The sequence below is a fragment of the Oncorhynchus mykiss genome, chromosome 11 (genome assembly GCF_057628025.1).
Source record: "Oncorhynchus mykiss isolate SJ-2025 chromosome 11, ASM5762802v1, whole genome shotgun sequence".
NCBI classification, from domain to species: Eukaryota; Metazoa; Chordata; class Actinopteri; order Salmoniformes; family Salmonidae; genus Oncorhynchus; species Oncorhynchus mykiss.
In genome coordinates, this window is record NC_143032.1 from 843,134 (window position 1) to 915,222 (window position 72,089).

At 45.0% G+C, this 72,089-nt stretch overlaps 2 protein-coding genes across 2 annotated transcripts in view; both read left to right on the top strand.

Moving 5' to 3' along the window:
* The first annotated feature begins 481 nt into the window (after window positions 1-481).
* On the top strand, window positions 482-38,799 carry LOC110536523 (Golgi reassembly-stacking protein 1). Its single transcript, XM_036934647.2, has 8 exons — window positions 482-713; window positions 13,156-13,236; window positions 31,160-31,363; window positions 31,559-31,645; window positions 31,793-31,923; window positions 33,884-34,025; window positions 36,345-36,432; window positions 37,523-38,799. Exons 1-8 carry the CDS (start codon window positions 651-653, stop codon window positions 37,858-37,860), a joined length of 1,134 nt encoding a protein of 377 aa, XP_036790542.1. The 5' UTR covers window positions 482-650; the 3' UTR covers window positions 37,861-38,799.
* Window positions 38,800-64,451: 25,652 nt separating this feature from the next.
* slc35g2b (solute carrier family 35 member G2b) overlaps window positions 64,452-72,089 on the top strand; it is a 12,386-nt gene continuing 4,748 nt past the window's right edge. Inside the window, exon 1 of the mRNA XM_021620012.3 lies at window positions 64,452-64,822. The gene's annotated coding sequence lies outside the window, so the exon portion shown is untranslated. The remainder of the gene's footprint in view (window positions 64,823-72,089) is intronic.

Below are 72,089 nucleotides of genomic sequence, written 5' to 3' on the forward strand. Positions count from 1 at the left end.
GCTCTATATGGTGCTCTGTGGAGGTTGCCTGCTCTGTCACACTTTTTGGGCCTGTTGTGTGGAGGACAGTCTGAGGCCTTTGATTGGGGCAAGAAGCTGGCTGGAATGTCAGCCTTGCGGAGATCAGGCCACCTCTCCAGGGCTCGGCCCCACCCCTCTCCGGCCCTCTCCCCTCCTTTCCCTGGTGCAGGGAGCTGGGTGGATGGCTTTGACGCCCCCTGGTGGACATAAGCGTTCAAATCACCTGTCAATGGACAGGTGTAAAGAACACGTTAAAAATGACCATAACAAGCTTTCAAATGACCTGTTAACTCACACTGGGCAGGTGAAAAAATCACGTGTACAAAAAAATACTTTTGACACTTGTAATAATCATTTGTCAGTTGCCTTTTTCAAGTGTTAAGAGGATTTGTACTTTTTATCTTTTCATACTAATCGAACACAGAGTGGACTTGACATCTTTGCTCCAGGCTGTGAATCCACACCGCTCGATGCGTCTGGCACGTCGTCTCTGTTTGTTACTTTAGCCTGGCTGCATACAGAGTAGTTTCTGTGCGACGTGGAGGCATATCTCCTCGGCTAAGACAACACATTCAAAATGACAGTACTACCTCACCTTAGTTAAAAAACAACTGGAACGGTAGTTTGCGATGGGCATAAGTCAAAGCTCAATAGTACCCGACGGGGGGGCAAGTGGATACCATGTCCATGGGGTAGGTTGCTAAAGATGCTAGCCAGCCTAGCAAACAGTATAGTAGGATTTCAAGACAGTGTGCTGTTTATATATATATATATATATATATATATATATATATATATATATATATATATATATATATATATATATATATATATATTTAGCAGAAATCAACAATTTTGACATCTAGACTGCCTTCTGCTCTGTAACGTTATGTCTGTGATAATGAAGAGGCACTGACACATCTCTTTTCCTCTGCTTGGTTCGTTACACCATCAGCTATACTGTTTACAATCTATTGGTTGCGTTTTGGGGACTAACTTCTGCAGTGCCATGTTATTAGGAGATAACGTTATGTGTGTTATATATGTATAAAGGACGTCACGCTGCTTGCTTTAGTGAGTTCCTCTCGTTTCGGCCCTGACGCGAACCCGGGACCTCTGCCTGGTTCACCCACGTCACCGCCCTACTGAAGCGTTTTACCGGTTGTCACCGCCCTACTGAAGCGTTTTACCGGTTGTCGCGGCGCGAAAAACTAGCTGGAGTAAATTTCACATGTCCCCATGTGCTACATATGTCATTGGGGTACCAGAAGTGTAAATGACGTCATCATTCCCACAATCAGAGTTTGTGCGGACAGATGTCGCCAGCATGTCATTATCCAACAAGGATCATCAACTAGCTGTTATAGAATATGCATAACATGCAGCCTCCAATTGCAACGTATGTCTATGCCCACACATATTGTCTCAAACATTTTCTATTTTTAATAGCCTCAAACACCAAGTTAGTCATACCTAATTTCACACTACCTCATCACTGATAATTCTTCACGTTTTACCTACCGTTGACACGTCCAAACTGCATCTCTTTTCCAATCATTTGATTGATCACAATCAGTTTCATGGGAATATGCATTCAAATCTTCTTGAATTACTGTTTGGTGAGTGAATTAGAGCAGATGATGCCAGTGGTGGAGAAGTACCCAACTGTCAGACTTCTGTAAAAGTAAAGATACCTTCATAGAAAATGACTCAAGTAAAAGTCTAAAAGTATTTGGTTTAAAATATACTTAAGTATCAAAAGTAAAAGTATAAATCATTTCAAATTCTTTATATTAAGCAAACCAGATGGCACCATTTTCTAGTTTTTATTTATTTACGGATAGCCAGGGTCACGCTCCACACTCAGACATCATTGACAAGCAAAACATGTCGGTTTAGTGAGTCCGCCAGATCAGAGACAGTAAGGATGACCAGGGATGTTCTCTGTTTAGTGAGTCCTCCAGATCAGTAGGGATGACCAGGGATGTTCTCTGTTTAGTGAGTCCTCCAGATCAGAGGCAGTAGGGATGACCAGGGATGTTCTCTGTTTAGTGAGTCCGCCAGATCAGAGACAGTAAGGATGACCAGGGATGTTCTCTGGTTAGTGAGTCCTCCAGATCAGTAGGGATGACCAGGGATGATCTCTGTTTAGTGAGTCCTCCAGATCAGAGACAGTAAGGATGACCAGGGATGTTCTCTGTTTAGTGAGTCCTCCAGATCAGTAGGGATGACGAGGGATGTTCTCTGTTTAGTGAGTCCTCCAGATCAGAGGCAGTAGGGATGAGCAGGGATGTTCTCTGTTTAGTGAGTCCTCCAGATCAGAGACAGTAGGGATGACCAGGGATGTTCTCTGTTTAGTGAGTCCTCCAGATCAGAGACAGTAAGGATGACCAGGGATGTTCTCTGGTTAGTGAGTCCTCCAGATCAGTAGGGATGACCAGGGATGTTCTCTGTTTAGTGAGTCCTCCAGATCAGAGGCAGTAGGGATGAGCAGGGATGTTCTCTGTTTAGTGAGTCCTCCAGATCAGAGACAGTAGGGATGACCAGGGATGTTCTCTGTTTAGTGAGTCCTCCAGACCAGTAGGGATGACCAGGGATGTTCTCTGTTTAGTGAGTCCTACAGATCAGTAGGGATGACCAGGGATGTTCTCTGTTTAGTGAGTCCTCCAGATCAGAGACAGTAGGGATGACCAGGGATGTTCTCTGTTTAGTGAGTCCTCCTGATCAGAGACAGTAGGGATGACCAGGGATTTTCTCTGTTTAGTGAGTCCTCCAGATCAGAGGCAGTAGGGATGACCAGGGATTTTCTCTGTTTAGTGAGTCCTCCAGATCAGAGACAGTAGGGATGACCAGGGATGTTCTCTGTTTAGTGAGTCCTCCAGATCAGAGACAGTAGGGATGACCAGGGATATTCTCTGTTTAGTGAGTCCTCCAGATCAGAGACAGTAGGGATGACCAGGGATGTTCTCTGTTTAGTGAGTCCTCCAGATCAGAGACAGTAGGGATGACCAGGGATGTTCTCTGTTTAGTGAGTCCGCCAGATCAGAGACAGTAAGGATGACCAGGGATGTTCTCTGGTTAGTGAGTCCTCCAGATCAGTAGGGATGACCAGGGATGATCTCTGTTTAGTGAGTCCTCCAGATCAGAGACAGTAAGGATGACCAGGGATGTTCTCTGTTTAGTGAGTCCTCCAGATCAGTAGGGATGACGAGGGATGTTCTCTGTTTAGTGAGTCCTCCAGATCAGAGGCAGTAGGGATGAGCAGGGATGTTCTCTGTTTAGTGAGTCCTCCAGATCAGAGACAGTAAGGATGACCAGGGATGTTCTCTGGTTAGTGAGTCCTCCAGATCAGTAGGGATGACCAGGGATGTTCTCTGTTTAGTGAGTCCTCCAGATCAGAGGCAGTAGGGATGAGCAGGGATGTTCTCTGTTTAGTGAGTCCTCCAGATCAGAGACAGTAGGGATGACCAGGGATGTTCTCTGTTTAGTGAGTCCTCCAGACCAGTAGGGATGACCAGGGATGTTCTCTGTTTAGTGAGTCCTCCAGATCAGAGACAGTAGGGATGACCAGGGATGTTCTCTGTTTAGTGAGTCCTCCTGATCAGAGACAGTAGGGATGACCAGGGATTTTCTCTGTTTAGTGAGTCCTCCAGATCAGAGGCAGTAGGGATGACCAGGGATTTTCTCTGTTTAGTGAGTCCTCCAGATCAGAGACAGTAGGGATGACCAGGGATGTTCTCTGTTTAGTGAGTCCTCCAGATCAGAGACAGTAGGGATGACCAGGGATATTCTCTGTTTAGTGAGTCCTCCAGATCAGAGACAGTAGGGATGACCAGGGATGTTCTCTGTTTAGTGAGTCCTCCAGATCAGAGACAGTAGGGATGACCAGGGATGTTCTCTGTTTAGTGAGTCCTCCAGATCAGAGGCAGTAGGGACGACCAGGGATGTTCTCTGTTTAGTGAGTCCTACAGATCAGAGGCAGTAGGGATGACCAGGGATGTTCTCTGTTTAGTGAGTCCTCCAGATCAGAGACAGTAGGGACGACCAGGGATGTTCTCTGTTTAGTGAGTCCTCCAGATCAGAGGCAGTAGGGATGACCAGGGATGTTCTCTGTTTAGTGAGTCCTCCAGACCAGAGGCAGTAGGGATGACCAGGGATTTTCTCTGTTTAGTGAGTCCTCCAGATCAGAGACAGTAGGGATGACCAGGGATGTTCTCTGTTTAGTGAGTCCTCCAGATCAGAGACAGTAGGGATGACCAGGGATATTCTCTGTTTAGTGAGTCCTCCAGATCAGAGACAGTAGGGATGACCAGGGATGTTCTCTGTTTAGTGAGTCCTCCAGATCAGAGACAGTAGGGATGACCAGGGATGTTCTCTGTTTAGTGAGTCCGCCAGATCAGAGACAGTAAGGATGACCAGGGATGTTCTCTGGTTAGTGAGTCCTCCAGATCAGTAGGGATGACCAGGGATGATCTCTGTTTAGTGAGTCCTCCAGATCAGAGACAGTAAGGATGACCAGGGATGTTCTCTGTTTAGTGAGTCCTCCAGATCAGTAGGGATGACGAGGGATGTTCTCTGTTTAGTGAGTCCTCCAGATCAGAGGCAGTAGGGATGAGCAGGGATGTTCTCTGTTTAGTGAGTCCTCCAGATCAGAGACAGTAAGGATGACCAGGGATGTTCTCTGGTTAGTGAGTCCTCCAGATCAGTAGGGATGACCAGGGATGTTCTCTGTTTAGTGAGTCCTCCAGATCAGAGGCAGTAGGGATGAGCAGGGATGTTCTCTGTTTAGTGAGTCCTCCAGATCAGAGACAGTAGGGATGACCAGGGATGTTCTCTGTTTAGTGAGTCCTCCAGACCAGTAGGGATGACCAGGGATGTTCTCTGTTTAGTGAGTCCTACAGATCAGTAGGGATGACCAGGGATGTTCTCTGTTTAGTGAGTCCTCCAGATCAGAGACAGTAGGGATGACCAGGGATGTTCTCTGTTTAGTGAGTCCTCCTGATCAGAGACAGTAGGGATGACCAGGGATTTTCTCTGTTTAGTGAGTCCTCCAGATCAGAGGCAGTAGGGATGACCAGGGATTTTCTCTGTTTAGTGAGTCCTCCAGATCAGAGACAGTAGGGATGACCAGGGATGTTCTCTGTTTAGTGAGTCCTCCAGATCAGAGACAGTAGGGATGACCAGGGATATTCTCTGTTTAGTGAGTCCTCCAGATCAGAGACAGTAGGGATGACCAGGGATGTTCTCTGTTTAGTGAGTCCTCCAGATCAGAGACAGTAGGGATGACCAGGGATGTTCTCTGTTTAGTGAGTCCTCCAGATCAGAGGCAGTAGGGACGACCAGGGATGTTCTCTGTTTAGTGAGTCCTCCAGATCAGAGGCAGTAGGGATGACCAGGGATGTTCTCTGTTTAGTGAGTCCTCCAGATCAGAGACAGTAGGGACGACCAGGGATGTTCTCTGTTTAGTGAGTCCTCCAGATCAGAGGCAGTAGGGATGACCAGGGATGTTCTCTGTTTAGTGAGTCCTCCAGACCAGAGGCAGTAGGGATGACCAGGGATGTTCTCTGTTTAGTGAGTCCTCCAGATCAGTAGGGATGACGAGGGATGTTCTCTGTTTAGTGAGTCCTCCAGATCAGAGGCAGTAGGGATGACCAGGGATGTTCTCTGTTTAGTGAGTCCGCCAGATCAGAGACAGTAAGGATGACCAGGGATGTTCTCTGGTTAGTGAGTCCTCCAGATCAGTAGGGATGACCAGGGATGATCTCTGTTTAGTGAGTCCTCCAGATCAGAGACAGTAAGGATGACCAGGGATGTTCTCTGTTTAGTGAGTCCTCCAGATCAGTAGGGATGACGAGGGATGTTCTCTGTTTAGTGAGTCCTCCAGATCAGAGGCAGTAGGGATGAGCAGGGATGTTCTCTGTTTAGTGAGTCCTCCAGATCAGAGACAGTAGGGATGACCAGGGATGTTCTCTGTTTAGTGAGTCCTCCAGATCAGAGACAGTAAGGATGACCAGGGATGTTCTCTGGTTAGTGAGTCCTCCAGATCAGTAGGGATGACCAGGGATGTTCTCTGTTTAGTGAGTCCTCCAGATCAGAGGCAGTAGGGATGAGCAGGGATGTTCTCTGTTTAGTGAGTCCTCCAGATCAGAGACAGTAGGGATGACCAGGGATGTTCTCTGTTTAGTGAGTCCTCCAGACCAGTAGGGATGACCAGGGATGTTCTCTGTTTAGTGAGTCCTACAGATCAGTAGGGATGACCAGGGATGTTCTCTGTTTAGTGAGTCCTCCAGATCAGAGACAGTAGGGATGACCAGGGATGTTCTCTGTTTAGTGAGTCCTCCTGATCAGAGACAGTAGGGATGACCAGGGATTTTCTCTGTTTAGTGAGTCCTCCAGATCAGAGGCAGTAGGGATGACCAGGGATTTTCTCTGTTTAGTGAGTCCTCCAGATCAGAGACAGTAGGGATGACCAGGGATGTTCTCTGTTTAGTGAGTCCTCCAGATCAGAGACAGTAGGGATGACCAGGGATATTCTCTGTTTAGTGAGTCCTCCAGATCAGAGACAGTAGGGATGACCAGGGATGTTCTCTGTTTAGTGAGTCCTCCAGATCAGAGACAGTAGGGATGACCAGGGATGTTCTCTGTTTAGTGAGTCCGCCAGATCAGAGACAGTAAGGATGACCAGGGATGTTCTCTGGTTAGTGAGTCCTCCAGATCAGTAGGGATGACCAGGGATGATCTCTGTTTAGTGAGTCCTCCAGATCAGAGACAGTAAGGATGACCAGGGATGTTCTCTGTTTAGTGAGTCCTCCAGATCAGTAGGGATGACGAGGGATGTTCTCTGTTTAGTGAGTCCTCCAGATCAGAGGCAGTAGGGATGAGCAGGGATGTTCTCTGTTTAGTGAGTCCTCCAGATCAGAGACAGTAAGGATGACCAGGGATGTTCTCTGGTTAGTGAGTCCTCCAGATCAGTAGGGATGACCAGGGATGTTCTCTGTTTAGTGAGTCCTCCAGATCAGAGGCAGTAGGGATGAGCAGGGATGTTCTCTGTTTAGTGAGTCCTCCAGATCAGAGACAGTAGGGATGACCAGGGATGTTCTCTGTTTAGTGAGTCCTCCAGACCAGTAGGGATGACCAGGGATGTTCTCTGTTTAGTGAGTCCTACAGATCAGTAGGGATGACCAGGGATGTTCTCTGTTTAGTGAGTCCTCCAGATCAGAGACAGTAGGGATGACCAGGGATGTTCTCTGTTTAGTGAGTCCTCCTGATCAGAGACAGTAGGGATGACCAGGGATTTTCTCTGTTTAGTGAGTCCTCCAGATCAGAGGCAGTAGGGATGACCAGGGATTTTCTCTGTTTAGTGAGTCCTCCAGATCAGAGACAGTAGGGATGACCAGGGATGTTCTCTGTTTAGTGAGTCCTCCAGATCAGAGACAGTAGGGATGACCAGGGATATTCTCTGTTTAGTGAGTCCTCCAGATCAGAGACAGTAGGGATGACCAGGGATGTTCTCTGTTTAGTGAGTCCTCCAGATCAGAGACAGTAGGGATGACCAGGGATGTTCTCTGTTTAGTGAGTCCTCCAGATCAGAGGCAGTAGGGACGACCAGGGATGTTCTCTGTTTAGTGAGTCCTCCAGATCAGAGGCAGTAGGGATGACCAGGGATGTTCTCTGTTTAGTGAGTCCTCCAGATCAGAGACAGTAGGGACGACCAGGGATGTTCTCTGTTTAGTGAGTCCTCCAGATCAGAGGCAGTAGGGATGACCAGGGATGTTCTCTGTTTAGTGAGTCCTCCAGACCAGAGGCAGTAGGGATGACCAGGGATGTTCTCTGTTTAGTGAGTCCTCCAGATCAGTAGGGATGACCAGGGATGTTCTCTGTTTAGTGAGTCCTCCAGATCAGAGGCAGTAGGGATGACCAGGGATGTTCTCTGTTTAGTGAGTCCGCCAGATCAGAGACAGTAAGGATGACCAGGGATGTTCTCTGGTTAGTGAGTCCTCCAGATCAGTAGGGATGACCAGGGATGATCTCTGTTTAGTGAGTCCTCCAGATCAGAGACAGTAAGGATGACCAGGGATGTTCTCTGTTTAGTGAGTCCTCCAGATCAGTAGGGATGACGAGGGATGTTCTCTGTTTAGTGAGTCCTCCAGATCAGAGGCAGTAGGGATGAGCAGGGATGTTCTCTGTTTAGTGAGTCCTCCAGATCAGAGACAGTAGGGATGACCAGGGATGTTCTCTGTTTAGTGAGTCCTCCAGATCAGAGACAGTAAGGATGACCAGGGATGTTCTCTGGTTAGTGAGTCCTCCAGATCAGTAGGGATGACCAGGGATGTTCTCTGTTTAGTGAGTCCTCCAGATCAGAGGCAGTAGGGATGAGCAGGGATGTTCTCTGTTTAGTGAGTCCTCCAGATCAGAGACAGTAGGGATGACCAGGGATGTTCTCTGTTTAGTGAGTCCTCCAGACCAGTAGGGATGACCAGGGATGTTCTCTGTTTAGTGAGTCCTACAGATCAGTAGGGATGACCAGGGATGTTCTCTGTTTAGTGAGTCCTCCAGATCAGAGACAGTAGGGATGACCAGGGATGTTCTCTGTTTAGTGAGTCCTCCTGATCAGAGACAGTAGGGATGACCAGGGATTTTCTCTGTTTAGTGAGTCCTCCAGATCAGAGGCAGTAGGGATGACCAGGGATTTTCTCTGTTTAGTGAGTCCTCCAGATCAGAGACAGTAGGGATGACCAGGGATGTTCTCTGTTTAGTGAGTCCTCCAGATCAGAGACAGTAGGGATGACCAGGGATATTCTCTGTTTAGTGAGTCCTCCAGATCAGAGACAGTAGGGATGACCAGGGATGTTCTCTGTTTAGTGAGTCCTCCAGATCAGAGACAGTAGGGATGACCAGGGATGTTCTCTGTTTAGTGAGTCCTCCAGATCAGAGGCAGTAGGGACGACCAGGGATGTTCTCTGTTTAGTGAGTCCTCCAGATCAGAGGCAGTAGGGATGACCAGGGATGTTCTCTGTTTAGTGAGTCCTCCAGATCAGAGACAGTAGGGACGACCAGGGATGTTCTCTGTTTAGTGAGTCCTCCAGATCAGAGGCAGTAGGGATGACCAGGGATGTTCTCTGTTTAGTGAGTCCTCCAGACCAGAGGCAGTAGGGATGACCAGGGATGTTCTCTGTTTAGTGAGTCCTCCAGATCAGTAGGGATGACCAGGGATGTTCTCTGTTTAGTGAGTCCTCCAGACCAGAGGCAGTAGAGATGACCATGGATGTTCTCTGTTTAGTGAGTCCTCCAGATCAGTAGGGATGACCAGGGATGTTCTCTGTTTAGTGAGTCCTCCAGATCAGTAGGGATGACCAGGGATGTTCTCTGTTTAGTGAGTCCTCCAGATCAGAGACAGTAGGGATGACCAGGGATGTTCTCTGTTTAGTGAGTCCTCCTGATCAGAGGCAGTAGGGATGACCAGGGATGTTCTCTGTTTAGTGAGTCCTCCAGATCAGAGACAGTAGGGATGACCAGGGATGTTCTCTGTTTAGTGAGTCCTCCAGATCAGAGGCAGTAGGGATGACCAGGGATGTTTTCTGTTTAGTGAGTCCACCAGATCAGAGACAGTAGGGATGACCAGGGATGTTCTCTGTTTAGTGAGTCCTCCACATCAGAGGCAGTAGGGATGACCAGAAATGTTCTCTGTTTAGTGAGTCCTCCAGATCAGAGGCAGTAGGGATGACCAGAAATGTTCTCTGTTTAGTGAGTCCTCCAGATCAGAGGCAGTAGGGATGACCAGGGATATTCTCTGTTTAGTGAGTCCTCCAGATCAGAGGCAGTAGGGATGACCAGGGATGTTCTCTGTTTAGTGAGTCCTCTAGATCAGAGGCAGTAGAGATGACCAGGGATGTTCTCTGTTTAGTGAGTCCTCCAGACCAGAGGCAGTAGGGATGACCAGGGATGTTCTCTGTTTAGTGAGTCCTCCAGATCAGTAGGGATGACCAGGGATGTTCTCTGTTTAGTGAGTCCTCCAGATCAGTAGGGATGACCAGGGATGTTCTCTGTTTAGTGAGTCCTCCAGACCAGAGGCAGTAGAGATGACCATGGATGTTCTCTGTTTAGTGAGTCCTCCAGATCAGTAGGGATGACCAGGGATGTTCTCTGTTTAGTGAGTCCTCCAGATCAGTAGGGATGACCAGGGATGTTCTCTGTTTAGTGAGTCCTCCTGATCAGAGGCAGTAGGGATGACCAGGGATGTTCTCTGTTTAGTGAGTCCTCCAGATCAGAGGCAGTAGGGATGACCAGGGATGTTCTCTGTTTAGTGAGTCCTCCAGATCAGAGGCAGTAGGGATGACCAGGGATGTTCTCTGTTTAGTGAGTCCTCCAGATCAGAGACAGTAGGGATGACCAGGGATGTTCTCTGTTTAGTGAGTCCTCCAGACCAGAGGCAGTAGGGATGACCAGGGATGTTCTCTGTTTAGTGAGTCCTCCAGATCAGTAGGGATGACCAGGGATGTTCTCTGTTTAGTGAGTCCTCCAGATCAGTAGGGATGACCAGGGATGTTCTCTGTTTAGTGAGTCCTCCAGACCAGAGGCAGTAGAGATGACCATGGATGTTCTCTGTTTAGTGAGTCCTCCAGATCAGTAGGGATGACCAGGGATGTTCTCTGTTTAGTGAGTCCTCCAGATCAGTAGGGATGACCAGGGATGTTCTCTGTTTAGTGAGTCCTCCAGATCAGAGACAGTAAGGATGACCAGGGATGTTCTCTGTTTAGTGAGTCCTCCAGATCAGAGGCAGTAGGGATGACCAGGGATGTTCTCTGTTTAGTGAGTCCTCCAGATCAGAGGCAGTAGGGATGACCAGGGATGTTCTCTGTTTAGTGAGTCCTCCAGATCAGAGACAGTAGGGATGACCAGGGATGTTCTCTGTTTAGTGAGTCCTCCAGATCAGAGACAGTAGGGATGACCAGGGATGTTCTCTGTTTAGTGAGTCCTCCAGATCAGAGGCAGTAGGGACGACCAGGGATGTTCTCTGTTTAGTGAGTCCTCCAGATCAGACGCAGTAGGGATGACCAGGGATGTTCTCTGTTTAGTGAGTCCTCCAGATCAGAGACAGTAGGGACGACCAGGGATGTTCTCTGTTTAGTGAGTCCTCCAGATCAGTAGGGATGACCAGGGATGTTCTCTGTTTAGTGAGTCCTCCAGATCAGTAAGGATGACCAGGGATTTTCTCTGTTTAGTGAGTCCTCCAGATCAGAGGCAGTAGGGATGACCAGGGATTTTCTCTGTTTAGTGAGTCCTCCAGATCAGAGACAGTAGGGATGACCAGGGATGTTCTCTGTTTAGTGAGTCCTCCAGATCAGAGACAGTAGGGACGACCAGGGATGTTCTCTGTTTAGTGAGTCCTCCAGATCAGAGGCAGTAGGGATGACCAGGGATGTTCTCTGTTTAGTGAGTCCTCCACATCAGAGGCAGTAGGGATGACCAGGGATGTTCTCTGTTTAGTGAGTCCTCCAGATCAGAGGCAGTAGGGATGACCAGGGATGTTCTCTGTTTAGTGAGTCCTCCAGATCAGAGGCAGTAGGGATGACCAGGGATGTTCTCTGTTTAGTGAGTCCTCCAGATCAGAGACAGTAGGGATGACCAGGGATGTTCTCTGTTTAGTGAGTCCTCCAGATCAGAGACAGTAGGGATGACCAGGGATGTTCTCTGTTTAGTGAGTCCTCCAGATCAGAGGCAGTAGGGACGACCAGGGATGTTCTCTGTTTAGTGAGTCCTCCAGATCAGAGGCAGTAGGGATGACCAGGGATGTTCTCTGTTTAGTGAGTCCTCCAGATCAGAGACAGTAGGGATGACCAGGGATGTTCTCTGTTTAGTGAGTCCTCCAGATCAGAGGCAGTAGGGATGACCAGGGATGTTCTCTGTTTAGTGAGTCCTCTAGATCAGAGGCAGTAGAGATGACCAGGGATATTCTCTGTTTAGTGAGTCCTTCAGATCAGAGACAGTAGAGATGACCAGGGATGTTCTCTGTTTAGTGAGTCCTCCAGATCAGAGACAGTAGGGACGACCAGGGATGTTCTCTGTTTAGTGAGTCCTCCAGATCAGAGACAGTAGGGATGACCAGGGATGTTCTCTGTTTAGTGAGTCCTCTAGATCAGAGACAGTAGGGACGACCAGGGATGTTCTCTGTTTAGTGAGTCCTCCAGATCAGAGACAGTAGGGATGACCAGGGATGTTGTCTGTTTAGTGAGTCCTCCAGATCAGAGACAGTAGGGATGACCAGGGATGTTCGGTTGATCAAATCAAATGTTATTTGTCACGTGCGCCGAATACAACAGGTGTAGGTAGACCTTACAGTGAAATGCTGAATACAACAGGTACCTTACAGTGAAATGCTTACTTACAAGCCCTTAACCAACAATGCGGTTAGTCGAGGTAATTGAGGTAATGTGTACCTGTATGTAGAGTTATTAAAGTAACTATGCATAGATAATAACAGAGTAGCAGCAGTATAAAAGATGGTGGGGGGGCAATGCAAATAGTCTGGGTAGCCATTAGAGTAGATGTTCAGGAGTCTTATGGTGTGGGGTGCATGAATTGGAATATTTTTCTGTCCTGCTAAGCATTCAAAAATGTAAAATTTCAGACGTGCGGCAATGTTTTTTTGGACAGCAGTGGCATCTTCCGTGTTGACCTCCCATGAACACCCTTCTTGTTTAGTGTTTTATTTATGCGCAGTTTGAGCAACTGGAAGTGACGTTGCAGGCTAGCTCAGTGCTGCCCCCTCTCAATGATTAACTCAAGTTGAAGGTCAACCGGGGTACTGCAGGCTGCCATTAACAAATAAATTATCCTTATGACTTCTTCTGTGTGCGATTTTTGTTTTTGTAAATAATCGGTTCAAGGACATGTTAGAAACCAAGGTGTTAGAAACCATCTCTTGGTACCATGATTGTATTTATTTACACCAAGATTGACCACGGATATTGTCATTTTTCCTGTTCACTATCCAATTTTGTTAAAACAATACCTGCAGTACCACGGCCTGCCTTGAACTTCAGTGGCTTCAATGAGAGGAGGCAGTCATTGTCCCCTGGATGAAACCTGCTGTAAACACATGTTATCTAACTTATTAGGCTACTCTATTTCCAGATCCAAGAGAACTCCCCTGCACACCATGCTGGTTTGGAGCCATTCTTTGACTTCATCCTATCAATAGGAAACACCAGACTGGTGAGTTATTGGGACAGAGGGATTCATTAACACCATACTGGTGAGTTATGGGGACAGAGGGATTCATTAACATCAGACTGGTGAGTTATGGGGACAGAGGGATTCATTAACACCAGACTGGTGAATTATTGGGACAGAGGGATTCATTAACACCAGACTGGTGAGTTATGGGGACAGAGGGATTCATTAACACCAGACTGGTGACTTATGGAGACAGAGGGATTCATTAACACCAGAATGGTGAGTTATGGGGACAGATGGATTCATTAACACCAGACTGGTGAGTTATTGGGACAGAGGGATTCATTAACACCAGACTGGTGTGTTATGGAGACAGAAGGATTCATTAACACCAGACTGGTGAGTTATGGGGACAGAGGGATTCATTAACACCAGACTGGTGAGTTATGGGGACAGAGGGATTCATTAACACCAGACTGGTAAGTTATGGAGACAGAGGGATTCATTAGGTGTGTGGGTACTGTCACTGTTTCTTTATGAACAGGTTTGTGGGTACTATCACTGTGTCTTTATGAACAGGTGTGTGGGTACTATCACTGTTTCTTTATGAACAGGTGTGTGGGTTCCTGTCACTGTTTCTTTATGAACAGGTGTGTGGGTACCTGTCACTGTTTCTTTATGAACAGGTGTGTGGGTACCTGTCACTGTTTCTTTATGAACAGGTGTGTGGGTACTGTCACTGTTTCTTTATGAACAGGTGTGTGGGTACTATCATTGTTTCTTTATGAACAGGTGTGTGGGTACCTGTCACTGTGTCTTTATGAATAGGTGTGTGGGTACTGTCACTGTGTCTTTATGAACAGGTGTGTGGGTACTGTCACTGTTTCTTTATGAACAGGTGTGTGGGTACCTGTCACTGTGTCTTTATGAACAGGTGTGTGGGTACCTGTCACTGTGTCTTTATGAACAGGTGTGTGGGTTCCTGTCACTGTTTCTTTATGAACAGGTGTGTGGGTACTGTCACTGTGTCTTTATGAACAGGTGTGTGGGTACCTGTCACTGTTTCTTTATGAACAGGTGTGTGGGTACCTGTCACTGTGTCTTTATGAACAGGTGTGTGGGTACCTGTCACTGTGTCTTTATGAACAGGTGTGTGGGTTCCTGTCACTGTTTCTTTATGAACAGGTGTGTGGGTACTATCACTGTGTCTTTATGAACAGGTGTGTGGGTACTGTCACTGTGTCTTTATGAACAGGTGTGTGGGTTCCTGTCACTGTTTCTTTATGAACAGGTGTGTTAGTACTGTCACTGTTTCTTTATGAACAGGTGTGTGGGTACTGTCACTGTTTCTTTATGAACAGGTGTGTGGGTACTATCACTGTGTCTTTATGAACAGGTGTGTGGGTTCATGTCACTGTTTCTTTATGAACAGGTGTGTTAGTACTGTCACTGTTTCTTTATGAACAGGTGTGTGGGTACTGTCACTGTTTCTTTATGAACAGGTGTGTGGGTACTGTCACTGTTTCTTTATGAACAGGTGTGTGGGTACTGTCACTGTGTCTTTATGAACAGGTGTGTGGGTACTGTCACTGTTTCTTTATGAACAGGTGTGTTAGTACTGTCACTGTGTCTTTATGAACAGGTGTGTGGGTACTGTCACTGTTTCTTTATGAACAGGTGTGTGGGTACCTGTCACTGTGTCTTTATGAACAGGTGTGTGGGTACCTGTCACTGTTTCTTTATGAACAGGTGTGTGGGTACCTGTCACTGTTTCTTTATGAACAGGTGTGTGGGTACTGTCACTGTTTCTTTATGAACAGGTGTGTGGGTACCTGTCACTGTTTCTTTATGAACAGGTGTGTTAGTACTGTCACTGTTTCTTTATGAACAGGTGTGTGGGTTCCTGTCACTGTTTCTTTATGAACAGGTGTGTGGGTACCTGTCACTGTTTCTTTATGAACAGGTGTGTGGGTTCCTGTCACTGTTTCTTTATGAACAGGTATGTGGGTACTGTCACTGTTTCTTTATGAACAGGTATGTGGGTACCTGTCACTGTTTCTTTATGAACAGGTGTGTGGGTACTGTCACTGTTTCTTTATGAACAGGTGTGTGGGTACTGTCACTGTGTCTTTATGAACAGGTGTGTGGGTACTGTCACTGTGTCTTTATGAACAGGTGTGTGGGTACTGTCACTGTGTCTTTATGAACAGGTGTGTGGGTTCCTGTCACTGTTTCTTTATGAACAGGTGTGTGGGTTCCTGTCACTGTTTCTTTATGAACAGGTATGTGGGTTCCTGTCACTGTTTCTTTATGAACAGGTGTGTGGGTTCCTGTCACTGTTTCTTTATGAACAGGTGTGTGGGTACTGTCACTGTGTCTTTATGAACAGGTGTGTTAGTACTATCACTGTGTCTTTATGAACAGGTGTGTGGGTACTGTCACTGTTTCTTTATGAACAGGTGTGTGGGTTCCTGTCACTGTTTCTTTATGAACAGGTGTGTGGGTACTGTCACTGTGTCTTTATGAACAGGTGTGTGGGTACTATCACTGTGTCTTTATGAACAGGTGTGTGGGTACTGTCACTGTGTCTTTATGAACAGGTGTGTGGGTTCCTGTCACTGTTTCTTTATGAACAGGTGTGTTAGTACTGTCACTGTTTCTTTATGAACAGGTGTGTGGGTTCCTGTCACTGTTTCTTTATGAACAGGTGTGTGGGTTCCTGTCACTGTTTCTTTATGAACAGGTATGTGGGTACCTGTCACTGTTTCTTTATGAACAGGTGTGTTAGTACTGTCACTGTGTCTTTATGAACAGGTGTGTTAGTACTGTCACTGTTTCTTTATGAACAGGTGTGTGGGTACCTGTCACTGTGTCTTTATGAACAGGTGTGTTAGTACTGTCACTGTTTCTTTATGAACAGGTATGTGGGTACCTGTCACTGTGTCTTTATGAACAGGTGTGTGGGTACCTGTCACTGTTTCTTTATGAACAGGTGTGTTAGTACTGTCACTGTGTCTTTATGAACAGGTGTGTGGGTACCTGTCACTGTTTCTTTATGAACAGGTGTGTGGGTACTGTCACTGTTTCTTTATGAACAGGTGTGTGGGTACTATCACTGTTTCTTTATGAACAGGTGTGTGGGTACCTGTCACTGTTTCTTTATGAACAGGTGTGTGGGTACCTGTCACTGTTTCTTTATGAACAGGTGTGTGGGTACTATCATTGTTTCTTTATGAACAGGTGTGTGGGTACCTGTCACTGTTTTTTTATGAACAGGTGTGTGGGTTCCTGTCACTGTTTCTTTATGAACAGGTGTGTTAGTACTGTCACTGTGTCTTTATGAACAGGTGTGTGGGTACCTGTCACTGTTTCTTTATGAACAGGTATGTGGGTTCCTGTCACTGTTTCTTTATGAACAGGTGTGTGGGTTCCTGTCACTGTTTCTTTATGAACAGGTGTGTTAGTACTGTCACTGTTTCTTTATGAACAGGTGTGTGGGTACCTGTCACTGTTTCTTTATGAACAGGTGTGTGGGTTCCTGTCACTGTTTCTTTATGAACAGGTATGTGGGTACTGTCACTGTGTCTTTATGAACAGGTGTGTGGGTTCCTGTCACTGTGTCTTTATGAACAGGTATGTGGGTACTGTCACTGTGTCTTTATGAACAGGTGTGTGGGTACTATCACTGTTTCTTTATGAACAGGTATGTGGGTTCCTGTCACTGTTTCTTTATGAACAGGTGTGTGGGTACTGTCACTGTTTCTTTATGAACAGGTGTGTGGGTACTGTCACTGTTTCTTTATGAACAGGTGTGTGGGTACCTGTCACTGTTTCTTTATGAACAGGTGTGTGGGTTCCTGTCACTGTTTCTTTATGAACAGGTATGTGGGTTCCTGTCACTGTTTCTTTATGAACAGGTGTGTGGGTTCCTGTCACTGTTTCTTTATGAACAGGTGTGTGGGTACTGTCACTGTTTCTTTATGAACAGGTATGTGGGTACCTGTCACTGTTTCTTTATGAACAGGTGTGTGGGTACTGTCACTGTTTCTTTATGAACAGGTATGTGGGTTCCTGTCACTGTGTCTTTATGAACAGGTGTGTGGGTACTGTCACTGTTTCTTTATGAACAGGTGTGTTAGTACTGTCACTGTTTCTTTATGAACAGGTGTGTGGGTACTGTCACTGTTTCTTTATGAACAGGTGTGTGGGTACTGTCACTGTTTCTTTATGAACAGGTGTGTTAGTACTGTCACTGTTTCTTTATGAACAGGTGTGTGGGTACTGTCACTGTTTCTTTATGAACAGGTGTGTTAGTACTGTCACTGTTTCTTTATGAACAGGTGTGTGGGTACTGTCACTGTTTCTTTATGAACAGGTGTGTGGGTACTGTCACTGTTTCTTTATGAACAGGTGTGTTAGTACTGTCACTGTTTCTTTATGAACAGGTGTGTTAGAACTGTCACTGTGTCTTTATGAACAGGTGTGTTAGTACTGTCACTGTTTCTTTATGAACAGGTGTGTGGGTACTGTCACTGTTTCTTTATGAACAGGTGTGTGGGTACCTTTCACTGTTTCTTTATGAACAGGTGTGTGGGTACTATCACTGTTTCTTTATGAACAGGTATGTGGGTTCCTGTCACTGTTTCTTTATGAACAGGTGTGTGGGTACCTGTCACTGTGTCTTTATGAACAGGTGTGTTAGTACTATCACTGTTTCTTTATGAACAGGTGTGTGGGTACCTGTCACTGTTTCTTTATGAACAGGTGTGTGGGTACTATCACTGTTTCTTTATGAACAGGTGTGTGGGTACCTGTCACTGTTTCTTTATGAACAGGTGTGTGGGTTCCTATCACTGTGTCTTTATGAACAGGTGTGTTAGTACTGTCACTGTTTCTTTATGAACAGGTGTGTGGGTACTGTCACTGTTTCTTTATGAACAGGTGTGTGGGTACTGTCACTGTTTCTTTATGAACAGGTGTGTGGGTACTGTCACTGTTTCTTTATGAACAGGTATGTGGGTACCTGTCACTGTTTCTTTATGAACAGGTGTGTGGGTACCTGTCACTGTTTCTTTATGAACAGGTGTGTGGGTACCTGTCACTGTTTCTTTATGAACAGGTGTGTGGGTTCCTGTCACTGTTTCTTTATGAACAGGTATGTGGGTACCTGTCACTGTTTCTTTATGAACAGGTGTGTGGGTACTGTCACTGTTTCTTTATGAACAGGTATGTGGGTTCCTGTCACTGTGTCTTTATGAACAGGTGTGTGGGTACTGTCACTGTTTCTTTATGAACAGGTGTGTTAGTACTGTCACTGTTTCTTTATGAACAGGTGTGTGGGTACTGTCACTGTTTCTTTATGAACAGGTGTGTGGGTACTGTCACTGTTTCTTTATGAACAGGTGTGTTAGTACTGTCACTGTTTCTTTATGAACAGGTGTGTGGGTACTGTCACTGTTTCTTTATGAACAGGTGTGTTAGTACTGTCACTGTTTCTTTATGAACAGGTGTGTTAGTACTGTCACTGTTTCTTTATGAACAGGTGTGTGGGTACTGTCACTGTTTCTTTATGAACAGGTGTGTTAGTACTGTCACTGTTTCTTTATGAACAGGTGTGTGGGTACTGTCACTGTTTCTTTATGAACAGGTGTGTTAGTACTGTCACTGTTTCTTTATGAACAGGTGTGTGGGTACTGTCACTGTTTCTTTATGAACAGGTGTGTGGGTACCTGTCACTGTTTCTTTATGAACAGGTGTGTTAGTACTGTCACTGTGTCTTTATGAACAGGTGTGTTAGAACTGTCACTGTGTCTTTATGAACAGGTGTGTTAGTACTGTCACTGTGTCTTTATGAACAGGTGTGTTAGAACTGTCACTGTGTCTTTATGAACAGGTGTGTGGGTACTGTCACTGTTTCTTTATGAACAGGTGTGTGGGTACTGTCACTGTTTCTTTATGAACAGGTGTGTGGGTACCTTTCACTGTTTCTTTATGAACAGGTATGTGGGTTCCTGTCACTGTTTCTTTATGAACAGGTGTGTGGGTACCTGTCACTGTGTCTTTATGAACAGGTGTGTTAGTACTATCACTGTTTCTTTATGAACAGGTGTGTGGGTACCTGTCACTGTTTCTTTATGAACAGGTGTGTGGGTACTGTCACTGTTTCTTTATGAACAGGTATGTGGGTACCTGTCACTGTTTCTTTATGAACAGGTGTGTGGGTACTGTCACTGTTTCTTTATGAACAGGTATGTGGGTTCCTGTCACTGTGTCTTTATGAACAGGTGTGTGGGTACTGTCACTGTTTCTTTATGAACAGGTGTGTTAGTACTGTCACTGTTTCTTTATGAACAGGTGTGTGGGTACTGTCACTGTTTCTTTATGAACAGGTGTGTGGGTACTGTCACTGTTTCTTTATGAACAGGTGTGTTAGTACTGTCACTGTTTCTTTATGAACAGGTGTGTGGGTACTGTCACTGTTTCTTTATGAACAGGTGTGTTAGTACTGTCACTGTTTCTTTATGAACAGGTGTGTGGGTACTGTCACTGTTTCTTTATGAACAGGTGTGTGGGTACTGTCACTGTTTCTTTATGAACAGGTGTGTTAGTACTGTCACTGTTTCTTTATGAACAGGTGTGTGGGTACTGTCACTGTTTCTTTATGAACAGGTGTGTTAGTACTGTCACTGTTTCTTTATGAACAGGTGTGTGGGTACTGTCACTGTTTCTTTATGAACAGGTGTGTGGGTACCTGTCACTGTTTCTTTATGAACAGGTGTGTTAGTACTGTCACTGTGTCTTTATGAACAGGTGTGTTAGAACTGTCACTGTGTCTTTATGAACAGGTGTGTTAGTACTGTCACTGTGTCTTTATGAACAGGTGTGTTAGAACTGTCACTGTGTCTTTATGAACAGGTGTGTGGGTACTGTCACTGTTTCTTTATGAACAGGTGTGTGGGTACTGTCACTGTTTCTTTATGAACAGGTGTGTGGGTACCTTTCACTGTTTCTTTATGAACAGGTATGTGGGTTCCTGTCACTGTTTCTTTATGAACAGGTGTGTGGGTACCTGTCACTGTGTCTTTATGAACAGGTGTGTTAGTACTATCACTGTTTCTTTATGAACAGGTGTGTGGGTACCTGTCACTGTTTCTTTATGAACAGGTGTGTGGGTACTGTCACTGTTTCTTTATGAACAGGTATGTGGGTACCTGTCACTGTTTCTTTATGAACAGGTGTGTGGGTACTGTCACTGTTTCTTTATGAACAGGTATGTGGGTTCCTGTCACTGTGTCTTTATGAACAGGTGTGTGGGTACTGTCACTGTTTCTTTATGAACAGGTGTGTTAGTACTGTCACTGTTTCTTTATGAACAGGTGTGTGGGTACTGTCACTGTTTCTTTATGAACAGGTGTGTGGGTACTGTCACTGTTTCTTTATGAACAGGTGTGTTAGTACTGTCACTGTTTCTTTATGAACAGGTGTGTGGGTACTGTCACTGTTTCTTTATGAACAGTTGTGTTAGTACTGTCACTGTTTCTTTATGAACAGGTGTGTGGGTACTGTCACTGTTTCTTTATGAACAGGTGTGTGGGTACTGTCACTGTTTCTTTATGAACAGGTGTGTTAGTACTGTCACTGTTTCTTTATGAACAGGTGTGTTAGAACTGTCACTGTGTCTTTATGAACAGGTGTGTTAGTACTGTCACTGTTTCTTTATGAACAGGTGTGTGGGTACTGTCACTGTTTCTTTATGAACAGGTGTGTGGGTACTGTCACTGTTTCTTTATGAACAGGTGTGTGGGTACTATCACTGTTTCTTTATGAACAGGTGTGTGGGTACCTGTCACTGTTTCTTTATGAACAGGTGTGTGGGTACTATCATTGTTTCTTTATGAACAGGTGTGTGGGTACCTGTCACTGTTTCTTTATGAACAGGTGTGTGGGTTCCTGTCACTGTTTCTTTATGAACAGGTGTGTTAGTACTGTCACTGTGTCTTTATGAACAGGTGTGTGGGTACCTGTCACTGTTTCTTTATGAACAGGTATGTGGGTTCCTGTCACTGTTTCTTTATGAACAGGTGTGTGGGTTCCTGTCACTGTTTCTTTATGAACAGGTGTGTTAGTACTGTCACTGTTTCTTTATGAACAGGTGTGTGGGTACCTGTCACTGTTTCTTTATGAACAGGTGTGTGGGTTCCTGTCACTGTTTCTTTATGAACAGGTATGTGGGTACTGTCACTGTGTCTTTATGAACAGGTGTGTGGGTTCCTGTCACTGTGTCTTTATGAACAGGTATGTGGGTACTGTCACTGTGTCTTTATGAACAGGTGTGTGGGTACTATCACTGTTTCTTTATGAACAGGTATGTGGGTTCCTGTCACTGTTTCTTTATGAACAGGTGTGTGGGTACTGTCACTGTTTCTTTATGAACAGGTGTGTGGGTACTGTCACTGTTTCTTTATGAACAGGTGTGTGGGTACCTGTCACTGTTTCTTTATGAACAGGTGTGTGGGTTCCTGTCACTGTTTCTTTATGAACAGGTATGTGGGTTCCTGTCACTGTTTCTTTATGAACAGGTGTGTGGGTTCCTGTCACTGTTTCTTTATGAACAGGTGTGTGGGTACTGTCACTGTTTCTTTATGAACAGGTATGTGGGTACCTGTCACTGTTTCTTTATGAACAGGTGTGTGGGTACTGTCACTGTTTCTTTATGAACAGGTATGTGGGTTCCTGTCACTGTGTCTTTATGAACAGGTGTGTGGGTACTGTCACTGTTTCTTTATGAACAGGTGTGTTAGTACTGTCACTGTTTCTTTATGAACAGGTGTGTGGGTACTGTCACTGTTTCTTTATGAACAGGTGTGTGGGTACTGTCACTGTTTCTTTATGAACAGGTGTGTTAGTACTGTCACTGTTTCTTTATGAACAGGTGTGTGGGTACTGTCACTGTTTCTTTATGAACAGGTGTGTTAGTACTGTCACTGTTTCTTTATGAACAGGTGTGTGGGTACTGTCACTGTTTCTTTATGAACAGGTGTGTGGGTACTGTCACTGTTTCTTTATGAACAGGTGTGTTAGTACTGTCACTGTTTCTTTATGAACAGGTGTGTTAGAACTGTCACTGTGTCTTTATGAACAGGTGTGTTAGTACTGTCACTGTTTCTTTATGAACAGGTGTGTGGGTACTGTCACTGTTTCTTTATGAACAGGTGTGTGGGTACCTTTCACTGTTTCTTTATGAACAGGTGTGTGGGTACTATCACTGTTTCTTTATGAACAGGTATGTGGGTTCCTGTCACTGTTTCTTTATGAACAGGTGTGTGGGTACCTGTCACTGTGTCTTTATGAACAGGTGTGTTAGTACTATCACTGTTTCTTTATGAACAGGTGTGTGGGTACCTGTCACTGTTTCTTTATGAACAGGTGTGTGGGTACTATCACTGTTTCTTTATGAACAGGTGTGTGGGTACCTGTCACTGTTTCTTTATGAACAGGTGTGTGGGTTCCTATCACTGTGTCTTTATGAACAGGTGTGTTAGTACTGTCACTGTTTCTTTATGAACAGGTGTGTGGGTACTGTCACTGTTTCTTTATGAACAGGTGTGTGGGTACTGTCACTGTTTCTTTATGAACAGGTGTGTGGGTACTGTCACTGTTTCTTTATGAACAGGTATGTGGGTACCTGTCACTGTTTCTTTATGAACAGGTGTGTGGGTACCTGTCACTGTTTCTTTATGAACAGGTGTGTGGGTACCTGTCACTGTTTCTTTATGAACAGGTGTGTGGGTTCCTGTCACTGTTTCTTTATGAACAGGTATGTGGGTACCTGTCACTGTTTCTTTATGAACAGGTGTGTGGGTACTGTCACTGTTTCTTTATGAACAGGTATGTGGGTTCCTGTCACTGTGTCTTTATGAACAGGTGTGTGGGTACTGTCACTGTTTCTTTATGAACAGGTGTGTTAGTACTGTCACTGTTTCTTTATGAACAGGTGTGTGGGTACTGTCACTGTTTCTTTATGAACAGGTGTGTGGGTACTGTCACTGTTTCTTTATGAACAGGTGTGTTAGTACTGTCACTGTTTCTTTATGAACAGGTGTGTGGGTACTGTCACTGTTTCTTTATGAACAGGTGTGTTAGTACTGTCACTGTTTCTTTATGAACAGGTGTGTTAGTACTGTCACTGTTTCTTTATGAACAGGTGTGTGGGTACTGTCACTGTTTCTTTATGAACAGGTGTGTTAGTACTGTCACTGTTTCTTTATGAACAGGTGTGTGGGTACTGTCACTGTTTCTTTATGAACAGGTGTGTTAGTACTGTCACTGTTTCTTTATGAACAGGTGTGTGGGTACTGTCACTGTTTCTTTATGAACAGGTGTGTGGGTACCTGTCACTGTTTCTTTATGAACAGGTGTGTTAGTACTGTCACTGTGTCTTTATGAACAGGTGTGTTAGAACTGTCACTGTGTCTTTATGAACAGGTGTGTTAGTACTGTCACTGTGTCTTTATGAACAGGTGTGTTAGAACTGTCACTGTGTCTTTATGAACAGGTGTGTGGGTACTGTCACTGTTTCTTTATGAACAGGTGTGTGGGTACTGTCACTGTTTCTTTATGAACAGGTGTGTGGGTACCTTTCACTGTTTCTTTATGAACAGGTATGTGGGTTCCTGTCACTGTTTCTTTATGAACAGGTGTGTGGGTACCTGTCACTGTGTCTTTATGAACAGGTGTGTTAGTACTATCACTGTTTCTTTATGAACAGGTGTGTGGGTACCTGTCACTGTTTCTTTATGAACAGGTGTGTGGGTACTGTCACTGTTTCTTTATGAACAGGTATGTGGGTACCTGTCACTGTTTCTTTATGAACAGGTGTGTGGGTACTGTCACTGTTTCTTTATGAACAGGTATGTGGGTTCCTGTCACTGTGTCTTTATGAACAGGTGTGTGGGTACTGTCACTGTTTCTTTATGAACAGGTGTGTTAGTACTGTCACTGTTTCTTTATGAACAGGTGTGTGGGTACTGTCACTGTTTCTTTATGAACAGGTGTGTGGGTACTGTCACTGTTTCTTTATGAACAGGTGTGTTAGTACTGTCACTGTTTCTTTATGAACAGGTGTGTGGGTACTGTCACTGTTTCTTTATGAACAGGTGTGTTAGTACTGTCACTGTTTCTTTATGAACAGGTGTGTGGGTACTGTCACTGTTTCTTTATGAACAGGTGTGTGGGTACTGTCACTGTTTCTTTATGAACAGGTGTGTTAGTACTGTCACTGTTTCTTTATGAACAGGTGTGTGGGTACTGTCACTGTTTCTTTATGAACAGGTGTGTTAGTACTGTCACTGTTTCTTTATGAACAGGTGTGTGGGTACTGTCACTGTTTCTTTATGAACAGGTGTGTGGGTACCTGTCACTGTTTCTTTATGAACAGGTGTGTTAGTACTGTCACTGTGTCTTTATGAACAGGTGTGTTAGAACTGTCACTGTGTCTTTATGAACAGGTGTGTTAGTACTGTCACTGTGTCTTTATGAACAGGTGTGTTAGAACTGTCACTGTGTCTTTATGAACAGGTGTGTGGGTACTGTCACTGTTTCTTTATGAACAGGTGTGTGGGTACTGTCACTGTTTCTTTATGAACAGGTGTGTGGGTACCTTTCACTGTTTCTTTATGAACAGGTATGTGGGTTCCTGTCACTGTTTCTTTATGAACAGGTGTGTGGGTACCTGTCACTGTGTCTTTATGAACAGGTGTGTTAGTACTATCACTGTTTCTTTATGAACAGGTGTGTGGGTACCTGTCACTGTTTCTTTATGAACAGGTGTGTGGGTACTGTCACTGTTTCTTTATGAACAGGTATGTGGGTACCTGTCACTGTTTCTTTATGAACAGGTGTGTGGGTACTGTCACTGTTTCTTTATGAACAGGTATGTGGGTTCCTGTCACTGTGTCTTTATGAACAGGTGTGTGGGTACTGTCACTGTTTCTTTATGAACAGGTGTGTTAGTACTGTCACTGTTTCTTTATGAACAGGTGTGTGGGTACTGTCACTGTTTCTTTATGAACAGGTGTGTGGGTACTGTCACTGTTTCTTTATGAACAGGTGTGTTAGTACTGTCACTGTTTCTTTATGAACAGGTGTGTGGGTACTGTCACTGTTTCTTTATGAACAGTTGTGTTAGTACTGTCACTGTTTCTTTATGAACAGGTGTGTGGGTACTGTCACTGTTTCTTTATGAACAGGTGTGTGGGTACTGTCACTGTTTCTTTATGAACAGGTGTGTTAGTACTGTCACTGTTTCTTTATGAACAGGTGTGTTAGAACTGTCACTGTGTCTTTATGAACAGGTGTGTTAGTACTGTCACTGTTTCTTTATGAACAGGTGTGTGGGTACTGTCACTGTTTCTTTATGAACAGGTGTGTGGGTACTGTCACTGTTTCTTTATGAACAGGTGTGTGGGTACTATCACTGTTTCTTTATGAACAGGTGTGTGGGTACCTGTCACTGTTTCTTTATGAACAGGTGTGTGGGTACTATCATTGTTTCTTTATGAACAGGTGTGTGGGTACCTGTCACTGTTTCTTTATGAACAGGTGTGTGGGTTCCTGTCACTGTTTCTTTATGAACAGGTGTGTTAGTACTGTCACTGTGTCTTTATGAACAGGTGTGTGGGTACCTGTCACTGTTTCTTTATGAACAGGTATGTGGGTTCCTGTCACTGTTTCTTTATGAACAGGTGTGTGGGTTCCTGTCACTGTTTCTTTATGAACAGGTGTGTTAGTACTGTCACTGTTTCTTTATGAACAGGTGTGTGGGTACCTGTCACTGTTTCTTTATGAACAGGTGTGTGGGTTCCTGTCACTGTTTCTTTATGAACAGGTATGTGGGTACTGTCACTGTGTCTTTATGAACAGGTGTGTGGGTTCCTGTCACTGTGTCTTTATGAACAGGTATGTGGGTACTGTCACTGTGTCTTTATGAACAGGTGTGTGGGTACTATCACTGTTTCTTTATGAACAGGTATGTGGGTTCCTGTCACTGTTTCTTTATGAACAGGTGTGTGGGTACTGTCACTGTTTCTTTATGAACAGGTGTGTGGGTACTGTCACTGTTTCTTTATGAACAGGTGTGTGGGTACCTGTCACTGTTTCTTTATGAACAGGTGTGTGGGTTCCTGTCACTGTTTCTTTATGACCAGGTATGTGGGTTCCTGTCACTGTTTCTTTATGAACAGGTGTGTGGGTTCCTGTCACTGTTTCTTTATGAACAGGTGTGTGGGTACTGTCACTGTTTCTTTATGAACAGGTATGTGGGTACCTGTCACTGTTTCTTTATGAACAGGTGTGTGGGTACTGTCACTGTTTCTTTATGAACAGGTATGTGGGTTCCTGTCACTGTGTCTTTATGAACAGGTGTGTGGGTACTGTCACTGTTTCTTTATGAACAGGTGTGTTAGTACTGTCACTGTTTCTTTATGAACAGGTGTGTGGGTACTGTCACTGTTTCTTTATGAACAGGTGTGTGGGTACTGTCACTGTTTCTTTATGAACAGGTGTGTTAGTACTGTCACTGTTTCTTTATGAACAGGTGTGTGGGTACTGTCACTGTTTCTTTATGAACAGGTGTGTTAGTACTGTCACTGTTTCTTTATGAACAGGTGTGTGGGTACTGTCACTGTTTCTTTATGAACAGGTGTGTGGGTACTGTCACTGTTTCTTTATGAACAGGTGTGTTAGTACTGTCACTGTTTCTTTATGAACAGGTGTGTTAGAACTGTCACTGTGTCTTTATGAACAGGTGTGTTAGTACTGTCACTGTTTCTTTATGAACAGGTGTGTGGGTACTGTCACTGTTTCTTTATGAACAGGTGTGTGGGTACCTTTCACTGTTTCTTTATGAACAGGTGTGTGGGTTCCTATCACTGTGTCTTTATGAACAGGTGTGTGGGTACTGTCACTGTTTCTTTATGAACAGGTGTGTGGGTACTATCACTGTTTCTTTATGAACAGGTATGTGGGTTCCTGTCACTGTTTCTTTATGAACAGGTGTGTGGGTACCTGTCACTGTGTCTTTATGAACAGGTGTGTTAGTACTATCACTGTTTCTTTATGAACAGGTGTGTGGGTACCTGTCACTGTTTCTTTATGAACAGGTGTGTGGGTACTATCACTGTTTCTTTATGAACAGGTGTGTGGGTACCTGTCACTGTTTCTTTATGAACAGGTGTGTGGGTTCCTATCACTGTGTCTTTATGAACAGGTGTGTTAGTACTGTCACTGTTTCTTTATGAACAGGTGTGTGGGTACTGTCACTGTTTCTTTATGAACAGGTGTGTGGGTACTGTCACTGTTTCTTTATGAACAGGTGTGTGGGTACTGTCACTGTTTCTTTATGAACAGGTATGTGGGTACCTGTCACTGTTTCTTTATGAACAGGTGTGTGGGTACCTGTCACTGTTTCTTTATGAACAGGTGTGTGGGTACCTGTCACTGTTTCTTTATGAACAGGTGTGTGGGTTCCTGTCACTGTTTCTTTATGAACAGGTATGTGGGTACCTGTCACTGTTTCTTTATGAACAGGTGTGTGGGTACTGTCACTGTTTCTTTATGAACAGGTATGTGGGTTCCTGTCACTGTGTCTTTATGAACAGGTGTGTGGGTACTGTCACTGTTTCTTTATGAACAGGTGTGTTAGTACTGTCACTGTTTCTTTATGAACAGGTGTGTGGGTACCTGTCACTGTTTCTTTATGAACAGGTGTGTGGGTTCCTGTCACTGTTTCTTTATGAACAGGTATGTGGGTACTGTCACTGTGTCTTTATGAACAGGTGTGTGGGTTCCTGTCACTGTGTCTTTATGAACAGGTATGTGGGTACTGTCACTGTGTCTTTATGAACAGGTGTGTGGGTACTATCACTGTTTCTTTATGAACAGGTATGTGGGTTCCTGTCACTGTTTCTTTATGAACAGGTGTGTGGGTACTGTCACTGTTTCTTTATGAACAGGTGTGTGGGTACTGTCACTGTTTCTTTATGAACAGGTGTGTGGGTACCTGTCACTGTTTCTTTATGAACAGGTGTGTGGGTTCCTGTCACTGTTTCTTTATGAACAGGTATGTGGGTTCCTGTCACTGTTTCTTTATGAACAGGTGTGTGGGTTCCTGTCACTGTTTCTTTATGAACAGGTGTGTGGGTACTGTCACTGTTTCTTTATGAACAGGTATGTGGGTACCTGTCACTGTTTCTTTATGAACAGGTGTGTGGGTACTGTCACTGTTTCTTTATGAACAGGTATGTGGGTTCCTGTCACTGTGTCTTTATGAACAGGTGTGTGGGTACTGTCACTGTTTCTTTATGAACAGGTGTGTTAGTACTGTCACTGTTTCTTTATGAACAGGTGTGTGGGTACTGTCACTGTTTCTTTATGAACAGGTGTGTGGGTACTGTCACTGTTTCTTTATGAACAGGTGTGTTCGTACTGTCACTGTTTCTTTATGAACAGGTGTGTGGGTACTGTCACTGTTTCTTTATGAACAGGTGTGTTAGTACTGTCACTGTTTCTTTATGAACAGGTGTGTGGGTACTGTCACTGTTTCTTTATGAACAGGTGTGTGGGTACTGTCACTGTTTCTTTATGAACAGGTGTGTTAGTACTGTCACTGTTTCTTTATGAACAGGTGTGTTAGAACTGTCACTGTGTCTTTATGAACAGGTGTGTTAGTACTGTCACTGTTTCTTTATGAACAGGTGTGTGGGTACTGTCACTGTTTCTTTATGAACAGGTGTGTGGGTACCTTTCACTGTTTCTTTATGAACAGGTGTGTGGGTTCCTATCACTGTGTCTTTATGAACAGGTGTGTGGGTACTCTCACTGTTTCTTTATGAACAGGTGTGTGGGTACTATCACTGTTTCTTTATGAACAGGTATGTGGGTTCCTGTCACTGTTTCTTTATGAACAGGTGTGTGGGTACCTGTCACTGTGTCTTTATGAACAGGTGTGTTAGTACTATCACTGTTTCTTTATGAACAGGTGTGTGGGTACCTGTCACTGTTTCTTTATGAACAGGTGTGTGGGTACTATCACTGTTTCTTTATGAACAGGTGTGTGGGTACCTGTCACTGTTTCTTTATGAACAGGTGTGTGGGTTCCTATCACTGTGTCTTTATGAACAGGTGTGTTAGTACTGTCACTGTTTCTTTATGAACAGGTGTGTGGGTACTGTCACTGTTTCTTTATGAACAGGTGTGGGTACTGTCACTGTTTCTTTATGAACAGGTGTGTGGGTACTGTCACTGTTTCTTTATGAACAGGTATGTGGGTACCTGTCACTGTTTCTTTATGAACAGGTGTGTGGGTACCTGTCACTGTTTCTTTATGAACAGGTGTGTGGGTACCTGTCACTGTTTCTTTATGAACAGGTGTGTGGGTTCCTGTCACTGTTTCTTTATGAACAGGTATGTGGGTACCTGTCACTGTTTCTTTATGAACAGGTGTGTGGGTACTGTCACTGTTTCTTTATGAACAGGTATGTGGGTTCCTGTCACTGTGTCTTTATGAACAGGTGTGTGGGTACTGTCACTGTTTCTTTATGAACAGGTGTGTTAGTACTGTCACTGTTTCTTTATGAACAGGTGTGTGGGTACTGTCACTGTTTCTTTATGAACAGGTGTGTGGGTACTGTCACTGTTTCTTTATGAACAGGTGTGTTAGTACTGTCACTGTTTCTTTATGAACAGGTGTGTGGGTACTGTCACTGTTTCTTTATGAACAGGTGTGTTAGTACTGTCACTGTTTCTTTATGAACAGGTGTGTTAGTACTGTCACTGTTTCTTTATGAACAGGTGTGTGGGTACTGTCACTGTTTCTTTATGAACAGGTGTGTTAGTACTGTCACTGTTTCTTTATGAACAGGTGTGTGGGTACTGTCACTGTTTCTTTATGAACAGGTGTGTTAGTACTGTCACTGTTTCTTTATGAACAGGTGTGTGGGTACTGTCACTGTTTCTTTATGAACAGGTGTGTGGGTACCTGTCACTGTTTCTTTATGAACAGGTGTGTTAGTACTTTCACTGTGTCTTTATGAACAGGTGTGTTAGAACTGTCACTGTGTCTTTATGAACAGGTGTGTTAGTACTGTCACTGTGTCTTTATGAACAGGTGTGTTAGAACTGTCACTGTGTCTTTATGAACAGGTGTGTTAGTACTGTCACTGTTTCTTTATGAACAGGTGTGTGGGTACTGTCACTGTTTCTTTATGAACAGGTGTGTGGGTACCTTTCACTGTTTCTTTATGAACAGGTGTGTGGGTTCCTATCACTGTGTCTTTATGAACAGGTGTGTGGGTACTGTCACTGTTTCTTTATGAACAGGTGTGTGGGTACTATCACTGTTTCTTTATGAACAGGTATGTGGGTTCCTGTCACTGTTTCTTTATGAACAGGTGTGTGGGTACCTGTCACTGTGTCTTTATGAACAGGTGTGTTAGTACTATCACTGTTTCTTTATGAACAGGTGTGTGGGTACCTGTCACTGTTTCTTTATGAACAGGTGTGTGGGTACTGTCACTGTTTCTTTATGAACAGGTGTGTGGGTACTGTCACTGTTTCTTTATGAACAGGTGTGTGGGTACTGTCACTGTGTCTTTATGAACAGGTGTGTTAGTACTGTCACTGTGTCTTTATGAACAGGTGTGTGGGTACTGTCACTGTGTCTTTATGAACAGGTGTGTGGGTACTGTCACTGTTTCTTTATGAACAGGTGTGTGGGTACCTGTCACTGTGTCTTTATGAACAGGTGTGTGGGTACTGTCACTGTTTCTTTATGAACAGGTATGTGGGTACTGTCACTGTTTCTTTATGAACAGGTGTGTGGGTACTGTCACTGTTTCTTTATGAACAGGTGTGTGGGTACTGTGTAGTTTTGCTGACAGCTGTTTTTACCCTCTCCTCATTCCAGAACAGAGAGAATGACCTGCTGAAGGCCCTTTTGAAGGCCAACGTGGAGAAGGCAGTGAGGCTGGAGTTGTGGAGCACCAAGGCTCTTAGGGTTAGAGAGCTGGAGGTGGTTCCTAGCAACATGTGGGGGGGGCAGGGGCTCCTGGGGGCTTCTGTACGCTTCTGCAGCTTCCAGGGAGCCCATGAGAAGGTCTGGCACGTCCTGGTGAGTTAGGACAAGTCACAGTGGAGCTTCTGTTGTTGCTTCGTTATCATAGAACTCATGTAGCCTCATGTATAGGACTCTAGTGGCTTTATACACAGCAGACACCACATCACATACCTCTGGGGTTTTTAATTAGTTTGCGGTTTTCAATTAGTTTGTAAGATCAGAAATGATAACTTCTTCCTTTTCTTTCAGGATGTGGAATCTAATTCCCCAGCAGCGTTGGCTGGCTTGCAGGCACACCAAGACTTCATTGTTGGAGCGGACCAGGTGTTGCAAGATGTACGATTAAGACCAGTAACCTATTGTTTGCATGGAAAATCCATTTCACCAGATATGTTTTGTTCACTGTTAGCTGGCATGTTTTTCCTCCCAGATTGCCCTTTTTTCTTACTGCAGTGTCTATGATTGTGTTGTTTCACTCTGCAGTCTGAGGACTTGTTCACCCTGATCGAGAGCAACGAGGGCAAGCCTCTGAAGCTGCTGGTCTACAACACTGGGACAGACCTCTGTAGAGAGCTGGTGGTTACCCCCAATGGAGCCTGGGGCGGAGAGGGCAGGTAAACCTCTCTCCACTCTAACAGCCTGTATCAACCTCTTTTAGGAGAGAAAGTCTGTTTTTATCCCGCTACCGCTTCATACCCTGCTACAACCTTTAGCAACGGGTATGTTCACAATATACCATACCCCCTTAGCAACGGGTATATTCACAATATACCATACCCCCTTAGCAACGGGTATATTCACAATATACCATACCCCCTTAGCAACGGCTATATTCACAATATACCATACCCCCTTAGCAACAGGTATATTCACAATATACCATAGCCCCTTAGCAACGGGTATATTCACAGTATACCATAGCCCCTTAGCAACAGGTATATTCACAATATACCATAGCCCCTTAGCAACAGGTATATTCACAATATACCATAGCCCCTTAGCAACGGGTATATTCACAGTATACCATAGCCCCTTAGCAACGGGTATATTCACAGTATACCATACCCCCTTAGCAACAGGTATATTCACAATATACCATAGCCCCTTAGCAACGGCTATATTCACAATATACCATACCCCCTTAGCAACAGGTATATTCACAATATACCATAGCCCCTTAGCAACGGGTATATTCACAGTATACCATAGCCCCTTAGCAACAGGTATATTCACAATATACCATAGCCCCTTAGCAACGGCTATATTCACAGTATACCATACCCCCTTAGCAACAGGTATATTCACAATATACCATAGCCCCTTAGCAACAGGTATATTCACAATATACCATAGCCCCTTAGCAACGGGTATATTCACAATATACCATACCCCCTTAGCAACAGGTATATTCACAATATACCATAGCCCCTTAGCAACAGGTATATTCACAATATACCATAGCCCCTTAGCAACAGGTATATTCACAATATACCATAGCCCCTTAGCAACAGGTATATTCACAATATACCATAGCCCCTTAGCAATGGCTATATTCACAGTATACCATACCCCCTTAGCAACAGGTATATTCACAATATACCATACCCCCTTAGCAACAGGTATATTCACAATATACCATAGCCCCTTAGCAACGGCTATATTCACAATATACCATACCCCCTTAGCAACAGGTATATTCACAATATACCATAGCCCCTTAGCAACGGGTATATTCACAGTATACCATAGCCCCTTAGCAACAGGTATATTCACAATATACCATAGCCCCTTAGCAACGGCTATATTCACAGTATACCATACCCCCTTAGCAACAGGTATATTCACAATATACCATAGCCCCTTAGCAACGGGTATATTCACAATATACCATAGCCCCTTAGCAACAGGTATATTCACAATATACCATAGCCCCTTAGCAACGGCTATATTCACAGTATACCATACCCCCTTAGCAACGGCTATATTCACAATATACCATAGCCCCTTAGCAACGGGTATATTCACAATATACCATAGCCCCTTTGCAACGGGTATATTCACAATATACCATAGCCCCTTAGCAACGGCTATATTCACAATATACCATAGCCCCTTAGCAACAGGTATATTCACAATATACCATAGCCCCTTAGCAACGGCTATATTCACAATATACCATACCCCCTTAGCAACGGCTATATTCACAATATACCATAGCCCCTTAGCAACGGGTATATTCACAATATACCATAGTCCCTTAGCAACGGCTATATTCACAATATACCATAGCCCCTTAGCAACAGGTATATTCACAATATACCATAGCCCCTTAGCAACGGCTATATTCACAATATACCATAGCCCCTTAGCAACGGCTATATTCACAATATACCATACCCCCTTAGCAACAGGTATATTCACAATATACCATACCCCCTTAGCAACGGCTATATTCACAATATACCATACCCCCTTAGCAACAGGTATATTCACAATATACCATACCCCCTTAGCAACGGCAATATTCACAATATACCATAGCCCCTCCAGGAATATTGTTTAATTCTATCTCAGCTTAGGTTGTGGTATTGGATACGGCTACTTGCACCGAATCCCAAGCCGCCCTGTTAACCTGAACAGCCATGGGGCCCTTCCTTTACCTACACCTGATGACAACAGCAGAACCCGAGAGATCCCCCCTGGCCACCACACTGAGGTAAACACCTTCACATCTCACCTCTCGTTCCCTTTCAGACGAGACCATTTTACTGACGGTTGATAAATGGTTAGGATTTCTTTTAGATAAATATGATACATTTTCTTTGAATATCCCAAGTGTATTTAGAATGATATGTAGCTAAGTTACATGTTTTATTTAAACTTTATTAATCTAAGAGACCCTTTATGTTGGAGAGCAAATACATCCAGGATATACAGTAGTAGCACTGTCTGTCATCTCAAGTTCCCTTTAACCTCTCCATCTGGTCTTAACCACTCCATCTGGCCTTAACCTCTCCATCTGGTCTTAACCTCTACATTAACCTCTCCATCTGGTCTTAACCTCTCCATCTGATCTTAACCTCTCCATCTGGTCTTAACCTCGCCATCTGGCCTTAACCTCTCCATCTGGCCTTAACCTCTCCATCTGGTCTTAACCTCTCCATCTGGCCTTAACCTCTCCATCTGGCCTTAACCTCTCCATATGGCCTTAACCTCTCCATCTGGCCTTAACCTCTCCATCTGGTCTTAACCTCTCCATCTGGCCTTAACCTCTCCATCTGGCCTTAACCTCTCCATCTGGTCTTAACCTCTCCATCTGATCTTAACCTCTCCATCTGGTCTTAACCTCGCCATCTGGCCTTAACCTCTCCATCTGGCCTTAACTTCTCCATCTGGTCTTAACCTCTCCATCTGGCCTTAACCTCTCCATCTGGCCTTAACCTCTCCATCTGGCCTTAACCTCTCCATCTGGCCTTAACCTCTCCATCTGGTCTTAACCTCTACCTTAACCTCTCCATCTGGTCTTAACCTCTATCTTAACCTCTGAATCTGGTCTTAACCTCTCCATCTGGTCTTAACCTCTCCATCTGGTCTTAACCTCTCCATCTGACCTTAACCTCTCCATCTGGCCTTAACCTCTCCATCTGGCCTTAACCTCTCCATCTGGTCTTAACCTCTACCTTAACCTCTCCATCTGGTCTTAACCTCTATCTTAACCTCTGAATCTGGTCTTAACCTCTCCATCTGGTCTTAACCTCTCCATCTGGTCTTAACCTCTCCATCTGACCTTAACCTCTCCATCTGGTCTTAACCTCTCCATCTGACCTTAACCTCTCCATCTGGCCTTAACCTCTCCGTCTGGCCTTAACCTCTCCATCTGGCCTTAACCTCTCCATCTGGTCTTAACCTCTACCTTAACCTCTCCATCTGGTCTTAACCTCTATCTTAACCTCTGAATCTGGTCTTAACCTCTCCATCTGGTCTTAACCTCTCCATCTGGTCTTAACCTCTCCATCTGACCTTAACCTCTCCATCTGGTCTTAACCTCTCCATCTGACCTTAACCTCTCCATCTGGCCTTAACCTCTCCGTCTGGCCTTAACCTCTCCATCTGGTCTTAACCTCTACCTTAACCTCTCCATCTGGTCTTAACCTCTATCTTAACCTCTCCATCTGGTCTTAACCTCTCCATCTGGTCTTAACCTCTCCATCTGACCTTAACCTCTCCATCTGGTCTTAACCTCTCCATCTGACCTTAACCTCTCCATCTGGCCTTAACCTCTCCGTCTGGCCTTAACCTCTCCATCTGGTCTTAACCTCTACCTTAACCTCTCCATCTGGTCTTAACCTCTATCTTAACCTCTCCATCTGGTCTTAACCTCTCCATCTGGTCTTAACCTCTCCATCTGGTCTTAACCTCTCCATCTGACCTTAACCTCTCCATCTGGTCTTAACCTCTCCATCTGATCTTAACCTCTCCATCTGGTCTTAACCTATATATCTGGCCTTAACCTCTCCATCTGGTCTTAACCTCTCCATCTGGTCTTAACCTCTCCATCTGGCCTTAACCTCTCCATCTGGCCTTAACCTCTCCATCTGGCCTTAACCTCTCCATCTGGTCTTAACCTCTACCTTAACCTCTCCATCTGGTCTTAACCTCTACCTTAACCTCTCCATCTGGTCTTAACCTCTACCTTAACCTCTCCATCTGGTCTTAACCTCTACCTTAACTTCTCCATCTGGTCTTAACCTCTCCGTCTGGCCTTAACCTCTCCATCTGGCCTTAACCTCTCCATCTGGCCTTAACCTATCCATCTGGCCTTAACCTCTCCATCTGGTCTTAACCTCTACCTTAACCTTTCCATCTGGCCTTAACCTCTCCATCTGGCCTTAACCTCTCCATCTGGCCTTAACCTCTCCATCTGGCCTTAACCTCTACTTAACCTCTCCATCTGGCCTTAACCTCTCAATCTGGTCTTAACCTCTCCATCTGGTCTTAACCTCTCCATCTGGTCTTAACCTCTCCATCTGGTCAGCCGGGTGAAGGAGTGTTGGGTCCGCAGCAGCCCATCCAGGTCCCCTCTCTACATCTACCTCCTCCCATCCAGAGAATCATGGACCCAGGTAACCTTCTACTCAGGAAATAATAGAATCATCAGGGCCAGTTTCCCAGACACAGATTAAGCCTGGTCCTGGACTAAAAAGCTGTTTTTAAATTCAGAAAATATTAATTATTTGCGAATTCTGTTTTAACCTGGACTAGGTTTAATCTGTGTCTGGGAATCCGGCCATAAAATGCTTCAATATTTGTTGTGTTTTCTGGGTCTCTGTGTTAAAGGACTCCCCCAGAGGAAGTTGCCACCACTATTTCGATGTAATTTCCTGTCCTAGAGATGAAACCCACAATTAGGTTCCACCTCAGAAGAATGACAAAGGCTACTTATACATATTCACGAATTGGGTGTGGGAATTTCCACATGGAGTGGCTAAACATCAACAACTAGGACACTGACAGCGGTCTGTGTAGCTAGCTATGTTGATAACCTTATCTAGCTAGTTTATGTAATCTAATGTTGATGTTTGTTTTTTTAACTACACCGTATTCAACAGATTATCCAGCTGGCTCTATGGCTGCTTCTGGAGCTGGATTTGTCATTGATTTAGGGAAAACTTTGACTTCTCCATCTATTGTTATCTCCAAAGTTGTGTAATCTCCCATAAATTGTGAATCAGGTGGAATTATAAATCCACCATAGAAATAGTTAGAAACCACTGCTAATATGGGAGAGCACAGTGGGGAGCGGGTTTTCAAAAAAGCTATCATATCACGTAATTATACCATTTATAAAACGCTCAGATATATATATATTCATACAAACTATCTAAAAAATAAGTGAACATTTACAAATGATCCAATTTCTGGAAGGAATAAAAAAGTGGAAGTGAGAGAACTAAAGTTTGAAGCCCTTATTTTAATCAGCTCCACAGCTCCGTAGCTGTTTGGCACTTCTCAGTCACCAAGAGGGAGAACTTTGCAGCTCTTTCTGAATAATAAACATGCTGGTGGGTGGTAAAATTAAAATAAAACCCAAACTAGAAACAAAACGGAGGCTGAAAATATCATTTGTATGTCGTATCATAGGAAAGACGTTGCAAGTGGGCAGTTTGGATTTGACGACAAACATGTTTTCCTGTTGTTCTGTTTCACTGTCAGATTCCTCCAGTATCTCTGAGGCTCTGACACCTGACCTATCAGAGATGGTCTCCTCCATTGACATGGGTCACATGACCAAGGACGTGTCCATGCTAGCCAATGACGGGGATGTCTCCTGTCGTCAACACCACCCCAACCCCCAAGACCTGATGTCCCCTCCCTCTGGTGGAGCCGCCACAGGGGACCTGATCAGTCATGACGTCTCAGAGGCCCTGTCTGACACTGCTACATCACTGGACCAGGGGGTTGATCTGAACATGACAATACACTCACACCTGGCAAACCACAGCCCACAACTCAAGGCAGAGGAGGAGGAAGAGGGGGAGAGGAGGCATTAGAGCACATTGCTGCATCAGAGGAGGAGAAGGAGGAGGCATTAGAGCACATTGCTGTATCAGAGGAGGAGGAGGAGGAGGCATTAGAGCACATTGCTGCATCAGAGGAGGAGAAGGAGGAGGCATTAGAGCACATTGCTATATCAGAGGAGGAGGCATTAGAGCACGTTGCTGCATAAGAGGAGGAGGAGGAGGCATTAGAGCAGGTTGCTGCATAAGAGGAGGAGGAGGAGGCATTAGAGCAGGTTGCTGCATAAGAGGAGGAGGAGGAGGCATTAGAGCACGTTGCTGCATCAGAGGAGGAGGAGGCATTAGAGCACGTTGCTGCATCAGAGGAGGAGGAGGAGGCATTAGAGCACGTTGCTGCATAAGAGGAGGAGGAGGAGGAGGCATTAGAGCACGTTGCTGCATAAGAGGAGGAGGAGGAGGAGGCATTAGAGCACTTTGCTGCATAAGAGGAGGAGGAGGAGGAGGCATTAGAGCACGTTGCTGCATCAGAGGAGGAGGAGGCATTAGAGCACTTTGCTGCATCAGAGGAGGAGGAGGCATTAGAACACGTTGCTGCATCAGAGGAGGAGGAGGCATTAGAGCACGTTGCTGCATCAGAGGAGGAGGAGGCATTAGAGCACATTGCTGCATCAGAGGAGGAGACATTAGAGCACGTTGCTGCATCAGAGGAGGAGGAGGCATTAGAGCACGTTGCTGCATCAGAGGAGGAGGAGGCATTAGAGCATGTTGCTGCATCAGAGAAGTAGATTAGAGCACTTTGCTGTATCAGAGGAGGAGGAGGAGGAGGAATTAGAGCAAGTTGCTGTATCAAAGAAGGAGAAGGAGGAGGCATTAGAGCACGTTGCTGTATCAGAGAAGGAGAAGGAGGAGGCATTAGAGCACGCTGCTGTATCAAAGAAGGAGAAGGAGGCATTAGAGCACGCTGCTGTATCAGAGAAGGAGAAGGAGGAGGCATTAGAGCACGCTGCATCAGAGGAGGAGGAGGAGGAGGCATTAGAGCACGTTGCTGTATCAAAGAAGAAGGAGGAGGAGGCATTAGAGCACGCTGCTGTATCAGAGAAGGAGGAGGCATTAGAGCACTTTGCTGCATCAGAGGAGGAGGAGGCATTAGAGCACATTGCTGAATCAGAGGAGGAGGAGGCATTAGAGCACGTTGCTGTGTCAGAGGAGGAGGAGGCATTAGAGCACGTTGCTGTGTCAGAGGAGGAGGAGGCATTAGAGCACTTTGCTGTATCAGAGGAGGAGGAGGAGGAATTAGAGCACTTTGCTGTATCAGAGGAGGAGGAGGAGGCATTAGAGCACTTTGCTGTAACAGAGGAGGAGGAGGTATTAGAGCACATTGCTGTATCAGAGGAGGAGGAGGAGGCATTAGAGCACGTTGCTGTATCAGAGGTGGAGGAGGCATTAAAGCACTTTGCTGTATCAGAGGAGGAGGAGGAGGAGGCATTAGAGCACATTGCTGCATCAGAGGAGGAGAAGGAGGAGGCATTAGAGCACATTGCTATATCAGAGGAGGAGGCATTAGAGCACGTTGCTGCATAAGAGGAGGAGGAGGAGGCATTAGAGCAGGTTGCTGCATAAGAGGAGGAGGAGGAGGCATTAGAGCAGGTTGCTGCATAAGAGGAGGAGGAGGAGGCATTAGAGCACGTTGCTGCATCAGAGGAGGAGGAGGCATTAGAGCACGTTGCTGCATCAGAGGAGGAGGAGGAGGCATTAGAGCACGTTGCTGCATCAGAGGAGGAGGCATTAGAGCACGTTGCTGCATAAGAGGAGGAGGAGGAGGAGGCATTAGAGCACGTTGCTGCATCAGAGGAGGAGGAGGCATTAGAGCACGTTGCTGCATCAGAGGAGGAGGAGGCATTAGAGCACGTTGCTGCATCAGAGGAGGAGGAGGCATTAGAGCACGTTGCTGCATCAGAGAAGTAGATTAGAGCACTTTGCTGTATCAGAGGAGGAGGAGGAGGAGGAATTAGAGCAAGTTGCTGTATCAAAGAAGGAGAAGGAGGAGGCATTAGAGCACGTTGCTGTATCAGAGAAGGAGAAGGAGGAGGCATTAGAGCACGCTGCTGTATCAAAGAAGGAGAAGGAGGCATTAGAGCACGCTGCTGTATCAGAGAAGGAGAAGGAGGAGGCATTAGAGCACGCTGCATCAGAGGAGGAGGAGGAGGAGGCATTAGAGCATGTGTCTGCATCAGAGAAGGAGGAGGCATTAGAGCACGTTGCTATATCGGAGAAGGAGGAGGCATTAGAGCACGTTGCTGTATCAGAGAAGGAGGAGGAGGAGGCATTAGAGCACGCTGCTGTATCAGAGAAGGAGGAGGCATTAGAGCACTTTGCTGCATCAGAGGAGGAGGAGGAGGAGGAGGCATTAGAGCACATTGCTGAATCAGAGGAGGAGGAGGCATTAGAGCATGTTGCTGCATCAGAGAAGTAGATTAGAGCACTTTCCTGTATCAGTGGAGGAGGAGGAGGCATTAGAGCAAGTTGCTGTATCAAAGAAGGAGAAGGAGGAGGCATTAGAGCACGTTGCTGTATCAGAGAAGGAGAAGGAGGAGGCATTAGAGCACGCTGCTGTATCAAAGAAGGAGAAGGAGGCATTAGAGCACGCTGCTGTATCAGAGAAGGAGAAGGAGGAGGCATTAGAGCACGCTACATCAGAGGAGGAGGAGGAGGAGGCATTAGAGCATGTGTCTGCATCAGAGAAGGAGGAGGCATTAGAGCACGTTGCTGTATCGGAGAAGGAGGAGGCATTAGAGCACGCTGCTGTATCAGAGAAGGAGGAGGCATTAGAGCACTTTGCTGCATCAGAGGAGGAGGAGGAGGAGGCATTAGAGCACATTGCTGAATCAGAGGAGGAGGAGGCATTAGAGCACATTGCTGTATCAGAGGAGGAGGCATTAGAGCACGTTTCTGTGTCAGAGGAGGAGGAGGCATTAGAGCACGTTGCTGTATAAAAGGAGGAGGCATTAGAGCACGTTGCTGTGTCAGAGGAGGAGGAGGCATTAGAGCACGTTGCTGTGTCAGAGGAGGAGGAGGCATTAGAGCACTTTGCTGTATCAGAGGAGGAGGAGGAGGAATTAGAGCACTTTGCTGTATCAGAGGAGGAGGAGGAGGCATTAGAGCACTTTGCTGTAACAGAGGAGGAGGAGGTATTAGAGCACATTGCTGTATCAGAGGAGGAGGAGGAGGCATTAGAGCACGTTGCTGCATCAGAGGAGGAGGAGGCATTAGAGCACGTTGCTGCATCAGAGGAGGAGGAGGCATTAGAGCACGTTGCTGCATCAGAGGAGGAGGAGGAGGCATTAGAGCACGTTGCTGTATCAGAGGAGGAGGAGGAGGCATTAGAGCACGCTGCTGCATCAGAGGAGTAGAAGGAGGAGGCATTAGAGCACGTTGCTGCATCAGAGGAGTTGAAGGAGGAGACATTAGAGCACATTGCTATATCAGAGGAGGAGGCATTAGAGCACATTGCTGTATCAGAGGAGGAGGAGGAGGAGGCATTAGAGCACGTTGCTGCATCAGAGGAGTAGAAGGAGAAGGCATTAGAGCACGTTGCTGCATCAGAGGAGTAGAAGGAGAAGGCATTAGAGCACGTTGCTGCATCAGAGGAGGAGGAGGCATTAGAGCACGTTGCTGTATCAGAGGAGGAGGAGGAGGCATTAGAGCACGTTGCTGCATCAGAGGAGTAGAAGGAGGAGACATTAGAGCACGCTGCTGCATCAGAGGAGGAGAAGGAGGAGGCATTAGAGCACGTTGCTGCATCAGAGGAGTAGAAGGAGGCATTAGAGCACATTGCTGTATCAGAGGACGAGGAGGCATTAGAGCACTTTGCTGTATCAGAGGAGGAGGAGGCATTAGAGCACGTTGCTGCATCAGAGGAGGAGGAGGCATTAGAGCACGTTGCTGCATCAGAGGAGGAGGAGGCATTAGAGCACGTTGCTGTATCAGAGGAGGAGGAGGAGGCATTAGAGAACGTTGCTACATCAGAGGAGGAGGCATTAGAGCTCGTTACTGCATCAGAGGAGGAGGAGGAGGCATTAGAGCACGTTGCTGCATCAGAGGAGGAGGAGGAGGAGGCATTAGAGCACTTTGCTGTATCAGAGGAGGAGGAGGCATTAGAGCACGTTGCTGTATCAGAGGAGGAGGAGGAGGCATTAGAGCACGTTGCTGCATCAGAGGAGGAGGCATTAGAGCACTTTGCTGCATCAGAGGAGGAGGAGGCATTAGAGCACGTTGCTGCATCAGAGGAGGAGGAGGCATTAGAGCACTTTGCTGTATAAGAGGAGGAGGAGGCATTAGAGCACGTTGCTGTATCAGAGGAGGAGGAGGAGGCATTAGAGCACGTTGCTGCATCAGAGGAGGAGGAGGAGGCATTAGAGCACGTTGCTGTATCAGAGGAGGAGGAGGAGGCATTAGAGCACGCTGCTGTATCAGAGGAGGAGGAGGAGACATTAGAGCACGTTGCTGTATCAGAGGAGGAGGAGGAGGCATTAGAGCATGTTGCTGCATCAGAGAAGTAGATTAGAGCACTTTGCTGTATCAGAGGAGGAGGCATTAGAGCACGTTGCTGTATCAGAGAAGGAGAAGGAGGAGGCATTAGAGCACGCTGCTGTATCAGAGGAGGAGGAGGCATTAGAGCACGCTGCTGTATCAGAGAAGGAGGAGGAGGAGGCATTAGAGCACGTTGCTGCATCAGAGAAGGAGGAGGCATTAGAGCACATTGCTGTATCAGAGGAGTAGATGCAGTGTATAAATATATATATACAAGGAGTACCAGATCAATGTGTAGGGGTAATATATATATACAGGGAGAACCAGATCAATATGTAGGGGTAATATATATATATATATATATATATAGATACAGGGAGAACCAGATCAATATGTATGGGTTAATATATAGATACAGGGAGAACCAGATCAGTGTGTGGGGGTAATATATATATACTGGGAGAACCAGATCAATATGTAGAGGTAATATATATATATATATAGATACAGGGAGAACCAGATCAATGTGTAGGGGTAATATATATATACAGGGAGAACCAGATCAATGTGTAGGGGTAGTATATAGATACAGGGAGATCCAGATCAATATGTAGGGGTAATATATAGATACAGGGAGAACCAGATCAATATGTATGGGTTAATATATAGATACAGGGAGAACCAGATCAGTGTGTAGGGGTAATATATATATACTGGGAGAACCAGATCAATATGTAGAGGTAATAGATATCAGGGAGAACCAGATCAATGTGTATGGGTAATAGCTATATACAGGGAGAACCAGATCAATGTGTAGGGGCAATATATATTTACTGGGAGAACCAGATCAATGTGTAGGGGTAATATATATATACAGGGAGTACCAGATCAATGTGTAGGGGTGATATATATATTTATATATATACAGGGAGTACCAGATCAATGTGTAGGGGTGATATATATACAGGGAGTACCAGATCAATGTGTAGGGGTGATATATATATATATATATATACAGGGAGTACCAGATCAATGTGTAGGGGTGATATATATACAGGGAGTACCAGATCAATGTGTAGGGGTGATATATATATATATATATATACAGGGAGTACCAGATCAATGTGTAGGGGTGATATATATACAGGGAGTACCAGATCAATGTGTAGGGGTGATATATATATATATATATACAGGGAGTACCAGATCAATGTGTAGGGGTGATATATATACAGGGAGTACCAGATCAATGTGTAGGGGTAATAGCTACCTACAGTGCCTTCAGAAAGTATTGAGACCTTATTCTAAAATGGATTAAATTGTTTTTTTGTCCTCATCAATCTACACACAATAGCCCATAAAAACAGCAAAAAAACTTTTTTTTATACATTTAGGCATATTTATAATAAAAATCTCATTGTACTATCTAAAACGCTTTCAAATATATCTTTATTAACCAAAAATATTGTATTATCAGCTGTTTGAAGCTGGTGTACAAAACCAAAATTAATAGATGCAATAACTAAATTTAAGAACGGGAAGCATAGAAATAGCTCACACAGAACAGATATACTGCTTGTTAGACTGGCTTTCAATGAGAAGGACAGATCTATACCACATAGAACAGATATACCGCTTGTTAGACTGGCTTTCAATGAGAAGGACAGATCTATACCACATAGAACAGATATACCGCTTGTTAGACTGGCTTTCAATGAGAAGGACAGATCTATACCACATAGAACAGATATACCGCTTGTTAGACTGGCTTTCAATGAGAATGACAGATCTATAACACATAGAACAGATATACCTCTTCTTAGACTGGCTTTCAATGAGAAGGACACCCAATAAGGTCCATATTGTCAGAGAAGGTGTTTTCCTCTGTGTGGAAAACTAGTGGCTGAATAGAATGACAATGTTGTTCCATGAAACTCTGCAGTTCTGCTTATTAATGACACATAGTGTCCATATTACACACGCCTTGCATATGCACTAACCTATACACAGTTTATTAGGTACACCAAAATGGTTTGCTCCTATAGACAATGAGTCACGTGGCCACGGCATCCAGTTGCTGTCTGACACAATGTTAGAATGGGCAAAACAAGTGACCTAAGAGACGTTGAGCGTGGTATGATCGTAGGTGTCAGGCGTACCGGTTCCATTATCTCAGAAACAGACGGCCTCCTCACGCACAACAGTTTCTAGTGTTTACCAAGAATGGTGCGACAAACTAAAAACATCCAGTCAGCAGCAGTCCTGTGGGGCGGAAGCAGCATGGCCCCATCCTGCCTGGGGTCAACGGTACAGGCTGGTGGAGGTGCTGTACTGGTCTGGGGAATGTTTTCCTGGCACACGTTAGGTCCCTTGATACCAATTGACCAATGTTTCCATGCCCCATGTCTGACTTGGTACTTGATGGGTGTACCTAATAAACTGTCCACGGTGTATATTTTCTGATTTTGTGATTTTGCTATAGGGCGAGTGCAGTGGCTGACAGTCTAATTGTGTACAGTGGTCGACAGTCAGACCACATTTCCCTCAGGCTCAAAGCTGGTGCATCACCATTGACGCCTTTTCTTTGTAAATCTGCCCCCCCCTCAGGATAGATCTCATATTTATATGTCTCTGGATGTCTTATGTTACTTTATGATTGAAGAAATAGCAAACATTTCAGTCATGAGCAGATATATACACTTGAATTCCCTGCATACAATATATTCAGGTGAAGTTACCTTTGTTTTATTCATGTTTTAATTAATGATTCTTATGGAAATTGTTAATTTTAATGGGAAATTCTTAGTCACCTCTTGATTCTATGCATGACATCTGGAGACCTGTTAAAATGGAAGCCTATGGTAGATGATGTGTAGATCTGAAGAACTGATGGAATGGAAGCCTATTGTAGATGATGTGTAGATCTGAAGACCTGTTAAAATGGAAGCCTATGGTAGATGATGTGTAGATCTGGAGACCTGTTAAAATGGAAGCCTATGGTAGATGATGTGTACATCTGAAGACCTGTTAAAATGGAAGCCTATGGTAGATGATGTGTAGATCTGGGGACCTGTTAAAATGGAAGCCTATGGTAGATGATGTGTAGATCTGAAGATCTGTTAAAATGGAAGCCTATGGTAGATGATGTGTAGATCTGAAGACCTGTTAAAATGGAAGCCTATGGTAGATGATGTGTAGATCTGAAGACCTGTTAAAATGGAAGCCTATGGTAGATGATGTGTAGATCTGAAGACCTGTTAAAATGGAAGCCTATGGTAGATGATGTGTAGATCTGGAGACCTGTTAAAATGGAAGCCTATGGTAGATGATGTGTAGATCTGAAGACCTGTTAAAATGGAAGCCTATGGTAGATGATGTGTAGATCTGAAGACCTGTTAAAATGGAAGCCTATGGTAGATGATGTGTAGATCTGAAGACCTGTTAAAATGGAAGCCTATGGTAGATGATGTGTAGATCTGAAGACCTGTTAAAATGGAAGCCTATGGTAGATGATGTGTGCAAAATAAAGCTTTGAATGAGTAAACAAATGAACCTGTAATATTTCTGTGTTTGTACGTAAGATGCTCATGTGAAAGAGAACATAATTAGTCAGTGAAATTGATTGATTAGGACCATTTAATTTCCTGGCAACAAACATTGAAGACGATCTGCTTGTCTTTTCTCTTTTATTGGCTTCCTGATATCTCTTATCAGACAGAAATGCTTCAGGTTGTCTTCCACTAGGGGGTAGTAAACACTAGGCTGACTCTAAACCCCTAGCTGTCTTCCACTAGGGGGTAGTAAACACTAGGCTGACTCTAAACCCCTAGCTGTCTTCCACTAGGGGGCAGTAAACACTAGGCTGACTCTAAACCCCTAGTTGTCTTCCACTAGGGGGCAGTAAACACTAGGCTGACTCTAAACCCCTAGCTGTCTTCCACTAGGGGGCAGTAAACACTAGGCTGACTCTAAACCCCTAGTTGTCTTCCACTAGGGGGCAGTAAACACTAGGCTGACTCTAAACCCCTAGTTGTCTTCCACTAGGGGGTAGTAAACACTAGGCTGACTCTAAACCCCTAGTTGTCTTCCACTAGGGGGCAGTAAAAACTAGGCTGACTCTAAACCCCTAGTTGTCTTCCACTAGGGGGCAGTAAACACTAGGCTGACTCTAAACCCCTAGTTGTCTTCCACTAGGGGGCAGTAAACACCAGGCTGACTCTAAACCCCTAGTCGTCTTCCACTAGGGGGCAGTAAACACTAGGCTGACTCTAAACCCCTAGTTGTCTTCCACTAGGGGGTAGTAAACACTAGGCTGACTCTAAACCCCTAGTTGTCTTCCACTAGGGGGCAGTAAACACTAGGCTGACTCTAAACCCCTAGTTGTCTTCCACTAGGGGGCAATAAACACCAGGCTGACTCTAAACCCCTAGTTGTCTTCCACTAGGGGGCAGTAAACATTATGCTGACTCTAAACCCCTAGTTGTCTTCCACTAGGGGGCAGTAAACACTAGGCTGACTCTAAACCCCTAGTTGTCTTCCACTAGGGGGCAGTAAACACCAGGCTGACTCTAAACTCCTAGTCGTCTTCCACTAGGGGGCAGTAAACACTAGGCTGACTCTAAACCCCTAGTCGTCTTCCACTAGGGGGCAGTAAACACTAGGCTGACTCTAAACCCCTAGTCGTCTTCCACTAGGGGGCAGTAAACACTAGGCTGACTCTAAACCCCTAGTTGTCTTCCACTAGGGGGCAGTAAACACTAGGCTGACTCTAAACCCCTAGTCTTCTTCCACTAGGGGGTAGTAAACACTAGGCTGACTCTAAACCCCTAGTTGTCTTCCACTATGGGGCAGTAAACACTAGGCTGACTCTAAACACCTAGTTGTCTTCCACTAGGGGGCAGTAAACACTAGGCTGACTCTAAACCCCTAGTTGTCTTCCACTAGGGGGCAGTAAACACCAGGCTGACTCTAAACCCCTAGTTGTCTTCCACTAGGGGGCAGTAAACACTAGGCTGACTCTAAACCCCTAGTTGTCTTCCACTAGGGGGCAGTAAACACTAGGCTGACTCTAAACCCCTAGTTGTCTTCCACTAGGGGGCAGTAAACACCAGGCTGACTCTAAACCCCTAGTTGTCTTCCACTAGGGGGGCAGAACCCTAACCTGACAGTCATGTGAACCAGTAGAACCCTAACCTAACACTCATGTGAACCTGTAGATCCCTAACCTGACAGTCATGTTAATCAGTAGAACCCTAACCTGACAGTCATGTGAACCTGTAGAACCCTAACCTGACAGTCATGTGAACCAGTAGAACCCTATCATGACAGTCATGTCCCGTATGTGAACCAGTAAAACCCTAACCTGACAGTCATGTGAACCATTAGAACCCTAACCTAACACTCATGTGAACCTGTAGAACCCTAACCTGACAGTCATGTCCGTATGTGAACCAGTAGAACCCTAACCTGACAGTCATGTGAACCAGCAGAACCCTAACCTGACAGTCATGTGAACTATTAGAACCCTAACCTGACAGTCATGTGAACCAGCAGAACCCTAACCTGACAGTCATGTGAACCAGTAGAACCCTAACCTGACAGTCATGTGAACCAGCAGAACCCTAACCTGACAGTCATGTGAACCTGTAGAACCCTAACCTGACAGTCATGTGAACCAGTAGAACCCTAACCTGACAGTCATGTGAACCATTGGAACCCTAACCTGACAGTCATGTGAACCTGTAGAACCCTAACCTGACAGTCATGTGAACCAGTAGAACCCTAACCTGACAGTCATGTGAACCATTAGAACCCTAACCTAACACTCATGTGAACCTGTAGAACCCTAACCTGACAGTCATGTCCTGTATTTGAACCATTAGAACCCTAACCTGACAGTCATGTCCGTATGTAAACCAGTAGAACCCTAACCTGACTTGATAGATCTGATATTAATATAGAATGAACCACGATGCCTTTAGAACCCTAGCGAGGCTTTATACTTTTCAGACAGAAGGGGAGGTTTATTTAGTGCAATTAACTGTTTTCTTACTCTCAGAAGGAGGGGAGGAAAGAGGAGGAGAATTAGATGACCCACTGGGCACAGATGTCATTTCAACATCTAGTTTTAATTTACATTGGTTGAGTTGTCAACTAACGTGAATTCAATGCAAAATGAACACAAACTGTCACCATGTAGTTGGATTTAGGTTCAAATCCAAAATTCCCTTACATTGATGCCTTTTTGCAAATCCAATTATTGATTTTGTTTGTGGGGGGGAGGTTGACATGGAAACTACATTGATCCAACCAGTTTGTGCCAGGTGGGGGGAGAGGAGGGAGTGGAGAGGGGGGACAGGAGAAGAGGACGGGAAAGGAGAGGAAGGGAGAAGGGAGAAGAGGACGGGAGAGGAGAGCTTCTGAGCATCACACACACTAAATTGGGGCAGCCCGCCCGCTCTGGAGAGGAGAGAGAGATGTGGACAGACGTCACAGTACTGAGTCTCATGTGATATGTGTGCGTCATTTGGACTATTCATATCCTCCCTGTGTAGATTATATCATCCCTGTACTGTGCATCTCCCCCCTCCCTGTGACTGTGTTGGGTAAGATAGGTGTTATCGTGGCAAAGTGACTAACTGTTATGCACAGGTGCTGTATGAGCCTTAAACCTGTACATTTCCACTGTCTGTTTCAAGGTAAGAAGAAGCTGGTATTTTTCCACTCAGCCTCGGTTCATCTCAGTCACACAGCCAAGACAAAGGGACCGTTTTTGGTCCATCCTGTTCTTTTCGTCTCTTTTAAGGGCTGTGTGGAGATATGAAGAGAACGGAGACTGGCTTGATCATCATTGACCTATCAGCAGACAGGAGTAACGTTATCACTTGTTTGGGAGCTATGATCTCACACACCTGCTAAACTGCCACAAAGTTGTATTTTCCTGTAAAGGTTGAGACCCGACTCTTGTTTCATTAAGCTCTCGGCCTTCCACTTCAGAGTGTATGGTTGACCAGCTTCATTATTGCAATTCATATTAAAGCAACAAGTCGGAGTCAGAGGCCGAGTCTTCTCTAGTCTCTACTCCTCCCGTTACGGGGTCTGAGACGCCGAAGCCTCCCACCATTAGCTCTGACAAATTGAAAACCCTAGTTTGGCGACTCCATTACCCGCAGTATTAGACTTAAAATGAATCATCCAGCGATCATACACTGTTTACCAGGGGGCAGGGCTACCGACGTTAAGGCTAATCTGAAGATGGTGCTGGCTAAAGCTAAAACTGGCGAGTGTAGAGAGTATAGAGATATTGTTATCCACGTCGGCACCAAAGATGTTAGGATGAAACAGTCAGAGGTCACCAAGCACAACATAGCTTCAGCGTGTAAATCAGCTAGAAAGATGTGTCGGCATCGAGTAATTGTCTCTGGCCTCCTCCCAGTTATGGGGAGTGATGAGCTCTACAGCAGAGTCTCACAACTCAATTGCTGGTTGAAAACTGTTTTCTGCGCCTCCCAAAAGATAGAATTTGTAGATAATTGGCCCTCTTTCGTGGACTCACCACAAACAGGACCAAGCCTGGCCTGTTGAGGAGTGACGGACTCCATCCTAGCTGGAGGGGTGCTCTCATCTTATCTACGAACATTGACAGGGCTCTAACTCCCCTAGCTCCACAATGAAATAGGGTGCAGGCCAGGCAGCAGGCTGTTAACCAGCCTGCCAGCTTAGTGGAGTCTGGCACAGTCAGTGTAGTCAGCTCAGCTTTCCCAATTGAGACCGTGTCTGTGCCTCGATCTAGGTTGGGCAAAACGAAACATGGCGTTGTTCGCCTTAGCAATCTCACTAGGATAAAGACCTCCTCCATTCTTGTCATTTTTGAAAGAGATTGTGAAATCTCACATCTTCATAGGACTACTTAATGTTAGATCCCTTACTTCCAAGGCAGTTATAGTCAATGAACTAATCACTGATCATAATCTTGATGTGATTGGCCTGACTGAAACATGGCTCAGGCCTGATGAATTTACTGTGTTAAATGAGGCCTCTCCTCCTGGTTACCCTAGTTACAATATCCCCAGCGCATCCCGCAAAGGCGGAGGTGTTGCTAACATTTACGATAGATAATTTCAATTTACAATAAAATCCCTACGTTTTTGTCTTTTGAGCTTCTAGTCATGAAATCTATGCAGCCTACTCAATCACTTTTTATAGCTACTGTTTACAGGCCTCCTGGGCCATATACAACGTTCCTCACTTAATTCCCTGAATTCCTATCAGGCCTTGTAGTCATGGCAGATAATATTCACATTTTTGATGACTTTAATATTCACATGGAAAAGTCCACAGACCCACTCCAAAAGGCTTTCGGAGCCATCATCGACTCAGTGGGTTTTGTCCAACATGTCTCCGGACCTACTCACTGCCAGTCATACTCTGGACCTAGTTTTGTCCCGTGGATCTTAATGTTGTGGATCTTAATGTTTTTCTCATAATCCTGGACTATCGGACCACCATTTTATTACGTTTGCAATCGCAACAAATAATCTGCTCAGACCCCAACCAAGGATCATCAAAAGTCATGCTTTAAATTCTCGGACAACCCAAAGATTCCTAGATGTCCTTCCAGACTCCCTCCACCTACCCAAGGACGTCAGAGGACAAAAATCAGTTAACCACCTAACTGAGGAACTCAATTTACCCTTGCGCAACACCCTAGATGCAGTTGCACCCCTAAAAACTTAAAACATTAGTCATAAGAAACAAGCTCCCTGGTATACAGAAAATACCCGAGCTCTGAAGCAAGCTTCCAGAAAATTGGAACGGAAATGGCGCTACACCAAACTGGAAGTCTTCCGACTAGGTTGGAAAGACCGTACCGTGCAGTATCGAAGAAGAGCCATCACTGCTGCTGTAACGGCAGATTTCCTCCTCTTCGTCTGAAGAGGAGTAAGGATCGGACCAAGATGCGATGTGGTAAGTGTTCATGACGATTTTAAGAAGAAAAGCAATGAACACTATGAAATACAAAAACAATAAACGAATACGTGAAATAACCAAACCGAAACAGTACCGTGTGGCGACAAACGCACACACGGAAACAAACACCCACCAACCAACATCGAAACCCAGGCTACCTAAGTATGATTCTCAATCAGAGACAACTAACGACACCTGCCTCTTATTGAGAACCATACTAGGCCAAAACAGAAACCAAACATAGAAACACAAAACATAGACTGCCCACCCCAACTCACGCCCTGACCATACTAAATAAAGACAAAACAAAGGAAATAAAGGTCAGAACGTGACAGTTCCTGCACCAAAAGGTGCGGACTCCGTCCGCAAAACCTGAACCTATAGGGGAGGGTCTGGGTGGGCGTCTGTCCGCGGTGGCGGTTCTGGTGCGGGACTTGGACCCCACTTCACCAAAGTTCTAGTGCGCCTCTTCGCCCGCCTCCGTGGCCTCTTTAAAGCGGCGACCCTCGCCACCGACCTTGGACTGGGAACCCTAGACATGGGTCCCGAATAGGCGGGAGACTCCGGCAGAGCCGGACAGGCGGGAGACTCCGGCAGAGCCGGACAGGCGGGAGACTCCGGCAGCGCTGGAGTGAAGGGCGATTCTGGCATCGCCTGGCTGGCTGGCGGCTCTGGCAGCTCCTGGCTGGCTGGCAGCTCCTGGCTGGCTGGCGGCTCCTGGCTGGCTGGCGGCTCTGGCAGCCTGGCGGCTCTAGCAGCTCCGGACAGACAGGAGACTCTAGCAGCTCCGGACAGACGGGAGACTCTAGCAGCTCCGGACAGACGGGAGACTAGCAGCTCCGGACAGACGGGAGACTCTAGCAGCTCTGGACAGACGGGAGACTCTAGCAGCTCCGGACAGGCGGGAGACTCCGGCAGAGCCAGACAGGCGGGAGACTCTAGCAGCTCCGGACAGGCGGGAGACTCCGGCAGAGCCAGACAGGCGGGAGACTCTAGCAGCTCCGGACAGACGGGAGACTAGCAGCTCCGGACAGACGGGAGACTCTAGCAGCTCCGGACAGACGGGAGACTCTAGCAGCTCTGGACAGACGGGAGACTCTGGCAGCGCTGGAGAGGAGGAAGGCTCTGGCAGCGCTGGACAGGCGGGAGACCCTGTAGGCAGACGACGGAGAGACAGCCTGGTGCGGGGGGCTGCCACTGGAGGGCTGGTGCGTGGAGGTGGCACTGGATAGACCGGACCCTGCAGGCGCACTGGAGCTCTTGAGCACCGAGCCTGCCCAACCTTACCTGGTTGAATGCTCCCCGTAGCCCGACCAGTGCGGTGAGGTGGAATAGGCCGCACTGGGCTGTGCTGGCAAACCGGGGACACCATGCGTAAGGCTGGTGCCATGTACGCCGGCCCGAGGAGACGCACTGGAGACCAGATGCGTAGAGCCGGCTTCATGGAACCTGGCTCGATGCCCACTCTAGCCCGGCCGATACGAGGAGCTGGAATATACCGCACCGGGCTATGGACCCGCACCGGGTACACCCTGCGCTCCACAGCATAACACGGTGCCTGCCCGGTCCCTCTCGCTCTCCGGTAAGTACAGGAAGTTGGTGCAGGTCTCCTCTGTTGGTGGGTGTTTCTGTAACGGCAGATTTCCTCCTCTTCGTCTGAAGAGGAGTAAGGATCGGACCAAGCTGCGGCGTGGTAAGTGTTCATGACGATTTTAAGAAGAAAAGCACTGAACACTATGAAATCCAAAACAATAAACGAATACGTGAAATAACCAAACCGAAACAGTACCGTGTGGCGACAAACGCACACACGGAAACAAACACCCACCAACCAACAGTGAAACCCAGGCTACCTAAGTATGATTCTCAATCAGAGACAACTAACGACACCTGCCTCTGATTGAGAACCATCCTAGGCCGAAACAGAAACCAAACATAGAAACACAAAACATAGACTGCCCACCCCAACTCACGCTCTGACCATACTAAATAAAGACAAAATAAAGGTCAGAACGTGACAGCTTCTCGATCATCCTATTTTTCCAACTTAATTGAGGAAAATATGAACAATCCAAAATTAACTAAAAAGCAGCATTCCCCAAGAGAGGATGGCTTTCACTTCAGCAGTGATAAATTCATGAACTTCTTTGAGGATATTATCATGATCATTAGAAAGAAAATTACGGACTCCTCTTTAAATCTGAGTATGCCTCCAAAGCTCAGTTGTCCTGAGTCTGCACAACTCTGCCAGGACCTAGGATCAAGAGAGACACTCAAGTGTTTTAGTACTATATCTCTTGACACAATGATGAAAATAATCATGGCCTCTAAACCTTCAAGCTGTATACTGAACCCTATTCCAACTAAACTACTGAAAGAGCTGCTTCCTGTGCTTGGCCCTCCTATGTTGAACATAATAAATGGCTCTCTATCCACTGGATGTGTACCAACCTCACTAAAAGTGGCAGAAATAAAGCCTCTCTTGAAAAAGTCAAACCTTGACCCAGAAAATATTAAAAACTATCCGCCTATATCGAATCTCCCATTCCTCTCAATTAAAAAAAAAAAATCTGTTGCGCAGCAACTCACTGCCCTCCTGAAGACAAACAATGTATACAAAATGCTTCAGTCTGGTTTTAGACTCCACCATAGCACTGAGACTGCACTTGTGGAGGTGGTAAATTATCTTTTAATGGCGTCAGACCGAGGCTCTGCATCTGTCCTTGTGCTCCTAGACCTTAGTGCTGCTTTTGATACCATCGATCACCACATTCGTTTGGAGAGATTGGAAACCCAAATTGGTCTACATGGACATGTTCTGGCCTGGTTTAGATCTTATCTGTTAGAAAGATATCAGTTTGTCTCTGTGAATGGTTTGTCCTCTGACAAATCAACTGTATATTTCGGTGTTCCTCAAGGTTCCGTTTTAGGACCACTATTGTTTTCACTATATATTTTACCTCTTGGTGATGTCATTCGCAAACATAATGTAAACTCTCGCTGCTATGCAGATGACACACAGCTGTACATTTCAATTAAACATGGTGAAGCCCCAAAATTGCCCTCGCCTGTGTTTCAGACATCAGGAAGTGGATGGATGCAAACGTTCTACTTTTAAACTCGGACAAAACAGAGATGCTTGTTCTGAGAGATCTTCTGTTGAATCTGACAATTAATCTTGATGGTTGTACAGTCGTCTCAAATACAACTGTGAAGGACCTCGGCGTTACTCTGGACCCTGATCTCTCTTTTGACGAACAAATCAAGACAACCTCTCAAAACTACCACCCCCCCCCCCCCCTACTTTTTTCAATTTCTGCCTGAAGACATACCCAAATCTAACTGCCTGTAGCTCAGGCCCAGAACCAAGGATATGCACATTCTTGGTTTCATTTGAAAGAAAACATTCTGAAGTTTGTGTAAATGTGAATATAATGTAGGAGAATATAACACAATAGATCTGGTTTAGATAATACAATGAAAAAAACATATGTTTTTTCATTTTTATTGTTGTATCATCATCTTTAAAAAGAACAAGACAAAACAAACATTCAGATAGGATGATGAGGACAATTTCAGTGAAAAACATGAGGGCAACAGTACTTGTGCAAAGTTTCAGAATGATAACTTCCAAAATGAGTGTGCTACATGACATTTATCATGAAGTCACCCAGGTGTCCCACACAAGTAACGGGTTCAGTGCGCAGAGAGGTTAAAGGACAGCATTTTTCCATCTACGTAACATTGCAATAATCAGATACTTTCTGTCCAAAAATGATGCAGATAAATTAATCCATGCTTTTGTCACTTTTAGGTTAGACTACTGCAATGCTGTACTTTCCGGCTACCCGGATAAAGCACTAAATAAACTTCAGTTAGTGCTAAACACGGCTGCTAGAATCTTGACCAGAACCAAATAATTGTATCATATTACTCCAGTGCTAGCCTTTCTACAATGGCTTCCTGTTAAGGCAAGGGCTGATTTCAAGGTTTTACTGCTACCCTACAAAGCATTACATGGGCTTGCTCCTACCTATCTTTCCGATTTGGTCCTGCCGTACATACCTACACGTACGCTATGCTACGGTCACAAGACGCAGGCCCCCCCTTGGGTTGTGCTGTGGCAGAGATCTTTGTGGGCTATACTCGGCCTTGTCTCAGGATGGTAAGTTGGTGGTTGAAGATATCCCTCTGGTGGTGTGGGGGCTGTGCTTTCGCAAAGTGGGTGGGGTTATATCCTGCCTGTTTGGCCCTGTCCGGGGTTATCGTCGGATGGGGCCACAGTGTCTCCCTACCTCCTATCTCAGCCTTCAGTATTTATGCTGCAGGAGTTGATGTGTCTTGGGGCTAGGGTCAGTCTTATCCGGTGTCCAGTGTGAATTTAAGTACGCTCTCTCTAATTCTTTCTTTCTCTCTATTGGAGGACCTGAGCCCTAGGTCCATGCCTCAGGACTACCTGGCCTAATGACTCCTTGCTGGCCCCAGTCCACCTGGCCGTGCTGCTGCTCCAGTGTCAACTGTTCTGCCTGCGGCTATGGAACCCTGACCTGTTCACCGGACATGCTACCTGTCCCAGACCTGCTGTTTTCAACTCTCTAGAGACAGCAGGAGCGGTAGAGATACTCTTAATGATCGGCTATGAAAAGCCAACTGACATTTACTCCTGAGGTGCTGACCTGTTGCACTACTGTGATTACTATTATTTGACCCTGCTGGTCATCTATGACGATTTGAACATCTTGGCCATCTGTTGCAAGAGAACAAAAACAGTTTAGCAGGTACTCACACGTTTTACGTAAGGAAATGGAATGGAATTATGAACTATACAGGAACCAGATCAGCTGAGAGAAAATGATCTGTGGGATGAAAACACGCCTTCCTCTCAGAATTTGGTTCTAAAACCGTATTCTCCTCCATATTGTCTGAGAGGTCATGGTGTGTCTTCCTCCATATTGTCTGAGAGGTCTGCCTCAATTATTTACCAGCCAGGACAGCCACTCTTTTGTTGGGGAGGAGAGGGAGAGGGGAGGTAGACAGTCAGGGTGTGTGTAGTGGACCAGAGAGAGATTCTATGTGAGGTGTGTCTGTAAAAGCCAGAGATGGAGAGTAGTAAATTCAATTATTACATCATCTGGCTCTACAGCAACACAGGGATAAAGAGACAGAGAGTTAAAACAGGGACTGGGACAGACAGTGACTGGGACAGAGAGTTAAAACAGGGACTGGGCCAGACAGGGACCAACAGCTTCTTTCAGCTAAAGATTTGACTCCAGATGCTGAAGACCACATGATGCTTGTTGGCTGCGACTGTGTTTGTGCTCCAGTAATCTTCTGTTCTCTAGGAAAGTCAGAGGCTGTGGAAACGACCCAAACTGCATCAGTTTTCCTTTCATATTATATCATTCATCCTCTGTTGTTAGTCATGTGAACTGGATCTATCACTTGGTAGAAAAGAGACTTTTGGTTATTTTGGATCCGGGTTGAGCAGGCAGAGTGAAGTAGAGACCAGGTTCTTTTGGATCCGGGTTGAGCAGGCAGAGTGAAGTAGAGACCAGGTTCTTTTGGATCCGGGTTGAGCAGGCAGAGTGAAGTCGAGACCAGGTTCTTTTGGATCCGGGTTGAGCAGGCAGAGTGAAGTAGAGACCAGGTTCTTTTGGATCCGGGTTGAGCAGGCAGAGTGAAGTAGAGACCAGGTTCTTTTGGATCCGGGTTGAGCAGGCAGAGTGAAGTCGAGACCAGGTTCTTTTGGATCCGGGTTGAGCAGGCAGAGTGAAGTAGAGACCAGGTTCTTTTGGATCCGGGTTGAGCAGGCAGAGTGAAGTAGAGACCAGGTTCTTTTGGATCCGGGTTGAGCAGGCAGAGTGAAGTAGAGACCAGGTTCTCTTGGATCCGGGTTGAGCAGGCAGAGTGAAGTAGAGACCAGGTTCTTTTGGATCCGGGTTGAGCAGGCAAAGTGAAGTAGAGACCAGGTTCTTTTGCATCCGGGTTGAGCAGGCAGAGTGAAGTAGAGACCAAACAGAATGGCAGTTTCATAACATTTCATGAATTTAAATACAAGGCAAATTAATCAACAAACTTGCAAACAAACCAAACAGACAAGAACCAAAAAGGGGACAGAGGAGGCAGGAGGCGATGCGTCCCAGGAGGCAGACGCGGCCCAGGAGGCAGACGCGGCCCAGGAGGCAGACGCAGCCCAAGAGGCGATGCGGCCCAGGAGGTAGACAACCAAGTCAATATCACAATCTTCAGCAGCCATGTGCTCTCACCAAAATGCTGCCACCAGAGGAGGATGGTGGGAGGAGCTATAGGAGGACAGGCTCATTGTAATGACTGGAATGGAATAAATGGAACGATATCAAAGACATCGAACATATGGAAACTGCATGTTTGACTCCATTCCATTGATTCCATTCCAACCATTACAATGAGCCCGTTCTCTTATAGCTCCTTCCACCAGCCCCCTATGGCTGTCATGCTCTCTACAGATGGGGCTCCATCATGCTTCTGGACTGCATCACTTTCTGTGGCGGCTGCCTAGAATACAAGAATACATTTAGAAATTTGGCATACAAAATAGATTTCCTGCTAGGTTGCGTTTCCATGGGACTGTCTTGTGTCGCTCCAAACAGCTGGACGTAATGACATCACACCTTCACAACAACCTACAGTGTCCATGACCCATTTAGGAAAATTGCACATGAATTATTATTATTGTTTTATATATTTCTCCTTTATTTAACCAGGTGGCCAGTTGAGAACAAGTTCTCATTTACAACTGCGACCTGGCCAAGATAAAGCAAAGCAGTGCGACAAAAACAACAACAAACACATGGAATAAACAAACATACAGTCAATTATTATAATTTTTTTACCGTTATTTTACCAGGTAAGTTGACTGAGAACACGTTCTCATTTACAGCAACGACCTGGGTAATAGTTACAGGGGAGATGAGGGGGATGAATGAGCCAATTGCAAGCTGGGGATGATTAGGTTCATGATGGTATGAGGGTCAGATTGGGAATTTATCCAGGACACCGGGGTTAACACCCCTACTCTTATGAAAGGTGCCATGGGATCTTTAATGACCTCAGAGAGTCAGGACACCCGTTTAACGTTCCATCCGAAAGACAGCACCCTACACAGGGTAATGTCCCCAATCACTGCCCTGGGGCATTGGGATATTCTTTAGACCAGAGGAAAGAGTGCCTCCTGCTGGCCCTCCAACACCAATAACACAATAGAAAAATAAAGGCGGCCAAAGGAGGAGTTGGCTTTGGGGATGACCAGTGAGATAAGGCGGGGCTTTACCTTGCAAAGACTTATAGATGACCTGGAACAGTGGGTTTGGAGGCGAATATGTAGCGAGGGCCAGCCAACGAGAGCATACAGGTCACAGTGGTAGGTAGTATATGGGGCTTTAGTGACAAAACGGATGGCACTGTGATAGACTACATCCAATTTGTTGAGTAGCATTTTGGAGGCTATTTTGTAAATAACATCGCCAAAGTCAAGAATCGGCAGAATAGTCCGTTTTAACAGGGTATGTTTGGCAGCATGAGTGACGGAGGCTTTGTTGCGAAATAGGAAGCCGATTCTAGATTTAATTTTAGATTGGAGATGTGAGTCTGGAAGGAGAGTTTACACAATCATCTCCTTAGTTTTGTTGACGTTGAGTGTGAGGTTATTTTCCTGACACCACACTCCGAGGGCCCTCACCTCCTCCCTCTAGGCCGTCTCGTCGTTGTTGGTAATCAAGCCTACCACTGTTGTGTCGTCCGCAAACTTGATGATTGAGTTGGAGGCGTGCGTGGCCACGCAGTCGTGGGTGAACAGGGAGTACAGGAGAGGGCTCAGAACGCACCCTTGTGGGGCCCCAGTGTTGAGGATCAGCGGGGAGGAGATGTTGTTGCCTACCCTCACCACCTGGGGGCGGCCCGTCAGGAAGTCCAGTACCCAGTTGCACAGGGCGGGGTCGAGACCCAGGGTCTCGAGCTTGATGACGAGCTTGGAGGGTACTATGGTGTTGAATGCCGAGCTGTAGTCGATGAACAGCATTCTCACATAGGTATTCCTCTTGTCCAGATGGGTTAGGGCAGTGTGCAGTGTGGTTGAGATTGCATCGTCTGTGGACCTATTTGGGCGGTAAGCAAATTGGAGTGGGTCTAGGGTGTCAGGTAGGGTGGAGGTGATATGGTCCTTGACTAGTCTCTCAAAGCACTTCAGGATGGCGGAAGTGAGTGCTACGGGGCGGTAGTCGTTTAGCTCAGTTACCTTAGCTTTCTTGGGAACAGGAACAATGGTGGCCCTCTTGAAGCATGTGGGAACAGCAGACTGGTATAGGGATTGATTGAATATGTCCGTAAACACACCGGCCAGCTGGTCTGCGCATGCTCTGAGGGCGCGGCTGGGGATGCCGTCTGGGCCTGCAGCCTTGCGAGGGTTAACACGTTTAAATGTCTTACTCACCTCGGCTGCAGTGAAGGAGAGACCGCATGTTTTCGTTGCAGGCCGTGTCAGTGGCACTGTTTTGTCCTCAAAGCGGGCAAAAAAGTTATTTAGTCTGCCTGGGAGCAAGACATCCTGGTCCGTGACTGGGCTGGATTTCTTCCTGTAGTCCGTGATTGACTGTAGACCCTGCCACATGCCTCTTGTGTCTGAGCCGTTGAATTGAGATTCTACTTTGTCTCTGTACTTACGCTTAGCTTGTTTGATAGCCTTGCGGAGGGAATAGCTGCACTGTTTGTATTCGGTCATGTTACCAGACACCTTGCCCTGATTAAAAGCAGTGGTTCGCGCTTTCAGTTTCACGCGAATGCTGCCATCAATCCACGGTTTCTGGTTAGGGAATGTTTTAATCGTTGCTATGGGAACGACATCTTCAACGCACGTTCTAATGAACTCGCACACCGAATCAGCGTATTCGTCAATATTGTTATCTGACGCAATACGAAACATATCCCAGTCCACGTGATGGAAGCAGTCTTGGAGTGTGGAGTCAGCTTGGTCGGACCAGCGTTGGTCAGACCTCAGCGTGGGAGCCTCTTGTTTTAGTTTCTGTCTGTAGGCAGGGATCAACAAAATAGAGTCGTGGTCAGCTTTTCCGAAAGGGGGGCGGGGCAGGGCATTATATGCGTCGCGGAAGTTAGAGTAACAATGATCCAAGGTTTTACCACCCCTGGTTGCGCAATCGATATGCTGATAAAATTTAGGGAGTCTTGTTTTCAGATTAGCCTTGTTAAAATCCCCAGCAACAATGAATGCAGCCTCCGGATAAATGGTTTCCAGTTTGCAAAGAGTTAAATAAAGTTCTTTCAGAGCCATCGATGTGTCTGCTTTGGGGGGGGATATATACGGCTGTGATTATAATCGAAGAGAATTCTCTTGGTAGATAATGCGGTCTACATTTGATTGTGAGGAATTCTAAATCAAGTGAACAGTGAATATAATCATTGTTGTAATGAAAGTTTGTTTCGTGAAAAGCTTTATTGATTTGAGTTCCTGTATGTTTCTTTCATCACACCATGTCTCGTTAGTCATGAGGCATACGCCCCCGCCACTCTTCTTACCAGAAAGATGTTTGTTTCTGTCGGCGCGATGCGTGGAGAAACCCATTGGCTGAACCGCCTCGGATAGCGTCTCTCCAGTGAGCCATGTTTCCGTGAAGCAAAGAACGTTACAGTCTCTGATGTCCCTCTGGAATGCTACCCTTGCTCGGATTTCATCAACCCTGTTCTCAAGAGACTGGACATTGGCAAGAAGAATGCTAGGGAGTGGTGCACGGTGTGCCCGTCTCCGGAGTCTGACCAGAAGACCGCCTCGTTTCCCTCTTTTTCTGAGTCGTTTTTTTGGGTCGCTGCATGGAGTCCATTCCGTTGTCCTGTTTGTAAGGCAGAACACAGGATCCGCGTCGCGAAAAACATATTCTTGGTCGTACTGATGGTGAGTTGACGCTGATCTTATATTCAGTAGTTCTTCTCGACTGTATGTAATGAAACCTAAGATGACCTGGGGTAGTAATGTAAGAAATAACACGTAAAAAAACAAAAAACTGCATAGTTTCCTAGGAACGCGAAGCGAGGCGGCCATCTCTGTCGGCGCCGGAAGTTCGTGGTTGGGGCGTGATAGTGACTAAGGTGGGTCATCTAGGTGAATATGTATTTCTATGGTGGCCTGATATGGTTCCCAATCAGAGACAGCTGTTTATCGTTGTCTCTGATTGGGGATCATATTTTGGTAGCCATTTTCCCCATTGTTAGTTGTGGGATCTTGTCTACAGATATTTGCCTGTGTGCACAACAGTAGCTTCGTTTGGTATTTTGTTGTTTTTGTTCGGTGTTCATTTGCCATGCCTATCACGCTGCACCTTGGTCATTATGAAGATCATGACATATTTTGATTTGTTTAAGACTGTTTTGGTTACTACATGATTCCATATGTGTAATTTCATAGTTTTTAGCTCTTCACTATTATTCTACAATGTAAAAAATAGTAAAAATAAATAAAAAACCCTTGAATGAGTAGGTGTGTCCAATCTTTTGACTGGTACTGGTACTGTGTGTATGTATATGTATATAAGGGAACACTAAAATAACACATCCTAGATCTGAATGAATGAAATATTCTTATTAAATACTTTTTTCTTTACATAGTTGAATGTGCTGACAACAAAATCACACAAAAATTATCAATGGAAATCAAATTTATCAACCCATGGACGTCTGGATTTTGGAGTCACACTCAAAATTAAAGTGGAAAACCACACTACAGGCTGATCCAACTTTGATGTAATGTCCTTAAAACAAGTCAAAATGAGGCTCAGTAGTGTGTGTGGCCTCCACGTGCCTGTATGACCTCCCTACAACGCCTGGGCATGCTCCTGATGAGGTGGCGGATGGTCTCTTGGGGGATCTCCTCCCAGACCTGGACTAAAGCATCCGCCAACTCCTGGACAGTCTGTGGTGCAATGTGGCGTTGGTGGATGGAGCGAGACATGATGTCCCAGATGTGCTCAATTGGATTCAGGTCTGGGGAACGGGCGGGCCAGTCCATAGCATCAATGCCTTCCTCTTGCAGGAACTGTTGACACACTCCAGCCACTTGAGGTCTAGCATTGTCTTGCATTAGGAGGAACCCAGGGCCAACCGCACCAGCATATGGTCTCACAAGGGGTCTGAGGAGCTTATCTCGGTACCTATTGGCAGTCAGGCTACCTCTGGCGAGCACATGGAGGGATGTGCGGCCCCCCAAAGAAATGCCACCCCACACCATGACTGACCCACCGCCAAACCGGTCATGCTGGAGGATGTTTGCAGGCAGCAGAATGTTCTCCACGGCATCTCCAGACTCTGTCACGTCTGTCACATGTACTCAGTGTGAACCTGCTTTCATCTGTGAAGAGCACAGGGCGCCAGTGGCGAATTTGCCAATCTTGGTGTTCTCTGGCAAATGCCAAACGTCCTGCATGGTGTTGGGCTGTAAGCACAACCCCCACCTGTAGACGTTGGGCCCTCATACCACCCTCATGGAGTCTGTTTCTGACCGTTTGAGCAGACACATGCCCATTTGTGGCCTGCTGGAGGTCATTTTGCAGGGCTCTGGCAGTGCTCCTCCTGCTCCTCCTTGTACAAAGGTGGAGGTAGCGGTCCTGCTGCTGGGTTGTTGCACTCCTACGGCCTCCTCCACGTCTCCTGATGTACTGGCCTGTCTCCTGGTAGCGCCTCCATGTTCTGGACACTACGCTGACAGACACAGCAAACCTTCTTGCCACAGCTCGCATTGATGTGCCATCCTGGATGAGCTGCACTACCTGAGCCACTTGTGTGGGTTGTAGACTCCGTCTCATGCTACCACTAGAGTGAAAGCACCGCCACCATTCAAAAGTGACCAAAACATCAGCCAGGAAGCACAGGAACTGAGAAGTGGTCTGTGGTTATCACCTGCAGAACCACTCCTTTATTGGGGGTGTCTTGCTAATTGCCTATAATTTCCACCTGTTGTCTATTCCATTTGCACAACAGCATGTGAAATTTATTGTCAATCAGTGTTGCTTCCTAAGTGGACAGTTTGATTTCACAGAAGTGTGATTGACTTGGAGTTACATTGTGTTGTTTAAGTGTTCCCTTTATTTTTTTGAGCAGTGTATATATATTTTTGTTGTTGCCTGTTTTGCATGTTATATTGGCATTAATACGTGTCACAAATCCGTTTTCTAATCATTTCTTGCTTTCTTGAGTAAAGCAGCTCCAAAATGCAGGTGTTTCAGCCTAGCTCAGTGCTTTCTGTGGTGGTTACGGCAACCAGAGGATAATATGGAGCGTAGGGGTTGGTAATGTTCTCTAGTTGTGCTGTGATTGGCTCAGTGTTCTGTCACTCATGGGGCCACTACGTCACCGCAAAAAATTATGGTGATGATGATGTGATGATGTGATGATCACACCTAAACACCAGCCTGGTCTCATAGACACAACATAATAAATAACATAATAAAAGTTCATCCGGGACAATCAAATTAATATGATATGTTACGTTTAGTATGCTTACGTAAAGGCAAAAAATTCAAGTAGGGTGTTAGTCGGGATGGATGGGTGGGTGTTGAAGTATAATGCTAACTTCTAGCAACCCACAGGTTGCATCTTTGACGCTCATTAAGGACAACTTTTTGCTAATTCACAGCTTTTAAGCTACTTTGCAACAACTTAGCATGTTAGCTAGCCCTTTCCAAAAACCTAACATTAAGAATTTTAACTAAACGTAAACCTAAACTTAACCTTAACCTAACGTTAGCCTCCTAGCTAGAATTCTTAACATATCATACGCTTTGCAAATATATATTTTTAAATATTGTACATTTTGCAGGTATCCTAGTGGTTAGAGCGTTGTGCCAGTAACCAAAAGGTTGCTAGATCGAATCCCTGAGCTGACAAGCTAAACATCTGTCCTTCTGCCCCTGGACAAGGCAGTTAACCCACTCTTCCAAGGCTGTCATTGAAAATAAGAATTTGTTCTTAATGTTCTTAACTGACTTGCCTAGTTAAATATCATAGGTGATGGACAAAAAATGCATACATACCATATGAAACCTAATGTATATAAATTGAGTGTATCGGGAATTTACATGCAGAATAACACTAAATGCTCTGAGACCAGGTTGGACTCACACATCTCCATCCCCCCAACCCATGGTAGTTTGTGACATTTTTCGTAGTGGTGGTCTTGGTGTGTAATGTTTTGAGAGGGGAGAGACGCTGTAGCTTCCTTCTTCCATCGGTTCCAGCCATTCTTTCACTCGCGCCCATCTAACGTCAGTGGAGAACTTCTCGTGTCTCGCACACAGACAACTTGTCTGTTAAAGACGCGCAGCATCCACTCCACGGGAAGATGGAGAAACGGCAAGCACCGTTCTCCAGATTTACAGAACAAGAAAAATCAAGGAATTCTGTCAGTTAGGATGCAAATAGTGCTTTTCCGTCGATAGGAACTTCTTTTAGGGAAAGGGTAAGTGATATTTCAAATTTTTACAGAATATTATTTTATTCGTTTTTGAATAATATAATTGTGCACTGGATATGTAGTTCTGTTTGACCAGACCTATGGCGATAGGCTACTCTATACTGCCACAACAGTATTACATTATGTTATAATGACAGGCTTTCTCAGGAAATTGACATATTTTAGATTTATATATTGTTGCAGACAAACCGGAACGTTAGAAACGGGCACACGTTGACGTCAAACGTTAACAAATTACAGTTAACGAGTAGTCTGCATGCGTAAATATCAAAAGTATTGCCACTCTGTCATTTGACGCTTTATGCGTGTAGTTTATATTAATGTAATAAAAAAAATAGTATTAGGAAAATCTTTATTCTGAGATTATTTGATTGTGAATCGAGGTTGGTTCCGTTACTTATCCAAGAACTCCCGGATGAAATTGGGATTTCTCCCTTTTCCTACATTTAATTATGAATTCTACCCTCTCAAAATACCACTTTTTCCTCGAGCAAATTGTGTTTTGCGAAGGTTTCCACCTAAATGAAATAAATACCTTTTTAAACTAGTCAAGCTTTTCCAGACATAGTCTTTTCAACAGCCATAGGCTACTTGAAATATAAAGCAAATCAGTTATTTTTGACTTATAATAATCAAATATGTGAATGTTTGACCAGAAGGCAATGTATCAGAGATGAGAGAGTGGTGGTAGCAGAGTGAGAGAGATATAGAGAGACAGAGGGAGAGAGACAGAGATATAGAGAGACAGAGATATTGAGAGACAGAGGGAGAGAGACAGAGATATAGAGAGACAGAGGGAGAGATATAGAGAGACAGAGGGAGAGAGACAGAGATCTATAGAGACAGAGGGAGAGATACAGAGTGAGGGAGAGACAGAGATGTATAGAGAGAGGGAGAGAGACAGAGATATATAGAGACAGAGGGAGAGAGACAGAGTGAGGGAGAGACAGATATATATAGAGACAGAGTGATGGAGAGACAGAGATATATAGAGACAGAGGGAGAGAGACAGAGATATATAGAAACAGAGGGAGAGATACAGAGATATATAGAGACAGAGGGAGAGAGACAGAGTAAGGGAGAGACAGAGATATATAGAGGCAGAGGGGGAGAGACAGAGATATATAGAGACAGAGGGAGAGAGACAGAGATATATAGAGACAGAGTGAGGGAGAGAGAGACATATAGAGACAGAGTGAGGGAGAGACAGAGATATATAGAGACAGAGTGAGGGAGAGACAGAGGGGGAGAGACAGAGGGAGAGAGACAGAGATATATAGAGACAGAGGGGGAGAGACAGAGATATAGAGCGACAGGGAGAAAAAGAGACAGAGGTGATGTGGTTGGGGGGTTTGTCAGATAGGAAGGCACATATCTCTGCCCCTGTCCCCTTGTGGTAGGAACTGAGATTACAGAGTGTTGGCCAGACTTCCAGTTTGGTATAGCCAAGGAGGGCTTTTCATTCTCTAGCTGTTAATCCATTATTATCAAGAGTTGGGCTGCATGGGGCTGGAAACCACCACCTTGGGGCGGGAGAAATAGCTTACAGCTAAAGCGGATTTCTGTTAGAAATCGTAATGGATGTTCATTTGGTCATGGGTATTGGTATTGGTCACGGGTATTGGTATTGGTCATGGGGAAGGTATTGGTCATGGGTATTGGTATTGGTCATGGGGAAGGTATTGGTCATGGGTATTGGTCATGGGTATTGGTATTGGTCATGGGTATTGGTATTGGTCATGGGTATTGGTATTGGTCATGGTTATTGGTATTGGTATTGGTCATGGGTATTAGTATTGGTCATGGGTATTGGTATTGGTCATGGGTATTGGTATTGGTCATGGGTATTAGTATTGGTCATGGGTATTGGTATTGGTCATGGGTATTGGTCATGGGTATTGGTATTGGTCATGGGTATTGGTCATGGGTATTGGTATTGGTCATGGGGAAGGTATTGGTCATGGGGAAGGTATTGGTCATGGGTATTGGGGAAGGTATTGGTATTGGTCATGGGTATTGGTATTGGTATTGTTCATGGGTATTGGCATTGGTCATGGGGAAGGTATTGGTCATGGGTATTGGTATTGGTCATGGGTATTGGTATTGGTCATGGGTATTGGTATTGGTCATGGGTATTGGTCATGGGTATTGGTATTGGTATTGGTCATGGGGAAGGTATTGGTCATGGGTATTGGTCATGGGTATTGGTATTGGTCATGGGTATTGGTATTGGTCATGGGTATTGGTCATGGGTATTGGTCATGGGTATTGGTATTGGTCATGGGGAAGGTATTGGTCATGGGGAAGGTATTGGTCATGGGTATTGGTCATGGGTATTGGTATTGGTCATGGGTATTGGTATTGGTCATGGGTATTGGTCATGGGTATTGGTCATGGGGAAGGTATTGGTCATGGGGAAGGTATTGGTCATGGGTATTGGTATTGGTCATGGGGAAGGTATTGGTCATGGGGAAGGTATTGGTCATGGGGAAGGTATTGGTATTGGTATTGGTCATGGGGAAGGTATTGGTCATGGGGAAGGTATGGGTATTGGTCATGGGTATTGGTATTGGTCATGGGGAAGGTATTGGTCATGGGGAAGGTATTGGTCATGGGTATTGGTCATGGGTATTGGTATTGGTCATGGGTATTGGTATTGGTCATGGGTATTGGTATTGGTCATGGTATTGGTCATGGGGAAGGTATTGGTCATGGGTAATGGTATTGGTCATGGGGAAGGTATTGGTCATGGGGAAGGTATTGGTCATGGGGAAGGTATTGGTATTGGTATTGGTCATGGGGAAGGTATTGGTCATGGGGAAGGTATTGGTTTTGGTATTGGTCATGGGTATTGGTATTGGTCATGGGTATTGGTATTGGTCATGGGGAAGGTATTGGTATTGGTCATGGGGAAGGTATTGGTCATGGGGAAGGTATTGGTTTTGGTATTGGTCATGGGTATTGGTATTGGTCATGGGTATTGGTATTGGTCATGGGGAAGGTATTGGTCATGGGGAAGGTATTGGTCATGGGGAAGGTATTGGTTTTGGTATTGGTCATGGGTATTGGTATTGGTCATGGGTATTAGTATTGGTCATGGGGAAGGTATTGGTCATGGGTATTGGTCATGGGGAAGGTATTGGTATTGGTATTGGTCATGGGGAAGGTATTGGTTTTGGTATTGGTCATGGGTATTGGTATTGGTCATGGGTATTAGTATTGGTCATGGGGAAGGTATTGGTCATGGGTATTGGTATTGGTCATGGGGAAGGTATTGGTCATGGGGAAGGTATTGGTCATGGGGAAGGTATTGGTCATGGGGTATTTTGAGTTTCATTACCTTCCAAATGTCCAGGGTTTAGAGGAATACCGCTGGTTATGGGTAGGTGAGCAGGAGACTGGTCTGAGAGCTCTGTTGGAGGTTTCATGTTGTTGGGATGTTTCATGTCTACAGATGTAGGATGTTAATTTGAGCCAGTTTGTTACCGAAGAAAAATAATCCCACAGCAACAGGAAATGTAAATTGTTATGTTGATTATAATTAATGGACATTTTTGTAGGGGTTGATACATTTTTTCGTTAGTGCAAATCAAGTAAAATTTAAAATTAGAATCACAAACTTTAGAAGCCTATTTAAACCTCAAATACACTACACGCTTGGATTTCCTACTGCACAAGAAAATTCTCAGCAACAATAGAGTGATCAAATTAAGATCCTCCGTCTGCAGTATGGGGGTGGATGGAACTGAGCATCCCACAAGGAGAGGATTCATAATTCCAGTTAGTATATGATGTATTATAAGACCAAGGATAGGTCTTCTGTGTTTTGTTGTACTAAACACAATGTATTTCGATTCTTACAAGACATCTAGAAATGTTTCTTATCATTAGATAGTAGAACATTTGAATATCAGTTGTACTCTCCAGCCCCATTCCCTCTCTGTTTTCTGTGTAGTTATTATTAGTAGGCTAGGCTAGTGCACGGCAGGCTAGTGCACGGCAGCATGCATCGAGCTGTCATTCCCTCCCTAGGGGTGGCATCTTTTTGGGCGCTCAGTCAAGCAGCTAATAGGGAAACATCATGTGACTCATTTAACTGTGTAATTATGTCTCTGGTCCAATATGGAGGGTAGAGAGAAGAGTCCCCCCTCCCCTATAGCATCATCACAGCCTGCTTCATTACATTATCCCTCTCTCTGTGCCTCAGCTGAGCTAGCACTGCCTGGATATATAGGAAATAGACATGAGACCACACAAGAGAAAGAGAAGGTGAGAGAGGAGGGGAGGGGAGAAGTGTGTGTGTGTGTGAGAGAGAGAGAGAGATACAGAGAGAGAAGGAGAGAGAGAGGGTGGGGGGAATGCAAAGGAGACGGGGAGAGAAAGACAGGGACGGAAAAGGAGATCACTGAGGCAGTGAGTTATGAATTATGTAAGTGTTTCATCAGTGGGAAGACCTCTGTCTTTCTATGGTATTTCTCCCTTTGCTGTTCCTCTCCAAGACCGCACAATATATTCACATTTTAGATTTAAAAAAAACATTTTAATTCACATTCTTGTGAATTGTTCCATAAACAATCATGTTTTTAACATATCAGATACATTATTTGATATCACTCAAGAAACAGTATATTACCACCAGTATATTACCACCAGTATATTACCACCATTATATTACCACCAGTATATTACCACCAGTCAGTATATTACCACCAGTATATTACCACTAGTATATTGCCACCAGTATATTACCACCAGTCAGTATATTACTACCAGTATATTACCACCAGTCAGTATATTACCACCAGTCAGTATATTACCAGTCAGTATATTACTACCAGTATATTACTACCAGTCAGTATATTACTACCAGTCAGTATATTACCACCAGTATATTACCACCAGTCAGTATATTACCACCAGTATATTACTACCAGTATATTACCACCAGTATATTACCACCAGTCAGTATATTACTACCAGTATATTACCACCAGTCAGTATATTACTACCAGTATATTACCACCAGTATATTACCACCAGTATATTACCACCAGTCAGTATATTACCACCAGTATATTACCACCAGTATATTACTACCAGTATATTACCACCAGTCAGTATATTACCACCAGTATATTACTACCAGTATATTACCACCAGTATATTACCACCAGTCAGTATATTACTACCAGTATATTACCACCAGTCAGTATATTACTACCAGTATATTACCACCAGTATATTACCACCAGTATATTACCACCAGTCAGTATATTACCACCAGTATATTACCACCAGTATATTACTACCAGTATATTACCACCAGTCAGTATATTACCACCAGTATATTGCCACCAGTATATTACCACCAGTCAGTATATTACCACCAGTCAGTATATTACCACCAGTATATTACCACCAGTATATTACTACCAGTATATTACCACCAGTCAGTATATTACCACCAGTATATTACCACCAGTATATTACCACCAGTATATTACTACCAGTATATTACCACCAGTATATTACCACCAGTATATTACTACCAGTATATTACCACCAGTCAGTATATTACCACCAGTATATTACCACCAGTATAGTACTACCAGTATATTACCACCAGTCAGTATATTACCACCAGTATATTACCACCAGTATATTACCACCAGTCAGTATATTACTACCAATTTTTATTTTATTTTTATTTATTCATTTATTTTTCTTCTTGGGCCTCTATAACTATATCTATTGTTTTTATTTTTGTTGTTGTTGTGTGATTTGGATTAATCCCCTCTACCACACGGAAACCCACTAATCTACTGACGGAACACAAGAGTTGGCTAATAACAGACCTCCATCCTATGCTAGCTTGCTCCTGTGCTAGCTTGCTACAGATTTAGCTGTCTAAATCGCCGTGACCCCCAACCAACCTCTCCACTCACTGGACCTTTTTGATCACTCGACTGAGCATGCCTCTCCTTAATGTCAATATGCCTTGTCCATTGCTGTTCTGGTTAGTGTTTATTGGCTTATTTCACTGTAGAGCCTCTAGTCCTGCTCATTATACCTTATCCAACCTATTAGTTCCACCACCCACACATGCAATGACATCTCCTGGTTTCAATTATGTTTCTAGAGACAATATCTCTCTCTTCATCACTCAATACCTAGGTTTACCTCCACTGTATTCACATCCTACCATACCTTTGTCTGTACATTATACCTTGATGCTATTTTATCACCCCCAGAAACCTCCTTTTACTCTCTGTTCCAGACGTTCTAAACGACCAATTCTTATTGCTTTTAGCCGCACCCTTATTCTACTCCTACTCTGTTCCTCTGGCGATGTAGAGGTGAATCCAGGCCCTGCAGTGCCTAGCTCCACTCCTATTCCCCAGGCGCTCTCTTTTGACGACTTCTGTAACCGTAATAGCCTTGGTTTCATGCATGTTAACATTAGAAGCCTCCTCCCTAAGTTTGTTCTATTCACTGCTTTAGCACACTCTGCCAATCCGGATGTTCTAGCTGTGTCTGAATCCTGGCTTAGGAAGACCACCAAAAATTATGACATTTTCATCCCAAACTATAACATTTTCAGACAAGTTAGAACTGCCAAAGGGGGCGGTGTTGCAATCTACTGCAAAGATAGCCTGCAGAGTTCTGTCCTACTATCCAGGTCTGTACCCAAACAATTTGAACTTCTACTTTTAAAAATCCACCTCTCTAAAAACAAGTCTCTCACCGTTGCCGCCTGCTATAGACCACCCTCTGCCCCCAGCTGTGCTCTGGACACCATATGTGAACTGATTGCCCCCCATCTATCTTCAGAGCTTGTGCTGCTAGACGACCTAAACTGGAACATGCTTAACACCCCAGCCATCCTACAATCTAAACTTGATGCCCTCAATCTCACACAAATTATTAATGAACCTACCAGGTACCTCCCCAAAGCCTTAAACACGGGCACCCTCATAGATATCATCCTAACCAACTTGCCCTCTAAATACACCTCTGCTGTTTTCAACCAAGATCTCAGCGATCACTGCCTCATTGCCTGCATCCGTAATGGGTCAGCGGTCAAACGACCTCCACTCATCACTGTAAAACGCTCCCTGAAACACTTCAGCGAGCAGGCCTTTCTAATCGACCTGGCCGGGGTATCCTGGAAGGATATTGATCTCATCCCGTCAGTAGAGGATGCCTGGATATTTTTTAAAAATGCCTTCCTAACCATCTTAAATAAACATGC

What these genes read in the sequence shown, in the direction of transcription:
- LOC110536523 (XM_036934647.2), top strand. Translation starts at nt 651, where the DNA reads ATGGGCATAAGTCAAAGCTCAATAGTACCCGACGGGGGGGCAAGTGGA. An exon ending in CAATAGGAAACACCAGACTG is followed by an intron (nt 13,237 to 31,159) that starts GTGAGTTATTGG and finishes TCCTCATTCCAG; the next exon opens with AACAGAGAGAATGACCTGCT. An exon ending in CCAGAGAATCATGGACCCAG is followed by an intron (nt 36,433 to 37,522) that starts GTAACCTTCTAC and finishes TTTCACTGTCAG; the next exon opens with ATTCCTCCAGTATCTCTGAG.